Below are 59,958 nucleotides of genomic sequence, written 5' to 3' on the forward strand. Positions count from 1 at the left end.
AAAACAACAGGAATATTTAGAAAATTAAATTACAGATTATGTTTTAAAATTAATTTTCATCAAAATAATGTATGTCAAAATATTACACGCACACGCACACGCACACGCACAAACAAACAAACAAACACACACACACACACACACACACAATTAATTAAACTACAACAGGCTTCAGAACACCTCAGATATTTGTTGTATATTTTTTTGATGCTGCTGTTTTCCTGGGCACTTAATGTTGAATGATGGTCCTTGTGGAGCCGCAATTTGGCATAGTGTGCTGGTTGCCCCATATAATCTATAGTATTAGGAACTACCTCCTTCTTGGGTTGGCATTCCACCTCTGATGCAAGTTCCCACCCAGGTTTCCTGTGCTTCCATCAGAAATCCAGTTTATCTCCCTTAATAGCTAGCGGTTTGTTTTCACCATTCATCAGAAATGCTCTCCCCAAGTCCTCTCTCAGAATTTGGTAAGGAAGTATGCTCCTCTCCTTGTTTTATATTGTCACACACATTCGGAATTGCAGGAGTGAATGACATAAATGACCATAACGTGGATTTGGAATCAGAAAGAGTCCAAATATCACTGTAAATTCAGGCATACCAATGATTCAATGCCACTAATTATTTCTGGCTGCAGTTTTAATCACTGACTGGCTCAACCCTTGGGAACACCTCTCTCAGGAACTAAGCTATCTGGCAACACACAGTAGCATCTCTTGGGAGACACAATGCCACCCCATTTCTCCTCTCCTTACTATGTTGCATAGATTCTACTCTGTGTTCTTTCTTTGTCCTATATTAAGCTGTGCTGCTAATTCAAGTTGTGGTGTGGTCTCTCTTTCCATAAGCAAATGTTCATTCCATGACAGTTTTGTTTGCAAGTAATGATATCAGACATCAGATATGTTGTTGTTTTTACTTGTTTTATTTCCATATATAGAAGTGGAGAATAAGTCGAGGCAAGCAGGACACTCATTTCTACCAAGCCACAAATTCACTACACACCCTTCCCTATCTTCCATCCAGGAAACATAGACAGATGATAAGAGTTCAAGGGGACAGCCAAGCCAGGCAGGGAGGGTATGAAGAAGGCCTGGTGAAGGGCATGCCCTTTGGAGAAGTGGTGTGACCTATAACAGAGTAGGGCGCATGGCATTCATAGAGTACCAAGAATCAGATAGAACGACCCAGAGGACCACATTTTGCCCATGGGCTTCAGATTCCTCCCTCTTGTTTTAGTCAGCACTGTCTGCCCTTCCTTATGGTTATAATGGAGTGTGATCTTTACAACCAGCAAATTATGTATTGACATAATACAATGAACATGGTTCCACCAAGAGCAGAAAACAAAACAAATACAAAGCATGGCCAGAGTACATTCCCCTGGTGTCCTGCTTACCACAAGAATGGGTTTAAAGCACCCCCCCTCCCTTGAAGAAAATGTTGTGGCTCTGAAAGATCCAGACTTTGGGCTGACTAGTTGTCTTTCCCTTCTGCTACCTCACCTTGGGTTCTCAAATTTCAGTAGTGCCCTGTGCAACCCCAAAATTCAGCACCCCTACCTCTCATCCTCCCTCCCAGTGGGATAAACAGTCTTTTTGCAAGATCTGAGACCTATTGAGTATGCATCAACTTGGCCCTCCTATATCAGTTACCAAGCAATCTGCCTGACAAAAGACTGGCTAGACAGATTCTTTAGCAATACTGCATGATGTGTTTAGTTTTTCCACCAGTCCAGAGATTCTTGATCTATCTACCCCTGCAACTGTAGCTGACAGTTTGCAAACAACCACAGGGTTACTGTTGTATAAACGTTCCCTACACCAAGACAAATTAGGGAACAGTCTTTGCTTCAGAGAGCCAGTGTGGTGTAGTGGTTAAGAGCGGTAGATTTGTAATCTGGTGAACCGGGTTCGCATCTCCGCTCCTCCACATGCAGCTGCTGGGTGACCTTGGGCTAGTCACACTTCTCTGAAGTCTCTCAGCCCCACTCACCTCACAGAGTGTTTGTTGTGGGGGAGGAAGGGAAAGGAGAATGTTAGCCGCTTTGAGACTCCTTTGGGTAGTGATGAAGCCGGATATCAAATCCAAACTCTTCTTCTTCCTCCTCCTCCTCCTCTTCTTCTTCATCTTCTACAGCCCTTTTCCCTGACGTGCTGCTGTCTAAAAGATTGACATTAGGAATTATCCTACCCTTCGGAATTGAATTTGAAGCAAATAGAGGCTTTGTTCACATTCCCATTTACTGTCCACTCACCACCTTTCCACCGCTTGGTTTTTTTACATGTTCACACAACAAAATAGTATTCTGTAAAAAAGGTAAAGGGACCCCTGACCATTAGGTCCAGTCGGGGCCGACTCTGGGGTTGTGGCGCTCATCTTGCTTTATTGGCCGAGGGAGCCAGCGTACAGGTTCCAGGTCATGTGACCACCATGACTTCTGTACTTAGTTATAAAATACTGCAGATGGATGCATTGTTTCTCAAACCAGCTTCAAACCCTTAAGCTGTTCCCAATTCATCTTAACCAAGATTTAAACTCCTTTGTGTAGGATAAAGACATCCCCACCCTATCAATGCCCCCTAGTGCATACACAAACAGAAACAAATGTGACACTAATGAAGCCATGCTGATGTGAATATTTAAGGGAGAAAGCGTTGTGCACAAACAGCCCAAGAAACTCAGTGCTGAACTATAATTTGGTAATGAATGCACTCATAGACCTTGGGTTTTGTTTTCCTCTCTTACTGCAGTGATGATACTGAATAATGGCTAGCTGTTGGAAAATCCTTCTCCTTTCAGTGGACCGAACTTGCTGCCTTTTGCTACTTTGGTGCTACCTTGAAAAATGTGTGTGATGGCAAGCACAATGTTACAGCCAGTCTCCATAGCCATGCAGTGAAAGGAAAGTTTACATCTTTAGAAACAAGCAAGGAACAAACAAAAATCCACAGTCAAGAGGCCCAAACCTTCCAAAGGAATAAAAAGATAATTAAGATAACGTTCTTGAAATTGCAGAATAGTAGAATATTGCAACAAAGGAAGGTGAAAGTTTGCACTAAGCAATTAAGAATTTTAATTCATCGTCAAATACACAGACATATAAACATATTCGACATGTACACACGTAAGTTGAATATCATTGGAAATGTAAAAACAAATGGTATTTAAGGTTCAAATCTAATTATTTTTAGTGTGTATATATTTCATTTGATGGAGCACACAAAAACCTTTAGGAAATAATTTTAACTCTGATGGTTACTTCAAGTGTTTTAGGCCTAGCATTCCGGTTCCTAAATGGGAAATGGAGTTTCTTATGGTCTTGTTGACAAGACTATATAAATTAAAAATTAATTTTGATTTCTAGTCTCAGATAGATTGATTGAAGGCAACCCTGAGGTGTTTCCTGGATTGAATCTTGACTGGACAGTATAAAATATGAGGGAGGAGATGTGTCTGTCTTACTTAACTCGAAATATTTAAGTTTGGAGAGAGTTCTGAAAGGCTTGTTTTGTCCTATTTTATCTCAACACATATTATTACCTTTCTTTCGTGCAACCTGCCCATAGCCTCTTTCACATGATTGTTCCTCAGACAGTAGATTGGAGAGTTAAGGAAGGGTGTAATAGCTGTGTAGAAGACAGTCACTGCCTTCACAACCTCTGACTGACTTCCTCCACCCGGAATACAATAAATCTACAATTGTGGTGTGGTCCCCCTTTCCATAAGCAATTATTCATTCCAGAAACACCTTAACCAGAATCAGTTTTGTATGGAGGAGAGCAAATCAGACATTTGTGCTATTTTGGGAATATTTGTTTTATTTCCATATATGCAAGTGAAGAATAAGTTGAGGCAAGCAGGGCACACATTCCTCCCACGCAGCAGAAACCCTGAGAGAGACACCCTCCAACCCCAAGGCCCATTCAGCCTACACTTTCCTTCATGATGGACCTTTCTGCATCTCTCTCTGCCACTGCTATTTCTTCACACACTCCTACACACCTACACTTCATCCTTTCAGAGTAGGAACATTAACAGAGGGACTTCCTGTAACACCATCAAAACCCTTAAAGGGCTTAAGCGATTTGAGAAGAGATGTTCTACTTACCCTACTATGTTGATTGATTTAACTTAAAAGAGGGATGTGTACCCCGCTTGTATGTCTTCGGATAAATTAACTTGATCTGAGGTTGGTCAAAATGGCTCTCAGGGTCCCTTCCAACTTCATGATTCTATGATTTCTTCAAATGGGCATGTTGCTTTGTTTTAACTTTATTTCCCCCTCCTACCAGCAATTTTTATGCCATGCCCTTTGTCATCAGCAGTCGTGACATTCTCCTTAGCAACTTGCCCAGAGCCTCCCTCACCTGATCATTCCTCAGACAGTAAATCAGCGGGTTCAGAAAAGGTGAAATAGCAGTGTAGAAGAGCGTGGCTGCCTTTGTGGCCCCTGCTTGGCTTTCTCCATGTGGAATTAAATACATAGCTCCCACTGTGCCATAAAAGAGGGTCACCACTAAGAGGTGCATAGATACGGTGGAGAAGGACTTCTGACGGCTACCTTTGTCAGAGGACTTTATCAGGGTAAAAATGACTATGCCATATGATAAGACAACAAACAATACATTGACTGAAAACAAAACATGTATGATGACCTGGCATATAAAGGGAACACTTCCAAGAGGAGGACAGGCCAAGGACAGAATTGGCACAGGGTCACACACAAAATGGTCAATGATGTTAGGTCCGCAGAAGGTTAGCTTGGAGATCAAAGTAGCTGGGACAATATAGGCCAGAAAGCCAAGGACCCAACAAGAGGCCACCAGGGAATAGCAGGAATTTGGGGACATAATTTGTGGGTAGCGTAGTGGATGGCAGATGGCCAAGTATCGGTCCAAAGCCATGGCTGAGAGGAAGAAGAATTCAGTGCTGCCAAGTGAGAATAAGAAGTAGAACTGGAGGATGCAGGCATGGAAGGAGATGAGCCCAGGAGGAGACACCAGGTCAAAGAGCATATGGGGAACAGTGGTGGTCACGTAGCATATCTCCAGCCAGGAGAAGTTGCTCAGCAAGATGTACATGGGAAGCTGGGCTAAGTGAGCATCGAAGAAAACCACTGTGATAATGGTGATGTTCTCAACTAAAGTGACGATATAGAGGATGGTAAAAACAATGAGGAGCACTAATCGTTTCTCCTTCTCAACTCCAAATCCCAGCAAGATGAATTCCTGTACTGTGGTACCATTGACTATCTCCATCTGGAATCACATAACAGAAGCAGTATCACACACCTTCAGAGAGGTATCGGTTTCTTCACATAACATGAGCCTGTCTGCCTGTTTCCACCAACATACAAAGGGTAAAAAGCTATGAAATTTAGGGAGTGCAGTATGGCTTTTCCTTCCTTGCACCCTGTGTATCAGATCACAACTGAACAGTGTTCAGAAGCCATTATTTTTTCTGATTAGCTATAAATTTTAAATGGAATAGGAGCAAATGGACTTAAAGCAGAATTGCATAGGGAAATATAATTCAGAAAAGTTCTAGCAACTTTGCCATGAACAGCTTGTCCCCACATGCTCTCCATTCTTTCAACTGCCCTGCCACAAACACACACTGAGAGAGACAGAGAAAAAGAAAGAAAGAAAGAAAGAGAGAGAGAGAGAGAGAGAGAGAGAGAGAGAGAGAGAGAGAGGCAGGCTACTAAGCCCAGAAATGGCATTGAGCCAAATCACAAAATTCAATACAGTGGTACCTTGGGTTAGGAACTTAATTCGTTCTGGAGGTCCGTTCTTAACCTGAAACTGTCCTTAACCTGAGGTACCACTTTAGCTAATGGGGCCTCCCATTGCCACTGCCACCATGCAATTTCTGTTCTCATCCTGAAGCAAAGTTCTTAACCCGAGGTACTATTTCTCGGTTAATGGAGTCCGTAACCTGCAGCGTCTGTAACCTGAGGTACCACTGTATATAGTATTTTTTTAATGTGGGTGTGGTGGGGTTTGTGTGGGTGGGTGTGAGAGGAACGAGACTGATAAATACTTTATCTAAATCTGGTTATGAGTGAAATATGTTAAGGGATGGGACATTGATGCTCTGAGACATTTTACTGTTTGAAGAACATCAAATCCCCCTCCCCACTATGCTAGGATCAACACTTTGATTTTGTATATAATTTTTTATTAAGTTTTCTCTTCTACAATTTAAAGTACTCATTTTTACATCCTTAAGATATCAATGACTTCCCTTCTTCTTTTTCCATGGCTCATTTTACATATCACATATCCCTGCATATTTTACAGAAACTATACCATTCAGTATTCCATTATTACATGCATCATAACTTATTTACACTTTTGAATTTATCTTAATGCTGCCAGCATTTTCAGCTGTACACAGTTATTTCCATATCTTCAATAAATGTTTTCCAGTCTTCTCTAAACATATATTCTTCTTGTTCTCTTATTCTATATCTGCAAGCTGCGCATATTCTGTCAACTTAAGTTGCCACTCTTCTTTGGTCGGGACCTCGCTAGTTTTCCATTTTGGGGCTAGCAAAACACAATTGGGCTAACAAAAAAATATTCTGCCACCTGAAATAGCCTTTGTCACTTTGCTGAATTGTAAGGCCAGCCCTATGATAACAAAATAGCTCCTAAAATATACATTAATTTTAATTCATCAAATTTGATTAGATGTAAATGCATTTAATCTCCAATTCCTTTCCCTTATAATTATCTTAGGGTTTCAGCATCTAACTTTTTACTTGTGCTGGGTTAACTGAAAACAACAGGAATATTTAGAAAATTAAATTTCAGATTATGTTTTTAAATTGATTTTGATCAAAATAATGTGTGTCAAAATATTATACACACCCACACATACCATTAATTAAACTACAACAGGCTTCAGAACATCTCATATATTTGTTGTATATTTGTTTGACCCTGCTGTTGTCCTGGGCACGTAATGTTGAATGATGGTCCTTGAGGAGCCGAAATGTGGCATAGAGTGTTGGTTGCCCCATGTAATTCTACAGGATTAGGAACTACAGTGGTACCTCGGGTTACATATGCTTCAGGTTACAGACGCTTCAGGTTACAGACTCCGCTAACCCAGAAATAGTACCTCAGGTTAAGAACTTTGCTTCAGGAACAGAACAGAAATCGTGCTCCAGCGGCGCAGCAGCAGCGGAAGGCCCCATTAGCTAAAGTGGTGCTTCAGGTTAAGTACAGTTTCAGGTTAAGAACAGACCTCCAGAACAAATTAAGTACTTAACCTGAGATACCACTGTACCTCCTTCTTGGGTTGGCATTCCACCTCTGATGCAAGTTCCCTCCCAGGTATCTTGTGCTTCCATCAGAAATCCAGTTTATCTTCATTTATAGCTAGCAGTTTGTTTTCACCATTTGTCAGAAATGCACTCCCCAAGTCCTCTCTCAGAATTTGGTAAGGAAGTATGCTCCTCTCCTTGTTTTATATTGTCACACACATTCGGAATTGCAGGAGTGAATGACATAAATGACCATAACGTGGGTTTGGAATCAGAAAGAGTCCAAATATCTCTGTGTGAATTCAGGCACACCAATGCTTCAAGCCACTCATTATTTCTGGCTGCAGCTTTAATCACTGACTGGCTCAACCCTTGGGAGCACCTCTCTCAGGAACTAAGCTATCTGGCAACACACAGTAGCATCTCTTGGGAGACACAATGCCACCCCATTTCTCCTCTCCTTACTATGTTGCATAGATTCTACTCTGTGTTCTTTCTTTGTTCTATATTAAGCTGTGCTGCTAATTCAAGTTGTGGTGTGTTCTCTCTTTCCATAAGCAATGCTTCATTCTGGAACAGTTTTGTTTGCAAGTAAGGATATCAGACGATTCCCTTGGGAATTGAATTTGAAGCAAATAAAGGCTTTGTTCACACTGTGCACTCACCACCTTTCCACTGCTTGGTTTTTTTTACATGTTCACACAACATTACATTGGTAATGCACTGAATTCTTTCAAGTGCCCTGCCACAAACACACACTGAGAGAGACAGAGAGATAGAAAGAGAAAGGCATGCTATTAAACCCAGGAATGGCATTGAGCCAAATCACAAAATTCAATACATTGGTACCTCGGGTTAAGAACTTAATTCGTTCTGGAGGTCCGTTCTTAACCTGAAACTGTTCTTAACCTGAAGCACCGCTTTAGCTAATGGGGCCTCCTGCTGCTGCGCCGCCGCCGGAGCACGTTTCCTGTTCTGATCATGAAGCAAAGTTCTTAACCCAAGGTACTATTTCTGGGTTAGCGGAGTCTGTAACCTGAAGCGTCTTTAACCTGAAGCTTATGTAACCCTAGGTACCACTGTATACAAAATAGTATTCTGTATTTCGTTATAAAATACTGCAGTTTGATGCATTGTTTCTCAAACCAGCTTCAAACTTTAAGCTGTTCCCAATTCATATTTCCCAAGGTTTGAACTCCTTTGCATAGGATAAAGATATCCTCACCCTATCACAAACAGCCCAGGAAACTCAATGCTGAACTATAATGTAGTAATGAATGCACTCATAGACCTTGGGCTTTGTTTTCCTCTCTTACTGTAGTGATGATACTGAATAATGGCTAGCTGTTGGAAAATCCTTCTTTCAGTGGACCGAACTTGCTGCCTTTTGCTACTTTGGTGCTACCTTGAAAAATGTGTGTGATGGCAAGCACAATGTTACAGCCAGTCTCCATAGCCATGCAGTGAAAGGAAAGTTTACATCTTTAGAAACAAGCAAGGAACAAACAAAAATCAACAGTCAAGAGGCCCAAACCTTCCAAAGAAATAAAAAGATAATTAAGATAATGTTCTTGAAATTGCAGAATAGTAGAATATTGCTAAGCTAAGACTCTCATATTTAATGATATTAGAACATCCATTTTTATTACACGTAGAAAATTATTTTAGCTTGAGTGTTAGGCCTTGTATTTTAGTCCTCAAAGAGAGGTCAAGTGAACTTCTTTGTCATGCAGGGACAGACTTTGGAATTTTTTTTGTAATATAGTGCCCCATCCAAGGCCAAAACTTGGAGCTCCCAAATGGATCTTCTCAATTTTGTGCCCCCTCAGCTCCGTGCCCTTTTGGGGGGAGACTGCTCATACCTTCCTAAATCTTGCACTGTATTGTGCCATGTGGTTGCCAAGCTGCCAGAGACCAGAAGTGAGATTCCTATTCACCTGGGAATGGAGGAAAGAAGCAGAGCAACTGCAGAAGCACTGCTATCAGAGGAACCTTGTGGACAGGAAGGATTTAGCACTGCATTCCTCTGACTCAAATATCTCTTTTGCAGAGAAACCAAAAAGTGATGTTACAGTAGGAGATTACTGAAGGAGATTGAGCACCTTTAAGTGAACCAGCAACTTGCAGCACAGCTAGAGTCAACGGTCAGGCTGTACCTGCTACTGCTGCTACATAGCAGATCATTTTAAGCTTAATTGTGATCTTTCTCCTCAGAAGTCTTGCCTCAACAACCTTACCAGTGCCTATTTCACCTCAGAAAGGAAGATCAGTGGGTTGAGAAGAGGTGTGCTGACAGCATGGATAAATGTTGCTGCTTTGCTGATATTTGCCAAGGACAGAATTGGCTCACAACCATACCATAAATTGTCATTTATGTCAGGTATATAAAAAGATAATTTGGAGATCAGTTCATACTGGCATCAATCTTAGATCTATTTTAGCTTTAGGGAAAAAAATTAACTCTGATAGTTACCTCAAGTGTTTTAGGCCTAGCACTCTGGTTCCTAAAGGGGAAATGGAGTTTCTTGTGGCCTTGTTGACAAGTCTTTGTAAAATAAAAATTAATTTTGATTTCTAGTCTCAGATGAATTTATTCTAGGCAACCCTGGGGTGTTTCCTGGCTTGAATCTTGACTGGAAAATATAAAATATGGGGGAGAAGATGTGTCTGTCTTACTCAACTCTAAATACTTAAGTTTGGAGAGACAGTTCTGAAAGACTTGTTTTGTCCTACTTTTGTCTCAACACGTCACCTTATTACCTTTCTCCTCCACAACCTGCCCATAGCCTCTTTCACCTGATTGTTCCTCAGACAGTAGATTAGAGGGTTAAGGAAGGGTGTAATAGCTGTGTAGAAGACAGTCACTGCCTTCACAACCTCTGACTGACTTTCTCCACCTGGAATACAATACATCGCTCCTACAGTGCCATAGAAAAGTGTTGCCACCATTATATGAAAAGATATGGTGGAGAAGGCCTTCCTTCGACTGCCTTCGCTAGATGTGTTTATCAGATTAAGAATCACAAAGGCATAGGATAGCACAACAAAGAAGATGTTGCTTAAAAACAGAGTATTGATGAAAATTTTGCAGACAATAGAAATGTTCCCAAGAGGAGGGCAGGCCAAGGATAGAATTGGACCAAGATCACACATAAAATGGTCAATAACATTAGGACCACAGAAGGACAACTTTGAGATTAAAATAACTGGAATGATGTAGCCCAGGAAGCCTCCAGTCCAACATGAACCCACCAGGGCATAACACGAATTCCGGGACATAAGTTGTGGGTAGCGCAAAGGATGGCAGATGGCCAAATACCGATCCAAAGCCATGGCTGAGAGGAAGAAAGTTTCTGTGCAGCCAAATGAGAAGAAGAAGTAGAACTGAAGGAAGCACTCATGGAAAGAAATTACCCCATGATGGGATGCCAGGTCAAAGAGCATACGGGGCACAGTGGTAGATACATAGCACATCTCCATCCAGGAAAAGTTGCTGAGCAGGATGTACATGGGAAGCTGGGCCAAGTGGTTATCTAGGAAGACCACTGTGATAATGGTGATATTCTCAGCCAAAGTGAGCATGTAGAGAACGGTGAAAAACACAAAGAGCAAAAATTGTTTCTGCGACTCAACTCTAAATCCCAGCAAAATGAATTCTTGGACTGTGGTTCCATTGGCTATCTCCATCTGGAAACACACAACAGAAGAATTGTCACATACTGTATGGAGGTGTTAAAAGTTTGTGTACCCTTTTGGTTTCCCCTGAAAGACAAAGGCTTAAGCAGGCATGTCACCAGGTAGCACAGTGTGGTGTTCCTTCTCCACCTACTTGTGGTACAGATCTTATGTGATTACTCCTCAGAAGCAACTATTTTTCAGATTGACTCTAAATTATATCAAAAGTCTAACTCCCAAGAATGAATTTACAAAATACTCATCTATTTCTTATCAGATTTCTGAGAGAGATTCTCCTTTGATGTGGGATGTGTTTCAATGGGAACTAGATATTAACTGTATTTCTTAAAATATAGATGGGATAAACTGTCAATTTTGGTTTCTCTCTGTTTCTTTTTTTTTCAAACTTACATTCAGTTTTCCACATTTTCCACATCAGTTTGTGATTATTATTTCTAAGTCTTTGTGAAAATTCACTGGCATTTTAGTGCTAATATTTCCTAATATATACTTTCTATCAATTGTTTCTTAGCATGCACATTTTGGCAAAGCAATTTCCCCCAATATAATACATGTTTGCATCTTATTTCCACTAATATATGCATTTTATATGCACTTTACCCTGGTATATGTATTTTTCTACACATTACTTGTCCAGATTGAACTGCAAAATTTGGTTCATTAAAAGTTCTCCTTTTAATGTACATTGAATTGAATTTTTCACCCATTCCTATCTGCTGCCCTTAAATCCTTAGGGATATCTAAAAGGGGGCATAAGGCAGAGCTTTCCCTGCCAACTAAGAATGGGGTAATCCTGGTGCCTTTGAAGGAAACAAAGGGATCAGCTTTCTTCCCACCCAGCTTTCCATTATCTTGGTAATAGGCCCCATATCTGAACTTCCGTAGGTCGCAGTATGTTTCCTCCATCCAGCAAAAGGCTTACCCTAAGTCTGGTGTCGGAGCCTTGTGGGAGGAATGCTGCTCTCTGAACACTATTGACACTCATCTACAGCATTGATGGAGCAAAGGATGTAAAGACATAATGCTTTGGTGAAAGAAAGCTTCAAGATACATGTCCTTGGGCATGCAGGCAGACCAAAGCTTCAATGCCACTGAATAGTTCTGGCTCTATTTTTAATCACTGACTGACACAACCCTTGGGAAGATCTCTCTAAGGAACTAAGCTATTTCTCAATAAAGCATCTCTGGGAGATGCAATTCCACCTTATTCCCCCCTCTCCTAACTATGTTGCATGGATTCTTCTCTCTGTTTCTTCTTTGTTCTATATTGTTGTTGTTGTTGTTTAGTCGTTTAGTCGTGTCCGACTCTTCGTGACCCCATGGACCAGAGCACGCCAGGCACCTCTGTCCTCCACTACCTCCCACAGTTTGGTCAAACTCATGCTGGCAACCTCGAAAACACTATCCAACCATCTCATCCTCTGTCACCCCCTTCTCCTTGTGCCCTCCATCTTTCCCAGCATCAGTGTCTTCTCCAGGGAGTCTTCTCTTCTCATGAGGTGGCCAAAGTACTGGAGCCTCAGCTTCACGATCTGTCCTTCCAGTGAGCACTCAGGGCTGATTTCCTTAAGAATGGATGCGTTTGATCTTCTTGCAGTCCATGGGACTCTCAAGAGTCTTCTCCAGCACCATAATTCAAAAGCATCAATTCTTCGGCGATCAGCCTTCTTTATGGTCCAGCTCTCACTTCCATACATCACTACTGGGAAAACCATGGCTTTAACTATACGGACCTTTGTTGGCAAGGTGACGTCTCTACTTCTCAAGATGCTGTCTAGGCCTGTCATTGCCCTTCTCCCAAGAAGCAGGCATCTTTTAATTTCGTGGCTGCTGTCACCATCTGCAGTGATCATGGAGCCCAAGAAAGTAAAATCTCTCACTGCCTCCATTTCTTCCCCTTCTATTTGCCAGGAGGTGATGGGACCAGTGGCCATGATCTTCGTTTTTTTGATGTTGAGCTTCAGACCATATTTTGCGCTCTCCTTTTTCACCCTCATTAAAAGGTTCTTTAATTCCTCCTCACTTTCTGCCATCAAGGTTGTGTCATCTGCATATCTGAGGTTGTTGATATTTCTTCCGGCAATCTTAATTCCAGCTTGGGATTCATCCAGCCCAGCCTTTCGCATGATGTATTCTGCATATAAATTAAATAAGCAGTTAGACAAAATACAGCCTTGTCGTACTCCTTTCCCAATTTTGAACCAATCAGTTGTTCCATATCCAGTTCTAACTGTAGCTTCTTGTCCCACATAGAGATTTCTCAGGAGACAGATGAGGTGATCAGGCACTCCCATTTCTTTAAGAACTTGCCATAGTTTGCTGTGGTCGACACAGTCAAAGGCTTTTGCATAGTCAATGAAGCAGAAGTAGATGTCTTTCTGGAACTCTCTAGCTTTCTCCATAATCCAGCGCATGTTTGCAATTTGGTCTCTGGTTCCTCTGCCTCTTCTAAATCCAGCTTGCACTTCTGGGAGTTCTCGATCCACATACTGCTTGAGCCTTCCTTGTAGAATTTTAAGCATAACCTTGCTAGCGTGTGAAATGAGTGCAATTGTGCGGTAGTTGGAGCATTCTTTGGCACTGCCCTTCTTTGGGATTGGGATGTAGACTGATCTTCTCCAATCTTCTGGCCACTGCTGAGTTTTCCAAATTTGCTGGCATATTGAGTGTAGCACCTTAACAGCATCATCTTTTAAAATTTTAAATAGTTCAGCTGGAATACTATCACTTCCACTGGCCTTGTTATTTGCAGTGCTTTCTAAGGCCCATTTGACTTCACTTTCCAGGATGTCTGGCTCAAGGTCAGCAACCACACTACCTGGGGTGTACGAGACATCCATATCTTTCTGGTATGTGGGACGCAGGTGGCGCTGTGGGTAAAAGCCTCAGCGCCTAGGGCTTGCCGATCGAAAGGTTGGCGGTTCGAATCCCCGTGGCGGGGTGCGCTCCCGTTGCTTGGTCCCAGCGCCTGCCAACCTAGCAGTTTGAAAGCACCCTCGGGTGCAAGTAGATAAATAGGGACCGCTTGCTGGCGGGAAGGTAAACGGCGTTTCCGTGTGCTGCGCTGGCTCGCCAGATGCAGCTTTGTCACGCTGGCCACGTGACCCGGAAGTGTCTCCGGGCAGCGCTGGCCCTCGGCCTCTTAAGTGAGATGGGCGCACAACCCTAGAGTCTGTCAAGACTGGCCCGTACGGACAGGGGTACCTTTACCTTTTACTTTACAAATGAAGGCAGGCAGGCATGTCGCCTACAGCCCTTGTTTACTTGGTTGCCGTATTCAGGGCCAGGGAAGAATTTTCTCCTGCAAGTAAATTGGCTGGCTTGTACACTTTTGCGTATCTCAGCAACCTCCACAACTTTGTTGGATAAGGCATTGGGCTGGATCCTTAGTCACATGGGTATCCCATTAGAAAGGGATGCGGGTGGCACCGTAGTCTAAACCACTGATCCTCTTGGGCTTGCCAATCAGAAGGTCAGCAGTTCGAATCCCTGTGACGGGGTAAGCTCCCGTTGCTCTGTCCCAGCTCCTGCCAACCTAGCAGTTCAAAAGCACGCCAGTGCAAGTAGACAAATAGGTACCACTGCGGTGGGAAAGTTAATGGCGTTTCCATGTGCTCTGGTTTCCATCACGGTATTCTGTTGTGCCAGAAGTGGTTTAGTCATGCTGGCTACATGAGCCAGAAAGCTGTCTGGTGGACAAACACGAGCTCCCTTAGTCTGAAAGCGAGATGAATGCTGCAACCCCATAGTCGCCTTTGACTGCACTTAACTGTCTAGGGGGTCCTTTGCTCTTACCTTTTTATCCAGGAGGGTTGTTTCTGTCTGGGGGTCCACTGGGGGACCGATGGGCCAATACAACTTTCCCAATGGCAGCCTGTGCAAGGTTGTGACATCTAGTCCAGTGTTTCCCAACCTTGTGCCTCCAGCTGTTTTTGAACTACAACTCCCATCATCCCTGACTAGCAAGACCAGTGGCAAGGGATGATGGGGATTGTAGTCCAAAAACAGCTGGAGGCACAAGGTTGGGAAACACTGATCTAGTCTATATTGGGGGTGACGTCCCAGTGCAAGGTTGACTCCACCAGGTTCCTATCAGGTGGGCTCCTTGATGCTGGATACATGCCCAATGCCTTTACCAAACCTATTATTTCCCATAACCAATAAAGTTCTGACCCAGTTCAACCAAATAGCAGTCTCCTGTGTTCATTCTTTTGGCCCTCCCTTCCCCTATTACGGCTGTTATGCCCTTGTGCTGGCAATCCAAGGATACATTCTAACCAGACAAAAATATTCAAGAAGGGTATGAGACCATATAACACAGGTGCTGAAAGACCTACATTGGCTCCCAGTTTGTTTCCGGGCACAATTCAAAGTCCTAAACGGCCTCAGCCCAGTATCCCTGAAGGAGCGTCTTCACCCCCATCATTCAGCTTGGACACTGAAGTCCATCTCCAAGGGCCTTCTGGCAGTTCCCTTCCAGTTAGAAGTGAGGTTACAGGGAACCAGGCAGAGGGCCTTCTTAGTCACGGCGTCTACCCTGTGGAACTCCCTTCCATCAGATGTCAAGGAAATAAACAACTATCTGACTTTCAGAAGACATCTGAAGGCAGCCCTGTTTAGGGAAGTTTTTAATGTTTGATATTTTATTGTGTTTTTAATATTCTTTTGGAAGCTGCCGTGTTGTGGTTGTTGTTGAGCAGGGGTAAGGTAAGGGTTGTGGCTAAAGATGAGTGTGGCCTACAGAGAGTACCAGGGACCATATAGCAAGTGTTTCCAAACTGTGGTCTGCAGACTGTTGCAAACACTTCCCTCACTCTTTCACCCAGGGAGATTCACACTGATTCCCAGAGAATTGCTAATGAAGGACTTGGGGAAAAAGCAGTCAACAAAATAAAAAGTGGCATAAACACCACTGAAAAGCATTCTATTTATTCTAATTTTCATTGTTTTATTTTTTTCCCTGCCCCACTTTGATATTAAATATCAAACTTTATTACAAAAGTAAATATATATTACCCCCATGAATAGTATTCCAGGATTCAGATTACATTTATTTAAAATACAATGTAACATACACATAGAACTAAGAGTACCTTATTTAACATAATATTCAATCTACTATAATATATAAAATTAGTCTTTCATTTACAACATTCATTACTTTCTATAACCTATCATCAAAACAAACAACCCCATCCATTTGATCCACATTTCATTTTTCTCAATTCATGCATCCCTTTTTCAATCAATTCTGTTTGCCCTTTAAAAAGACCAATAACTGAATGTTGGCCTACCCAAAACTTGTCCAGTTTTCTTTGACCTTTTATTACTTGAAGTCTGTGACAGTCTTTCCAATACAGGCATTAGCCAAACTTTACATTAGCAATGTTGAAGATTTATGTACTTATTTTTTTCTAATGTTGAGCTTTTCCTTCCCCTTCAGTTCTTTATTACTATATTCAAATAAGTTCAGCAAGACCAGGGTAGGAGCAATTTATAATTCTTGTTTTACTGTTTTTGAGATTTCTGCAAAATCTTTCTTCCATTTTTTAAACTTCTGGGCATTGCCATCACATGTTTAGGTAGTTGCCTATCATTTGTCACTCTCCAGCATATTGGAGAGGAGTTGGGTTGAGGAAAGCCAATTGCCTACATGTCAAATACCAAAAATGTGTTAATTTTAAGGATAACAGCCTTGCAAACGCTGATATTGATATGTAAGGTGTGGTCCATCACCTAGCCCTCTAAAACTTCTACCTCATACCCTCTTGGTTTGGGAATGACCCAATATTTCTGTATCTCAAGGGCTCACAGAAAGCTGTTCCAGCCAACCAATGACCTGATGCAGAGTCATTGGTGCCAGGAGGTTTCATTATATTTTAAAGGTTTGCTAAAGTTTTAATTCAAAAAAGGAGGACTCATGGGATTTTTCCCCCCAAATGAGGGCCCCATCTACTGATATTAACATCCAAGAATGTTTTAGAGTCATATGAGTTCTAAAGGCAACTGGATTTTGAACCAGCTGAAGTTGCAAAGTCTTCAAAGGCAGCCCTACTTTAGTGCTTTGTTGCTGTAATCCAGTTTAGAAATTACCAGAGCACGGAGTATCATGACCAAGTCATTTCTGTCCCAAAGGGCCCCATACCTGGTTAACTAGATGGAGCGGTAGATAGGCACTTCTAGCTGCTGGTGGTACCTGGGACTCAAGTGATAATGGTGGATCCAGGATTTGCTTAAGAAAGAGATGCATTGCCATTTCCTTCAAGGGAGATGGCACTCTGCCCTCCACCAGCATAGCAGTGATTAGTCCTTCTACCCACCCCAGCATAAATCAATAATAAATTTACCCAACTCCCACCTCAATTACACAGTAGCAGCAATAGGAACATTTAAAGCTGCCTTAGACTAAGTCAGATCATTGGTCCATGTAATACATTGACTGGCAGCAGCTCTCCAGGATTTCAGGCAAGCGTCTCTCCCAGCTACATAGAGATGCCAGGGACTAAGGCATAATCCATTTGCATGCAAAAGCTAGAACCCTTCCCCCAAACAAAGTAGTAGTAATAAAATAACATGGATCACAAAATGATTGCTCTTCGTCTTGTTACAGTTAATTTATATATTGAATTCTATACTCAGTCTCAAAACATTGTAAGCATGAGATAATTAAAAGAAGTTAAAAACACAAAACAACAAATAAGCCCACCCTCCTACCTTTGGCTTTTATTCCAGCTAAAATACCTCCCTTCCCCCTCCACTTTCCTACATCACCCTCTTTGTTCTCAACAACCGGAACAATGCTTCCTTCACCTGATCATTCCTGAGACAGTAGATGAGGGGGTTGAGCATAGGAGCAAAAGTAGTATAGAAGAGAGCCATCACTTTAGCGTTGTCACTGTGACTCTCTCCACTGTGCCCTATATACATAGCTGCCACAGATCCATAAAAGAGTGTCACCACTGCTAGGTGGGAAGACACTGTAGAAAAACCCTTGATACCAGTGCTCTCATTAGATGTTTTCAGCAGGGTGAATACTACACATACATAGGAGACCACAATGAACAGGAAAGTAACCAGAATCACAGAAGAGCTGACAAGGAAGCAGAAGAGGGGGAGGTGCCCAAGTGGAGGACAGGCCACAGAAAGGAGTTGACCAGAGTCACACACAAAGTGATCAAGTATATTGGAGCCACAGAAGGACAACCTGGAGATCAAAAACACTGGTGCAATGTAGCACAGGAAACCGAAAATCCAACATGCAGCCACCAGGACATAGCAGAAATCTGGGGTCATAATTTGTGGGTAGCGCAGTGGGTGGCAGATGGCCAAAAAACGGTCCAAGGCCATGGCTGAAAGGAACAGGCATTCAGAAGTACCAAGGGAGAAATAGATGTAGAACTGGAGGAAGCAAGCATGGAAGGAGATGACCCCACCTGGGAAGGACAAGTCAAAGAGCATCCGTGGTGCCGTGGAAGTGACATAACACATCTCCAGCCAGGAGAAGTTGCTCAGCAAGATGTACATGGGCAGGTGAGCCAGGCGAGCATCATGAACCACTATCATGATGATGATGAAGTTCTCAGCCAACGTGAGGGTGTAGACTGCTGATAAGAAGATAAGAAGGAGCAGGCGTCCCTGTGGTCCAACTTGGAAGCCCACCAGAATGAATTCCTGCACCGTGGTCCCATTGACCAGCTCCATCTGGATTACACAGAAAACCTCCTGGAGGCTAGTCTTGCATTTTCAGTGGTAAACTAAGGTTATCTAATGTTTGGAATGGAGAAAGCCTTTGTGCTGGGTGGAGGAAGGGAAAGTTAACCAATTTTGTTTACCAATAATTGAGGTGGCAGCGGTGGGCTGACTTCAGTTCTGAGTGATGTATTCATTTAAAATCCTTTTTTAATCTACTAATATGCTTTAAACATTGAGGTGGCGGGGTGGGCTGACTTTAGAATCCTTTTTTCCTTTAGATTCCTTTTTAATCTACTAATATGCTTTAAATATAGCAGGCAAAGTTCACATTGAGGATTTCTGGACAATTATACAGTGGCTTTCAGGCACTCCTGAGAATGCAGTTTTGCTTGAGAATATAAATAACTTTCTGAATCAGTAGTCAGGTCCAGTATTCATTACAAACCTCCTAGTAATCAACACTCACTGATGGTCAACGTGAAACTGACCAAAAATCTCCAAGCCTTCCTTCTGCCCAAACATTGTTTATGGTATGTTAAGCAAGTAGAATATAACAATATGAATTTGTTTCAGCTGTCTTTGTCCTCTGAAGCATCAAAAGTACTGGAATTGTCACAGGTTGCATCTTAAAAAACCTAGCCTTCTAAAATTCCCACCACACCCCTTCTTGGTTTGGGAATAACCCAATGTTTCTGTACCTTAATAGCACACAGAAACCTCCTCCAACAAACCAAAGACCTGGTGCAGATAAAGTCCCAGTATTCATGGTGCTCAGATACTTCATCCTTTAGCTCAGGGCTGGCTTTGGTAGTTGAGAAAGAAAAGACTGCATTTATTTTAAAGGTTTGCTGAAGTTTTCATTCAAGAAAGGAAGGACTCTTGGGAACTTGCCTATCAAGGCTAATTCTGTTTCCCTTCAAAACAAGGTCTCCTTGGGGATTTCTGAAGAATTTGTAATGTATAGTAGCTTTGTTTACTTACGTGCTGAATCCTCCACATTGGATGAATTGGGAACTACTGGTATTTGCTCTCTTTTTCTTTTTTTTCTGAAGTAAAAATGGATTTCTATTTTTAAATAAAGCTTAAAATACAGACAGCAAAAAGGTTGAACACAAAAACAAATAAAACAAAACCACTGGTTAAGGGAAATAGAAAAGTCACCGATTAGACTCCTTAGAGAATTGTGTGGAAACCTGAGGGACACTTAGAGTAAAACAGTCTAAGGAGGAATTTGCAAACTATTGAGGATGCTTGGTTGTGTAAGTTATGTAGCCAGATCATAGTATGAAAACAACTGTTTTGGAGGTTTTTTAGGTGAAGGGGCAAGGCTCAGAGGTAGAGTACATGCCTGAATGCAAAGGGTCCCAGGTTCAGTCCCTGGCATCTTCAGACAGGGCTGAAGACCCTTGGCAGAAGCTCTGAAGAGCCCCTGTTAAGTACTTTTGAGAATACCGAGCTAGGTGAACCAAAGGTCTGGTTCAGTATATCATCATCATCATCATCATCATCATCATCATCAAATTTATTATCCTGCATTCACCAGCCAATCCCAGGGTGGCTTACAACCATTTAACATTGTATACACAGTTAAACCAAATTGGAATCAAAGCAAAAGGGAGAGTCTAGTGAAACCAGGTTAAGTAGGTGTCTCTTCAGCATTCACCAAATGCTGTATAGTGATGCAGCTCTGTGGGGAGGGAATTCTACAAGACAGGGGCTGCCGGAAAGAATGATCTCTCCCTGGGAACTCTGAGTTCCACCCTACCATACATTTAAAGAGCTTCTGTGGAAATTTAATAATCATGGGTTCCTCCACAGAATCTGGGAACTATAATTAACACTTCCCAGAGCTATAATTCCTAGCACCCTTAACAAACAACAAGACTTGTGGAAACAAGTAGTGGTGGACAAATACTTTCTTTGCCAATGTCACTTCCATGTGAAAGGCACAGTAATGCGACTTCATACATGTTCGGTCAGATATAGGCTGAGATGTATGCTACCTGCACTGTGGCTGTCAATCCTCCTGTTTCATCTCATGTGTAATCAGCTCACTAGAGTACCAAAGAGATCAACTTGCTCCACTCCATAGCAATGATGAGGGCACTCAGGAGCTATAGGGTCCATGGTTTGATCCATGTCACCAAGCTACAGTGTGAAAGGAGCCCCAATAGGAGCACCAGCCATGTCATATGAAAAGTCCTTCAAAGAATTCAGGAATCGATCCACTCCTACAGCACAAAGTAGACATTTTCAGCCCAAAGCTCAGCAGGGAATATGTCCCCCAACCCCACTTTGTGGCAAATACAATATCAAGGATTTGTGCAGCAGCATGTGTTGGACCAGAGAAGTTCTGAAACAGCCATGAAGTCATGAGACTGCACATTTGAGGCAGCCTCAGAAGGATATTGAAGTCCCTCAACAATACTGTGATTGGGTTATCCAACACGGCATCTAAGACCACCCTGCCAGCACAGTTAGGAAGGTTATAGTACTGTGGAGTGAATGGAAGACAAATAACACTCTCATTCTGCCTCTCTGGCCCAACACAAATGCAAACAATCCCTCAAACCCAGACACTGTGTAAATTACTCTCATAGTGAGGGAGATGGAATTGCTATGTATGATATCAGGTGGTTGGTGCTGCATTGAGTACAAGAGTGGACACTGCTGGAGTAGCAGAGGGCCACCAGGTCTCAGTTGTAGAGGCCAAGTTACCTCCCTCATCCATGATCAAATTTTGGATAGATATTTCCTTCTGGGCAGACTTGGTATTAAGCAACAATACTTCACTAGGGGGTCAGCTGACCAGCATCCCCACATTCTGAGATATAGTGGTAAAGAAGAAGGGACTAGGTTTTTGATATAACTAGTCCCCTCTTGCCCCAGCCCCCATATACCTTCAATCACCGGCACCATCACAAGGGTGGCAACCCTTGTCCCCTCTTCCGCCTATCCTTGGCCTAGGCACGTGATTCCTTTAACTCACCTCTAAGCATAGTGATAGAATGCAGACTAAATAGACAGATCCAAAAATCCCAGGAGCAAACCACCCCACCCTGAGAGATGCCCAGGGACTCAATAGTGAAGGGCTTGGGAAATTAACAACTCACAAAAAGAAAAGTGGAATAAACAAACTCTGGGAATTACTCTTAATTTCATTGTTTTATTTATATGGCCCTTCGGCCAAAGTTCTCAGGACAGGATACAACAAATGAAGTAAAATGCAGCATAAATCAACAGACAAATTATCCAACTCCCACCTCATTTACACAACAGCAGCAATAGAAACATAGGCAGCTGCCTTATACTGAGTCAGGTCATTCTTCTACCTAACAAAGTTCTGTTTACATTGTTTGGCAGTAGCTCTCCTGGATTTCAGGCAAGTGTCTGTCTCAATTGCCTGGAGATGCCTTTGATTGGACCCGGAACCTTCTGTACACAGTCAATACTCTTCCACTGAGCCACAACACTTCAACAAATCCATAATGTAGATTTCCTATAGGCAAGACCATAAAATTGTTGTTGCTATTCGTATAAATACAATTAATATGTTACTTGTCTTTCAAACCACCATCTCAATGTGATTTAAAGAGAGTTAAAAGACATTAAAAACAGAAGTACAACAAATACATTTAAAACAGGATGAGGAGCCTAACTAATGGTAAAGACTCATTTATTCATCTACGAAAGTCTGCTGGAACAAAAATGTATTCAGCAGTGATGGAAGCTAAATGAATAATCAAAGCGAAAGAAAACAGAGCTGGCTCCACCGTACTGGAAACTCAAAGAAGGACAGTGATATCATGAGGAGGTGGATTGCTTCCAACAAGTTATTTCTTTGATGCCTTATGTAGAACCAATATAGGGGCATGAAGCTGCTTAGTGACTAATATTAAAATCCTTCTAGGCTGTATCCTTTAAGGAGTTAATAGGGTATAGAAATGTATTAGCTCATGATTAAGGGCTGCTGGGTTTCTGGTTAAGACCAGGAAGAGCAGTGGTGAGTTTTCCTTCCTGGCCACTGAATTATAGCACTGAACAGCTGCCAGTTACCTTAAGTGTATAGGGTTAGCACAGGAAATTGAGCTTTCTCCTTGGCTATGAGCCAGTCCTTTAAAGTCACACATTGGCTCTGCACTTAGCAGCCATTAAGGTAGAAGATTAGGTAGCTTCATCTTAAGACATGAAAACTGTATATAAAGCTGAGTGAAGTTGTCAGACAGACCTTGAGAATAGGAAGGACTTGAGAGGATGTAACTTCACTCTCAGGAGTTTTGTACTTCACTGCACAGGAGATGATCTCCCAGCATCTGAAAGGGTGATATGTTATATCTGCTTTTCTGTGCTTTCTGCTTCATATTCTCACCTACCAATAAAACATGTTGAAGTACACACTTGGTATATCCTTTATTGCCTATCTGATCCCAAAACAATTCCTTGCTCCTTGGCAAGTCACCCTCCCTCCCACTTTTATTCCAGATAAAATACGGTACATCCCTTTCCCCTCCACTTTCCTACATCACCCTCTTTGTTCTCAACAACTGGAACAATGCTTCTTTCACCTGATTATTCCTGAGACAATAGATGAGGGGGTTGAGCATAGGAACCAGAGAAGCATAAAACAGAGTCATCACTTTCGTGTTGTCACTGTGACTCTCTCCACTGTGCCCTATATACAGAGCCGCCACAGATCCATAAAAGAATGCCACCACTGCTAGGTGGGAAGACACTGTAGAAAAACCCTTGATGCCAGTGCTCTCCTTGGATCTTTTTGCCAGGGTGAATACTACACATGCATAGGAGACCACAATGAAAAGGAAGGTGACCATAATCACACAAGAGGTGACAATGAAGCAGAAGAGAGGGAGGTACCCCAGGGGTGGACAGGCCACTGCTAAGAGTTGGTCAGAGTCGCACACAAAGTGATCAAGTATATTGGAGCCACAGAAGGACAACCTGGAGATCAAAAACACTGGTACAATGTAGCACAGGAAGCCCAAAATCCAACATGCAGCCACCAGGACATAGCAGAAATCTGGAGACATAATTTGTGGGTAGCGCAGTGGGTGGCAGATGGCCAAAAACCGGTCCAAGGCCATGGCTGACAGGAACAGGCATTCAGAAGTACCAAGAGAGAAATAGATGTAAAATTGGAGGAAGCAAGCATGGAAGGAGATGACCCCACCTGGGAAGGACAAGTCAAAGAGCATCCGTGGTGCAGTGGACGTCACATAACACATCTCCAGCCAGGAGAAGTTGCTCAGCAAGATGTACATGGGCAGGCGAGCCAGGCGAGCATCATGAACCACTATCATGATGATGATGAAGTTCTCAGCCAATGTGAGGGTGTAGACTGCTGTGAAGAAGATGAGAAGGAGCAGGCGCCCCTGTGGTCCAACTTGGAAGCCCAGCAGAATGAATTCCTGCACCGTGGTCCCATTGGCCAGCTCCATCTGGATCACATAGAAAACTGCCTGGAAGCTAGCCTCGAATTATCAAGTGTTAAAATGTTGATCTAATGTTTGGAATGGATGAAGTCTCTGTTGATGTGGCATGAGTTGTCCTCAGCATTAAGCTTTTTCTGAGATAAGGACTGGTATCTGTTAATTTGCAGAAGAAGAATACCAGTAAGGTAGAACTACTGTGCTGGGTGGAGAAAGGGAGGGTTAAAGAAGTTTCTATGCCAATAGGTGAGGTGGCAGGGTGGGTTGACATCAGTCCTTAGAAATCTATTCCTTTGGAACCCTTTTTCATCTACTGCTGTGTTTGAAATGTCTCAGTACCTCTTCACATCGAGGATCTCTGAAGAATGTATAGCAACTTTCAGGCAAGTAGATGACAGCAACTTGAATCTGGGTCAAGAAAAAAATTGTCCTCCAAGACAACAAAGCGTTCAACTCAACAGCACACAGAAAGCTGATCCTACCATCCAAAGACCTGATGCAGATAAAGTCTCAGTATTTAGAGTCCATGGATATTTAATTTTGTCATTGCACCTGCTCAGAACTGGCTTTGGTAACTGAGAAATAAAGGACTGCACTGCAGGGTGTGTCTGAAAATCTTAGTTGTGGGTACCATGCTAAGCTCAGAGCATTATTTGAAAAGATTTGCATAGGTTTTAATTGAAGAAAGGAAGCACTCTTGGGAATTGCCCTATCGAGGGTAATTCTGTTTTTCTTCAAAGCAAGAGCTCCTCAGAGATTGCTGAAGGCCTTATAATTTATAATATCTTAGTTTGATAACATCCCAAACCCTCCAAATTGGGTTATTGGAAGGTGCTTCTCATTCTTTTTATTTTTTTTTATTAAAAATGGATTTCTATATTGAGATAAATTTTAAAATACAAGCAGCAAAACATGCACCACAAATAAAACAAGATCACTAACTAAAGGAAATAGAAAAGTCACTGATTACAATCCTTTGTGTATTACTATGGTTAAGGTTGTGGAACACTTAGAGAATAGGTAGGCAAACTAAGGCCCGGGGGCCGGATCCAGCCCAATTGCCTTCTAAATCCAGCCCGCAGATGGTCCAGGAATCAGCGTGGTTTTTTTTAATGAATATTTATTAGCATTTTCTATAATGAAACAAAAACAAAAGTAAACAAAAAAAATAACAAACATACAAAAATACAAAACTTAAAAACAATTAAAAACACATAGAATTTCAATTGCTTATTTCTTTTAACTTATTTCTCAGACCTCCTCACACTTTCCCTTCCTGTATTCCAATTCAAATTATTAGTTCAGCAAATCCTTATTACTTATTTCTCAACTTTAACTTAATAATTTAATTTAACATATTATTATTTTGCTTTTTCTCTTTCATCCATTTCCTCAATTTATTTTTGCTAACCTTATTTTCATTTAATTTAGTTCATTTTAAAAAACCAATTTTGCCTTATCCAAACTTAAACATCAATACTTATACATCAATACTCATTCTTAAAACATTTTTTCTAAAGTCGACCCAAATTCCCTTCCACGAATTTCCCAATTTTCATACAAATAACAAAACACAATAAAAACAGAACAAATTATAGTTATGTACCCTTTGGATTCCCAAACTCCACCTCCCTTTCCCGGTTTCAGTCCCCAACAAATGTCCATCAGTCTTCATCTACTATGTGTTTTTACATGAGTAGAATGTGTCCTTTTATTTAAAATGCATCTCTGGGTTATTTGTGGGGCATAGGAATTCGTTCATTATTTTTTTAAAAAAATATAGTCTGGCCCCCCACAAGGTCTGAGGGACAGTGGACCGGCCCCCTGCTGAAAAAGTTTGCTGACCCCTGACTTAGAGTAAAAGAACCTAAGGAGGAACTCACAAACTATTAAGAAAGTTTGGTGGTGTGCCATGTGGCCAAATCATTTGTTGTTGTTTAGTCGTGTCCGACTCTTCGTGACCCCATGGACCAGAGCACGCCAGGCACCTCTGTCCTCCACTACCTCCCGCAGTTTGGTCAAACTCATGCTGGTAACCTCGAAAACACTATCCAACCATCTCATCCTCTGTCGCCCCCTTCTCCTTGTGCCCTCCATCTTTCCCAGCATCAGTGTCTTCTCCAGGGAGTCTTCTCTTCTCATGAGGTGGCCAAAGTACTGGAGCCTCAGCTTCACGATCTGTCCTTCCAGTGAGCACTCAGGGCTGATTTCCTTAAGAATGGATGCGTTTGATCCATTCTTGGCCAAATCATATTCAGAAATAAACCCATGGGAAGGGTCATAGGTTAGTGGTAGGGCATCTCTGGAAAGGGCTGAACACCCCGGCTGAAGCCCTGGAGCATAGGAGTCAACTCCTAAGGGCTGAGGGGTCTTCGGCTCCCACAACAAAATATTTGATGGGCAAATGTGCCCCCCAAAGTTTATGGGCATTGCCATTCAGATGCTGTGCGTGCACCGTGCCATGTGATTATGTCGGGCGGGCCTTACCTACCCCCCCCCCATATCTTATTCAATTTGGGACTCCTGCCCTGGGGAGCCACTATTAAGTGAGTATAAAAAATACTGAGCTAGGTCTGACTCATTGCAGCTTGCTAGCTTGTTTACTGATAAGATTGCCAACATATAGAATCTGAGCAAAGCCTGTGCCCAAACTCTGCTCCTGTTTTTCAACTTGGGTTCTCTGTGTGTAAAGCTTTGGTTCATTGATGAAGCTTAGGTTCAGGGAAGGGAAGGGAAGTCTTCACGTGCCGCCTTCATGTGAGGTCCACCACAGGGTGGCAACACAAGGATGGGCCTTTTCTGTAGTGGCTCCCTGTTTGTGGAATTGGCTCTCCAGGAATGTACACCTGGCTCCTCATTGTTAAAACCGTGTTTATGGAAGACAATCTTACTCGGCTACGAGTGATCGCCGAAGAAGATTGTTTCGGTTTAATTATCTAATTGTGTTTTATCTTTTATTTTATTCTGTGAACTGTCCTGGGATTGCTTGATGAAGGGAGGTATATAAACTTACCGGTAATAGATAAAATAAATAAATAATCTAGTCCAACCGCCCGCAGTGCAAGAAATTTCAGCTAAAAAGTCAATTAAAGCATCTTAAATATTTTATTCCTATCTGGTAACAGGGTTCATACTGTGCTACTATTTTAATATTGTGAATGAAACATATTCTTTATTTTTGTGGGATTATTTGGGCAAAGGCTTGGTCTAAATCAGTGCTTCAGATCACTTTGGTCACAATTGATTACTGCACATTTAGCTCATTTTGCTTCAGGCTCCAGGAAGCAGAGAGTGGGGGCTTTAGAACTTGCTCCAAATTCCAAATTCCACCATAGAACCTGTTCCACGACACAATGCACCCATCTGATTACTTTTCTTCTTTTTATTTATTTGCAGTAAAGACACCATTATAACATTTTAAAACAATAATAAATAGCATAAATAAAAATGCACATTAATACAACTGAAAGCACACAATGACAATAATAGCTAGAGGAATCATAAGTGGTCTGATAACAATGGTCTTATTCAATAACATTGCCACTTGCCTTGTGAGTGACTTCTTGGAGTCCTGAAGCAAAGAGATTCATAAGAGTGGCCAGGGAGGGGTTGTGTAGTGGGGCATTTTGGATGATAGAATCCACCTTTGTGTTGCTAGAAGGGAAGTATCCATTGTTCATTGGTGTTTTATTGTATCTGCCATCTAATAAATTGGAAGGGAGAACATTAAACCTTCCCAGAGAGAAAACCCTGCTATATTTAGGGATTGTTAAGTATCCCAAGTATGGTATTGCATCTTTACAGGGGAGGCATGGTAACCCCAGTGACTGAGGGGAACAGGGTCCCCATGAAGGTCATTGAAGCTATGTCCAAAAAGCTCTGTTTAACCATTGATTTGGTGCCCTTTAGACATAGTAAGAGAATGATATACCTGTTGAGGTAACTTTTTTCACTACAATCTTCAACCAAGGTGATTAAAAATAACCAAACATTGCCTCAGAGTCCAATGAATTGGGGGTAAATACAAGTCAGCAGCGGAGCCAAAAATGGGTAGAATGAATTCACACAAAGCACAATCATTATATTCAGTCCCTGTCTAGCCAGAAAGAAAACAAAGGTTTTTAACAATGGAAATTATCTGTGTTTTCACCGTGGTAGAAGGAAGTAACCTGTCTCTTCGCTTTTAATAGCTAATGGCATTGGTTCTTAAGGGACACATTCCCAAGGGACACCTAAGATTTAACAGGAGCATTCAAGGTTTCTGTAGTAGATACAAAGACTCATATAGCCCATGACTATGACAACTGAACACCCATGTTAGGCAGAGGGAACAGCAACATGTTCCCACCTACAAATCCTGACACAACATTTGTGATGAGCCTTCAGCTGGATGGAGGAATGTATCAAAAATTACTGAGGTAAAGAAATGGAGACTGGAGTGGAACTGGGGAGGATCTGATCTGAACGAGTACCACCTTCTAGAAAGAGTTGAAGACTGCTTCAAGGAAATGTGATAGATCATTATAGAAGTGTGTCGTCAGAGAGACATAGATGAGTACTTGGAAAAGGCTGTGAGATGTCTCTGGGATTCCTAGCTGCATCCCTGATTTTTATTTAACAATCAAAATAAATCATTTGGTTCTCTGCCTTCATTTGGAGCCTACAAACCCTCTTATCTTGCAAATTCACACCACCTTAACTAACTAACTAACTAACTAACTAACCTCACTGGACCTTTTTAAAAAAATCTCTAAATCACATGGGCAATAGTTTTATTAGGTCAACTGAAATGTCACTAAATAGAGTGGAAGCTTCATTGGGCTTGATAGTACACAATGAAAGGGTTGTAGGGGGGAGTTGACTGTTCCACTAATCTGTATCTCAAAAGTGTTAAGACGGAACATGGGAGAAGAGTGTTAGTCACATCTCTCCTCCTTCTTCCTATGCTCCATCTTAAGGCCCTTATACAAGGTGTAGGCTCATGGCTTTGCCACCACCCAAAGTTTCTTCTCTCCCCAGCACCCTACCCCACAACTTTGCTTGACATCTAGTCCGATGAAGAATTCTGGGGAACATGAAGGCCTGCATGCTATTTTGTGATATTTTGGTTGGTCTAATAAAGGTATTGCACTAATATAGAATTTTGGAATAGATCTCACCCCAAAGTATCAATTAAATTGTTTAGTAACGTAAGATGGGATGACTTTCATTCAAGGTGCTTCACAGGTCTATGTTTGCTCCTTGTCTCAGGAAAGAGCGGAGAAGCTTTTGGGAGGGGGTCACCCATCTGCAAAAGAACAAAAGGTGGTGGTGCAGGGGGGGTAGACTAGGAATAAAATTGTAGGTAGATGAGTGTATTTCTAGTTAATGTCACTTTTGCAGGTGTTCATTCATAAGTCTGTTCAGTCTTGATTCTGCATTAAACTGTACTTTAATAGCTACAAGAAAATTCCCATTTAAAATAGTATTTTTGAATGGATTTTCTTGAAAAATACACATTTCTAAAATATATCCTTTATGAAAGGATGCCTTTCCAAATTTACTTTATCGCAAGATTCACATTTTGTAGATATTGTGCATGTGTGTGTGTGTACACACACAAGCATCATTGCAAAATTAGGAGAAAGGCTGATGGACAGCTATTTAATTTCAATGAATTAAATGCCTCATTTCAGGTTCCAGCAGCCAAGTGACGATACTTCTATAAGACTGTGAACAATATTCACAATAAGGGTCAAGGGGTCAAGCTTAGATATGTTCAAGATTACACTAACCCAAGCCAAACTATTCTGAATACATTTACCATGTTTACTTTTTATAATCAACTGTGATCTGAAAGAGAAGTTGGAGGCATCACTTTTCCTCTGTCTTTCAGTGGTAACAGAGAGACAAGAAGGCAGACATAACCTCTATGCGGTTTAGAGTGATCATTCATCCATCTGATTCCAAATGGAGATGGACAATACGACTTCTGTCCAGGAATTCATTTTGCTGGGATTTGGAATTGGACAGCACAAACGGTTCCTGCTCCTCATTTTTTTCACCATTCTCTACATGCTCACTTTGGCAGAGAACATCACCATTATCACACTGGTGTTTCTAGACAACCACTTGGCTCAACTTCCCATGTATATTCTACTGAGCAACTTCTCCTGGCTAGAGATGTGCTACGTATCCACCACTGTGCCTCGCATGCTTTTTGACCTAGCTTCCCCTCATGGGGTCATTTCTTTCCATGAGTGCTTCCTCCAGTTCTACATTTTCTTTTCACTTGGTTGTACTGAATGCTTCTTTCTCTCAACCATGGCCTTGGACCGGTACTTGGCTATCTGCTGCCCACTACGCTACCCACACATAATGTCCCCACACTTCTGCTACACTCTGGTAGCTCTATGTTGGGTTGTTGGTTTCCTGTGGTACCTTGTCCCAGCAGTTTTGATCTCCCTGTTGTCCTTCTGTGGATCTAATACCATTGACCACTTCTTGTGTGATCCTGGACCAATTCTGGCCCTGGCATGCCCGCTACTCGGAAATGCTCCCCTCTTCAGCCAGATTTGCCTCAATGGTCTGATTATAGGCAATGTCTCCTTTGTTGTGCTGTCCTACAGCACTGTAATTCTCACCCTGATGAAAGCCTCTAGCCAAGGTAATCGTAGGAAGGCCTTCTCCACCATATCATTCCACATTGTGGTGGTCACACTTTTCTACGGCTCAGTTGCAGGGATGTACTTGATTCCAGGTGGAGAAAGCCAATCAGAGGTCACCAAGGCAGTGACCCTCTTCTACACAGCCATCACACCCTTTCTCAATCCTTTGATCTACTGCTTGAGGAATGATCAGGTGAAAGAGGCAGTGGGCAGGTTGCTGAGGAGAAAGGTGAGGTCACTAGAGAGAAAGCAAAGAACTTAAAAAGTGGGGAGAGGAGGCAACAACAACAAAGCAAAGCACCCAAGTATGTACAGCTGATATGTACAGAGCTGGATAGAGAGAAGCAACTTTCTCTGCTGATGTGTTTTGCACAGCACATCAAGAAAGGTATGATAAGAAATCAGGAACGAGTTCATAGTTACCTGATGACCACATTCCCCGACAAGGCAGTTCAGTTCTTAGCTTTAAGAAGAAACCCAAAACCATTTGTTGGGATTTTTCACAATTTGTCTGATGGCCAGTTGCTAAATTATAATGAAATGAATCTCACCACCCTTGATAACATCAGAGTTGTGGAAGCCTATTCAGACCAAAGGCTGTATTGCCTTCTTGTCAAGCTTCCAGAGGAGCACATGGGAGTGGGCAGGGCCAGAGGTGAAAGCAGGCAGAGCACTGAATGCGAATTCTAGCTTTGTATTGTGGGTTAGTTTCCATACACATTCACACAACCTTCTCTGTTCTCCAGCTAAACAAGCAGGAGGCATCAGCTAAGTTCAAGGAAATATTCCATCAAGGGAAAAACACTTGGGGTGTGAAGCAGGGTTAGTGAGAGTGTGACTTGGGAAGAGGAGTGTGACTGAGGACCCCCACCCTGCATTTGGAGTAAATTCTAATTATTTTCACTTTAATAACAAAAAAATATGTCATTGTAAAATGATGATTTTTTGGTACATATCTCCCAGGGGGGCTTATGGAAACAGTGAGGATATTGGCATAAAGCAGACAGGGTCACTGATTTTCTTAACAGGTGCAACAGGAAGCACAGATAGACGCTTTGCATCATCCTAGTGAGCTGTTATTGGATGAGAAAACCTCTGTCAATTTTTAGTTCTTATCACTTATGTTTACTCATTATTAGTCTTTGTTCCAAATCTGTGTATACTGTAATTTGTGGTGGGTGGGTGTTTTGCAGAGTCTCTTTTATTTGTATAAAGGGTAAAGTGATGCCACACTAAGAATAGGCCTGGTATTGATTGTCCCTTGAATAAATCTTTTTGGTGGGTTAACTGTTCTGGAATGGCTATAAGCCTATATAGATACAGTGGTACCTTGGGTTACAGACACTTCAGGTTACAGATGCTTCAGGTTACAAACTCCGCTAACCCAGAAATAGTACCTCGAGTTAAGAACTTTGCTTCAGGATGAGAACAGAAATTGTGCGGCGGTGGCACGGCGGCAGCAGGAGGCCCCATTAGCTAAAGTGGTACCGCAGGTTAAGAACAGTTTCAGGTTAAGAACGGACCTCCAGAATGAATTAAGTTCTTAACCCGAGGTACCACTCTATAGACATACACACAAACATACACATATCCAAACTTAGGCCTTTCATTGTTGTGAAGTGATCCATCTGGCTGCAATATAAGCATGAACAGTTTAAAATTGTATATATTGTGTAATATTTTGCAATTTTTCTTAATAAAAAAATCATTTGAAACTGTGCTCATTGTATATTTATAGATTTGGATTACATTTTAAAATGTTTCTTTATTGTAAACAGCTTCAAGATCTGCAGACATTAAGTGATCATGAGGTGGACTGGACTAAATAAATAAATAAATAAATAAATAAATAAATAAATAAATGTTACTAATTCGTTAGATTTAATATCCATGTTAATGTAGCCAAATACTCTTTTCTATTTGCTCTATATCTTTAGATGACCTCAATAAGTGGTTTCATACACTGTAGATGTTAAATAGCACAGAACATAAGAACTTAACTGGATCAGTCCATGGGCCCATGTAGACTAGCATCCTCTTCTCATGGACCAAGCAGATGCCTATGTGTAAACACATAAGCATAACAACAACTCTCCCCATTTGTGTCTTCCAGCAACACAACAGTGTTGGGAGACTGCAGCCATAGTGTCTAGTAGCCATTAATAACATTAGTAAGTAGTAGTATTAGTAGTAGTATTTAAAATTTGTATACTGCCCTTCAATCTTAGGCGCGTCAAGTTGGGCACAACATGGGGGGGGACAGGCATCCCACATACATGATGTCACATGTGTGATGTATCCTCCTGGTGTCTTTTTGAAGATCAACAGATTGCAAAACTCTACATAAATTTTAACTTCAGTGCATGCATACAAATGTTACATGTTATGCATATTAAACTTTAACCTTCCCCCCCCCCGCCCCTGCCCCACCTCTTGTTTTGGAGGGAGTTTTTATCCTCCCCCCACCTTCTAAGTTTTCCATACTTTGCCAATTATCCAGATACCTCCCTTTTGTTCATTGTGGTGGGTGTGATTTGGTTACAAAACACAGCCCATCCCAAGTTCAGCACTTGAAGGAAACATATTCAAAGCAAGACTGAAAGTAGAGAATGTTTCGAGTTGTGCTAATTATCATTATATGCACTTTTTTATAATAATCAGGCAGGAGTAACAGAAAATGATGGGCTTTATTTAAACTAGCTGGCATTCTCTTTCTCTCCCTCCTGCTTGGTCTCTGTACTGTTTGTGCTGAGCCACTTGCTGGTAGCTGCTTCCTTAATCTGTGCTTTCCCTCTGGGGCACTAAGTTTCTGTTTTAACCCTCTTGCTTTGTGACACATTCAGGAAATACCATTTTTGAATATTCCCTTAAGTAAAACAAAGACAAAAACAAAACCATGCTAGTATAAACTGGCCAATGCATCATACTTCTAGCAGCAAGAATTCCATGTAAAAAATTATATATTTCAGAAATGTGATACACCCATCTGCTATAATAAGTGCAACAGCCCAGCCTACCACAATTTTGCTTGTGGAAGGCTGGTGTTCTGCTTATCCTTCTTTTTTTCTTCCAAAATTTTTACACTATCGATATTCTCCAGGGCACCAACATTTCTCCATTCTCTTCAACAACCTCCCTGCTGCCTCTTTGATCTTATCATTCCTCAGACAGTAGATCAGTGGGTTGAGGACAGGTGTGACGGCAGCATAAAAGACTGTTGCTGCCTTTGTGACCTCTGAGTTGCTTTCTCCACCTGGAGCAGCTAAGTATACCCCTGCCACAGAACCATAAAAAATCGTCACCACCATTAGGTGGAAGAATATGGTGGAGAAAGCCTTCTTACGACTTCCTTGGCTAGAGGTTTTCATCAGAGAGAGAATCACTGCACCATAGGACAGGATGACACACAATAAGTTACCCAAAATCACAGCATTTACGAATATCTGATAGATGAAAGGAGCATTTCCTAGTGGAGGGCAGGCCAGAGACAGAAGTGGCCCAGGATCACACAACAAATGGTCAATGACGTTTGGTCCACAGAAGGACATCTTGGAGATCAAAGTCACTGGGACAATGTTCCACAGGAAGCCAAGGATCCAACAGGTAGCCATCAGGGCATAGCAGGCATTCTGGGACATAATTTGTGGGTAACGCAGTGGGTGGCATATGGCTAAATACCGATCCAAAGCCATGGCAGAGAGGAAGAAGTCCTCAGTGCAACCAAGAGAAAAAAAGATGTAGAACTGGAGGAAGCAAGCCTGGAAAGAGATCTTCCCATGAAGGGTTATTAGATCAAAGAGCATGCGAGGTATAGTGGTGCTCACATAGCATATCTCCAGCCAGGAGAAGCTGCCCAGAAGGAGATACATGGGAAGTCGTGACAAGTGGGAGTCTAGAACGACCAAGGTGATAATGGTCATGTTCTCAGCCAAAGTCAGCACATAAAAAGCAGTCAAAAAAATGAGGAGCAGCAAATGCTTCTTTGGCCCACCTCCAAATCCTAGCAAAATGAATTCTGTGACATCAGTCCCATTGGCCATCTCCATCTGCAATCACAAAAGAGAAACACAGTCACATACCAAGAGCGAGTATCATCTCCCTGTCTGCCTGTAGACTCAGCAAGCTTATCATTTGTGGATGGTGTGTGCTAAGGGAATAAATCCTTAGGCTGAGAGGAAAACACTACTACAAATCATTGTCTCCCTCTCTGCTTTCATTGAAAAGCAAAGACTAACCAGGCATGCTGCTTTTAAGGAGGGCAGCAGAATATTCTGCCTCCTTCATTTTAGATTACATATACTTATTCTTGAGATTGCATATCAGTTATGAGGCATAACAAGTAATGGTGTTGCATCCATTTAATTTATATTTATTTATTGAGGGGAAAATCATAGGCCACTTAATCAGAAGATTCTCTAAATTATGAAGATAATAAAGCAGTCAATAGCACATAGATAAAGACTTAAAGACAAATACCGTATACAGGTAGGTAGCTAAGTTATAGCTGAATTATACCTCTTAGGACCAAAATAAGTAAAGTTTCAGAAGAATATAGGAAGCTGCCTTATACCAAGTTGGGCTATTGCTCCTTTTTCCTCAGTATGGTCCACATTGATGGGCAGCAGCTTCTGAGGTTTCCAGTGAGGTGCCCCAGAGATACTCTGTATGCAAAGCAGTTAGTCTACCATTGAACTATGGCCCTTCCCAAGTATTCTAAACTTACCGTACCTATGACCGCTAAAATGTGCATCATCATATCATTATCAGAATGGTATGTGAGAACATGGAATATCTAAATGGCACTTCCCAGATTATGTTGGACTCCCCACTCCCATCAGCTCCAGCCAAGATAACCAATGGTCCAGGATCATGAGAGTTGTAGTCCATCATCATCTAAAGTGCATCCTGTTGACTACCTATGTTCTTATTTCTTTGAAACACCCTTTTAGTCCATAGGAGTGGACTTCCTTAAGCATCTGTTGTCATCAACATAGCCATTTCTTTTTAAGTGTGTAGGAATCTAGTGCTAGTGTAGTGTAGTGTTTGTTTGTTTGTTTGTTTGTTTGTTTGTTTGTTTATGTATTATGTAATTTGTGTTCTTATTTTGTATTTTTTGTTGTTGTGAACCATCCCGATTTAGTAAGAAATCAGGGGTGGACAAGTTTTAGCACTCTGTATGCTGTTGGATAACAACTCTGAGGATTTCATCTGAGAGCCCTGTACTTGTTTCTCTCTCTCTCTCTCTCTCTCTCTCTCTCTCTCTCTCTCTCTCCCTCCCTCCCTCCCTCCCTCCCTCCCTCCCTCTGAGACCCTCTTGCATTATGATGATGTTGTCGATGTTGTCGATGTTGTTGTTGTTGTTGCTGCTGCTGCTGTCATTGTTCTGTAAGCTTCTCTGGGATCTTTTTTAGATTATGAGTGTGGTAGAAATGTTATTAATAGATAAGGAAGTAAGTAAAGATCTTTCTCTCCTACTTTCCTCTTTGTCTCAGATGATGCTCCATATTGATGTGTCAACATTTCCTTGCCCATAATCTTTCTGAATAGGGCTACCCATTGAAATACATCCCCTCTGGTCTCTTACCACAGTCTCCTTTGCCTTGTTAAAGGTATCAATTTATATACCTCAGTAGCATGTAAGGAGTCAATCCCTCCAGCAGAAGGCTCATCACCTTGGCTGTGTCGGAGTTCACAGATTGTGAAAAGAAATATATAGTTGTTTCCTGTGTCTTTTAGAAAGAGATGGTAGACTTGTCTGTGGACTAACGCTTGAATGCTGGTGTTAAATATTCAGCAGCCCTTGGAGATGTGTCTCTAAGGAATGTTCTCATTATCCATTAAAACAAACTCTCTTTTGGGACGGAACATCTTCATTTGCTATAGTGAAACATGGGTAATTCCACAGGCAATTGTCTGTTATTTTGAGTTGAAGACACCCAACTGTTCAGGGTGGTAAAAACAAAAGGGGATTATGAGGAGCTCCAAAAGAGTCTTTCCCCACTGCATAAATGTGCATTAAATTGAGGAAGGGCAGAAATGTAACTCAGTGTAAATAAGAGTAAATTGATTCACATTGGGACCAAAAATCCTAACTTCACATACACACTAATTAGGTGTGAACTGGCATGGAAAGAGATGTTGGCTTAATAGTAGACAGCTTGGTGAAATTGTGGAGCCATGTGTGGCAGCTGTGAATTAATTTCATGTTAGGGATCTTCAGGAAAGGGGTTGAAAATAAAACTGTAAATTTCTTGAAGATTCGCAGTACCTAATCTTAAGTGGCGTAGAGAGTCTGCTCATTTACGTAATATTCTTTTGACCCTTCGGGTTCCATAGTTTAAAATGGAAGATGGTAGCGTTTGAGATTTTCTACAATCACTCCCTTAACAAACAACAACAACAGCCATGTACTAGAAGGCATAATCAACCTTTTTGAAGTCAGATTGGATGGTATAGAAAGAATGGAAGGCAAAACTGCTACCTCTTGATGCACCCCTACTCCCAATAACTAAACATTTCTCATTCTGCAGAGCAAGTAGATCATGCTCATTCACCAGATTGGAATCAATAGGGTTTACAAATTAAATGATTTTTAAAAACAAAACAAAAAAACCCTTACAGCTCCAGAAGTTAACTTTCTATTGGGTGACATATCCTGCAGCTGGCTATAGATTTACCAGGTTATACACTTTCTAAAATAATCAAGTATATCAGCTCAGGCACCATGCAACCGAAATAGTTTTGAATAACTTGAAAGATCCAAGCCTCTAGGGAAGGACATTGTTTTTCAAATATTCAAAATTGGCAGAAAAATCCAAACAGAGATTTAGACCTCCATTCCAATTAAAATATAACATGATGGTGGCAACGGAATATGATAATGAACAAGACAGTTGCGTCAATTCTTTATTTTTCTAAGCTGCTGCCTTTTGTTCAGTTCAGCCCTCGACACAATAAAAAGACATTTTGGGGAACATATGAAGTCCAGTAACCCAGCACTGGAGGCCAAGATCTCCACAGCAGCCATTCTGTATATTATCCTTATATACTCAGATATGTTAGAACAGAGGAATTTAACAAAAATATATCACAGATTTATAAAGAATTATTCCTCAAGTAAGCATACAGATTGCATTCCATTTACATTTTATTGAGGGAATAAAAATAGTTGCAAATATCCCATTGAGAGCCAGTGTGGTGTAGTGGTTAAGAGCGGTAGTCTCGTAATCTGGGGAACCGGGTTCGCGTCTCCGCTCCTCCACATGCAGCTGCTGGGTGACCTTGGGCCAGTCACACTTCTTTGAAGTCTCTCAGCCCCACTCACCTCACAGAGTGTTTGTTGTGGGGGAGGAAGGGAAAGGAGAATGTTAGCCGCTTTGAGACTCCTTAAGGGGAGTGAAAGGCGGGATATCAAATCCAAACTCCTCCTCCTCCTCCTCCTCCTCCTCCTCCTCCTCCTCCTCCTCCTCCTCCTCTTCTTCTTCTTCTTCTTCTTCTTCTTCTTCTTCTTCTTCTTCTTCTGCTTTATCACAGCTGATTTAAGATGTATAAGGGTTACAGAATGTTAGATATGTCAATCCTTTCTTCTACTTAGCTGCTCCCTGCTGTTCAGCTGAGGCGTCACCAGAATTATATAACACTTTGGGGAAAATATACAGCTTAGTAAACCAGCACTGGAGGCTAAGATAGAGAAGATCTCCACAGCCACCATATATTTTCCTCTTGTGCTCAGATAGGTGGGAACAAAGGACAGCCACACACTGCAAAATACCAGCATGCTGAAGGTGATGAACTTGGCTTCATTAAAACTGTCTGGTAACTTCCTAGCTAGGAAGGCTACAGTGAAGCTGACAATGGCTAGCAAGCCCATAAAGCCCAAGACACAGTAGAACATGGTGACTGAGCCTTCATTACATTGCAGAACAATTTTTTTAGTCACAGAGTGCATATCAAAATCTGGGAATGGGGAAGACGTTGCCAGCCATACACAACAAAGGGCGGCCTGAGTCAGGGAGCAGGAAAGAACAATGGAGGTGGCCTGTTGTTTCCCCACCCATTTCCTCATCCTGGAACCTGGTTTGGTGACCCTGAAAGCAAGGACCACAATGATTGTCTTGGCCAACACACAAGAAACTGCCACTGAAAAGATGATGCCAAATGCTGTTTGTCGAAGGAGACATGTCACTTTCTCAGGTCGACCGATGAATAGCAAAGCACAAAGGAAGGCGAGAAAGAGGGAGGTGAGGAGAGTATAGGTGAGGTTCTGGTTGTTGGCTCTAACTATGGGAGTGTCTCTGTGTTTAATAAAGACCCAAAGCACCAAAGCTGTGGTGAAAGAAAGGGAAAGAGCAAGAACTGCCAAAGAGATCCCCAAAGGTTCTCCGTAAGACAAGAAAATTATGTCCTTCGGCATGCATGAATCCCGTTCCATGTTTGGGTAATGATCTTGTGGGCACTGAAGGCATTCATCCATGTCTGAAAACAAACAACAAACAACATGATCAGGTTTCTATATGTTGCAGCAGAATTTGTGTTGTTGTGATGTAGTAATATGAAATATCAGACTTACAAATGTCAAACTTTCATTGGCTAGAAATAGATTGATCCCTAAGTAGATTAAATAATGTTTAAATAGATCCCTAAAAAGATTGTGTTGCACATTTATAGATGTGCAAAATTCAATATATAGTTATACTCCCATCCACATATGGGTCCAATCACTTTTTTTAAATATACAGCAGAGTTTTCCAAACTGTGTGTTGTGACACTTTAGTGTGTCAGCTGCAGTGTGTAGGTGTGTCAAGTGAATGCTCCACACACTCCTCCTGGGGTTGGAAATGAAGCAGGCAGTTGTGTCCCCATACATTTCATTATTAGAATTTATGTATGTGTCTCTATATCTTATAAGGGGTTAGTTTAATCTCCAGTTTGCTAGTAAAACTGAATTCCTGTGTCACGAAATGATGATGCATGTCTAAAGTGTGCCAACAATATGAAAAGCTTGAAAAGCTCTGATATAACAATATAAATTTATAATTCTTTCTTTTTTCTATTTTCCATGACTTCTCACCAGATCATTCTTTGGACATTGAACATGCTCAGTCCCTTTGTGTTTTTTCTTTAAAAGAAAAGGGTTTGTCAAAAAGAATTGTGTTCCAATTCTGCAATCATGCTTTTTTCCAAAATAAACATTATACCTCCTTCTTCTAAATGAGTGGTGGTTTGTTTTTCTCTCCTCCCTGTTTGGTGTACATAATGACCAGCTCTGAATGACTTGGGACTGCTATTGCTAAGTTTATCAGGCTGTATCCTCATATGAGGAACCATAAACTTTACTGAATTTTGAGGAATGTTCTCAATTTAAGGGAAATGAATGTCTGAATACCTGAATGACAGTACATTTGATAGGCTGTGTACATGATGTCTCTTACCCATCTGGTTGGAAAACTTCCCTTGTGGACACAGAATGCAATCATAGCAGCAAAATGGTTCCCCTTCCTTCTTTGCTTTATGGTAACCCAAAGGGCATTTATCATTACAAACAGAAAGGGGCTGCACCTGTCCATAAATGAAAGAAGAGAAGGTTTTCTCTTTTGCAAGCTTGTATATCAACATTGGGAACTGTGAATAACTCTGGAAGTAATAGATATGGTACAAAATATGAATGGACCTCACCTGGTTAAAACTGCTGGGCCACACAAAGTCTTCTTCCCAAATCCTCAACACTTCTCCTTGGGGAGCCATGGAGTCTATCTTTCCAACTTTGATTCTCTGAAAGGACTGATTTGGAAATGTGATCCAGTTTATAATATCAAATCCAGCCTCTATCTCTCCATTTTCATTGAAGGAAACCTTTTCCCCAACAGTGTTATTAAATACTATTCTCTTAACAAAGTGGTTAAGCTAAAGAAAGAGGGGATAAAGAAAAAACAACCAATGGATATGTCAAAGGCTGTGGATCATTCCCACTTTATTCCAAACTCTTGAAAAACTTTATGCCTGATAATCGTAAATATAGAGAGAAGATGTGCACATACCACCTTGAGGTAGTAATTAGTAAAGCAATCTTAACCTTGCAGGGCAGCAGCAGGATATGACAGGGAGGAATAGCCACCATTGCATCCACAGCCATATCACTCACACCTGCTGTGGCGGAAGGCAGGGACAACAATACTCTACACCAGTGTTTCCCAACCTTGGGCCTCCAGCTGTTTTTGAACTACAATTCCCATCATCCCTGACCACTGGTCTTGCTAGCTAGGGATGATGGGAGTTGTAGTCCCAAAACAGCTGGAGGCCCAAGGTTGGGAAACACTGCTCTACACCATGCTCGTCATCATGTCTTTTTGGAATTTAAACAGATTTTCAATTATTTTTATAATCATTTGAATCTGGTGAGACCTTGGGCTTCAGCAAATTCATGAAGGAAGCAGGAAATCTATTCCTAGTATTCAATGCTGCTTTATACATTCTCAGGAAACAGAGACATCATGCATCTGAAAACCAGGCACTAGGGAAAAACAGTGGGAGAAAACTATTGCTATCTGGTTGGCTGGTAAAGGAAGGCTCTGTACTGATCGATCCTTCCTTTGTTCTTGGTGTATTCGGGACATTACCTTCCATAATTCTTGATCCTGAAGCTTTACTCCTCCATCTACTTTCATTCTGTCTTTGTATCTAGATGAATGCATGGCCTGCAATGCATGTGCTATTGCAAAGGCAGCTGTGTAGACACTGTAGCTGTGGCCAGTCATGCTCATTTCAAAAACAGATGCAGGAAGAGTCTCCAACTTCTCCTCTCCACTGCAGATTTCTTCATTCTGTAGGTCTACCATAGCTATGGGGAACAGACACCCAAATGTCTGCTCCCAGAAAACCCTAACGAAGCCATCTTCCTTCTCTGAAGTGGGGTTTCTCATCAGAAGAAATTTCTGGAATCCTAAAACTTCACTGGAGTGAACAGCAAAGGATATAGCACCATGTAGGAAGTCTATGTCCCAATCTCTTTGAAGAGGAATGGAAGTGAACTCCATCTCAGCTGTCATTATCCAGACTTTACCATTTCTCTTTGTTGATATATGCTCATATGCTGAAGCCTTAGAAAATATCCTCAGGATGAGCATGGTCTCTATTTCACCATGAATGACCAATGCAATGACAGTGCTCTTCATAATGATTTCAGTCTTCTCAATTACATCTCCCACCATATCATTAATAGTACTGGAAAAAGACACTTTGAGAAGTCTTACTATGAAATCAAAGCAGATACCTTTCTGGGCAAACATGGGGATAATATTCTGTTCAAACCTCTCTCCATTGTCATCGTGCCGAGAAATTACTCCAATCCATGTCCACTTGAAATATAGCAGTATGTGGAGAATTGTCTCATACTGAAGCTTCAAATTTGGGAACATTTGGAGATAGAAAGCAGCTTGGGTTTTCTTATCTATCACCACAGGAGAGCCATATATGATCTAATGGAAATTAAAAAAGTTAAGAAGTGAGGAGACCTGTAGTGGCCAGCAGGGTAGGACAAGTGTGCTCAGAGATTCCGTGATGTTCTGGAAAGGTGAGTAGCGGGGTAAAGCAGCAGTAAGATTTGTGCAGTGCAGATACACTGATGAAGTCAATATGTACAGGTGGTACATGACTCCAGTCAAGCTTGCAAAAATTTACCACTTGCCTGATAATAAATGCTGGAAATGTAAAGAGATTGAAGGTACATTCTTTCACCTTTGGTGGACATGCCCAAGGATTAAGGCTTTCTGGGAAATGATATATAATGAAATGAAAAAGGTATTTAAATATACCTTTCTGAAGAAACCAGAGGCCTTTCTCCTGGGTATGGTCGGTCAATTGGTGTCAAAGAAGGATAGAACATTCTTTATGTATGCTACAACAGCAGCAAGAATACTCATCGCAAAGTATTGGAAGACAGAAGAGCTACCCACCGTGGAAGAATGGCAGATGAAGGTTATAGACTATATGGGACTCGCAGAAATGACCGGCAGAATCTGAGACCAGGGAAGAGAGACGGCGGAAGAAGATTGGATGAAGTTTAAGGACTATCTTAAGAAACATTGCAAAATTATTGAATGTTAGAACGATGTTGATTTAGAAATTAAGTGGTTTCTAGCTGTAATGATTATGTAATTAAGAAAAGAAAGGTTAAAAATTAAATAGAAATTAGGGGAGGGATTTGCTGAATTAAAAAATTAGAGATTGGAATACAGAAAGGGGAGGTATGAGGAGGTCGGGAAAGTAAGTTATAAGAAAATAAGGGAATGAAATTATACTTGTTTTGTTTGTGTTTTTGTTCGTAATACTGTTTTTCTTTTTGTATAATTTTTGAAAATTTAATAAATATCTTTTTTTAAAAAAAAGATGAAGTCAATATGACACTCCCACCTGCCTCCCCACCTGAAACATTGCAATGACTCAAGCTCAGGGAGGTTAGGTGAGCACTCTGCTGATTGTTACTGGTTGTTACTTCAGCAGCCCACGGAGTGTGGACCTAGAGTTTAGCAAATACTTTAATATTTTCATTTTTTTATATTATCACGTACCATCCAGCTATTTAATATTTATTTTAATATATGCATGGCGGGTGAGTTCAGGTGGGAAGTGGTGCTAGGTCCCAATGAAAATTGAGAGCATCTTTGAATTGGAGTCTATGTCAGATGTCAAAACAGAAGTTGCAAATTTAAGCAGTGCCTTTTGCAAATGAGGGAAGAGTTTGCCCTGTGCTTTGTCCCTATCAGATGACAAAATTTCCCCCTATGCTCTCTTTGGGACATGGGTGGCACTGTGGTCTAAAGCACTGAGCCTAGGGCTGGCCGATCGGAAGGTCAGAGATTCGAATCTCCGCGACTGAGTGAGCTCCTGTTGCTCAGTCCCAGCGCCTGCCAACTTAGCAGTTCGAAAGTATGTCAAAGCAGCTTAGTCATGCTGGCCACATGACCCGGAAGAACTGTTTGTGCACAAATGTCGGCTCCCTCGGCCAGTAAAGCGAGATTAGCACCGCAACCCCAGAGTCGTTTGTGACTGGACTTAACTGTCAGGGGTCTTTTACCTTTTTTTTTTTTTTAATGCTTTCTTTATGGAATTAGTTTTGCCATGATTTAAATCCTCTTCTATATTCTGAGCTCTTGAATGGTGCATATTAATGTACAACAAACTGTCTGAGGGGGAAAGAGTTTATTCTCCTTTTCTCTCCTCCTTAATTTAAATCCAGTGCATCTAGCCTTTGGCTAAGAGGCTCTGACCCCTATTTTTATAACTGATTTCATCAATTTAAATGGAATTGTTCGTCTTCTTAAGGATTTATTTGTTCTTGCATACAAATGCATCAAACGTCATAACTATGAGTCTCCTATTCCTATAATCTTCCTATAATCTTATATGGAGAAATGGGGTAGGAACAATGTACACAAACTGGCCAAGAAGGGGGAGAAACCTGAACACAGAGAGATCACTTCTGCAACAGTGATGCTGGAAGCAGTTAATGACAAAGAACAAAGTCCCCACGCCTCTTTATTTACAGAGTGGGGGGAAGCCTTTAATGCTGTTAAAAATCATCTACAAAAATAAGTCAGAAAACACACACACAAAAATAGAAATAACTCCAAATGAAGCTACAGAACTGAGTGTGGGGGGAAATCTAATCTTTCTAAAATGTAAGAGGAGAATTTAAATTTAATATTCTGGGACACTACAGAAGATACAGCAGGAATTATTATTTTTTTAAAAAATAAATCTTACTAACATGATGGGCAAAAAAAATATGCTAGAAGTCCTCATAACAGTCAGACATAGAGATTGTTCGTTGCAAGCAAAAAATGCAGTATTTTCCCATCATATTATTATTATTTGCTTTGAGAAATTTCTCATTAAGGACAAATTCATGAAAACAGTGGCCAATAGGTAATCAAACAAGAATGCTGCTGCTGCAAGAGAGAGAAAGGCAGGCCCTGAACTTTGCTACAGAGAAATTACAGACACCTCAAATACATTATTATTGGGGCAAATATTATTGGGGCAAATATTATTGGGGCTTTGGAAGAAGAAGAAGAAGAAGAAGAAGAAGAAGAAGAAGAAGAAGAAGAAGAAGAAGAAGAAGAAGAAGAAGAAGAAGAAGAAGAAGAAGAAGAAGAACAACAACAACAACAACAACAACAACAACCAACAAAAACTTGTGAAGTCACTCAGTGTTGTATGTTGGAAGTCACCCTCTTCTAAGAAATGTAAACCTCACATCTGGCAAATGAGAGAAGAGCCCAGAAACATCGATCCATTGCATTAAAATTCTTTCTCCTTATCTCTCATCAATTTAAATATTAGCTTTCTTAAATTCAAAAACCTAAAAAGTAAGTGTTCTTCCTCATTGCTCTTATTCAATTAGCAACTTTTGGTTGATAGGTTAGTTATAATAAAAAGTTATTTATATTGGAGTTAATTCCTCATGCAATCCATAGAAATAATATGATTTACTTCCAATATGCCGAGGAAGTGTAGTTCATAATTTTTCATATATTATTCACTTTCTCCTCTTCAAGTTAGTGTTGTACCTTTGCAGGCTAAAACACAATTCAATTGTCGTGTTACAGGATTCCAGGACTCTGCTTAAGGTCCTTTGCACATTGTTCATTGTTAATGTTCTCTTTTATTTTTTGCATGCTTGGAACCCTGACTGGGCACAACTTTACTGAAAGCAATATATTTGCTGATCATCTGGATAATCCTTTTTTACTATATGTTGGGATTTGCTATTAATTTGATAGTGTTGCATGAAAGATCTCATTTTCAGTTATATATTTTATATGTCTGAGTTTTTCCATGGCAATACCTTAAAATGTTAAAGGTTTTGGCAATCAAATTGAATACATCTTAACTGTGGGATCTTATGTACACTGGTACCTTGGGTTACAGACGCTTCAGGTTACAGACTCCGTTAACCCAGAAATAGTACCTCGGGTTAAGAACTTTGCTTCAGGATGAGAACAGAAATTGTGCTCCGGCGGCCCGGCAGCAGCAGGAGGCCCCATTAGCCAAGGTGGTGCTTCAGGTTAAGAATAGTTTCAGGTTAAGAATGAACCTCCAGAATGAATTAAGTACTTAACCCAAGGTACCACTGTACAAGCATACAGCATCTTGAATTAGATAAAGGTAAAGGTACCCCTGCCTGTACGGGCCAATCGTGTCCGACTCTAGGGTTGTGCACCCATCTCACTTAAGAGGCCAGGGGCCAGCGCTGTCCGTAGACACTTCCGGGTCACGTGGCCAGCGTGATGAAGCTGCTCTGGCGAGCCAGCACCAGCACAGCACACGGAAACGCCGTTTACCTTCCCGCTATAAAGTGGTACCTATTTATCTACCTGCACTTAAGAGTGCTTTCGAACTACTAGGTGGACAGGAGCTGGGACCGAAAGACGGGAGCTCACCCCACCGCGAGGATTCGAACCGCCGAATGTGGACAGTGATGTTGCACTCATGTCCTGCTTGTGGACTTCCTCAAGATATTTTGTTGGCCTCTTTGAAAAAAGAATTCAGGGCTAGGTAGGTTCCTGGCCTGATTCAGTAGGACTTTTCATATAGTCTTACTTCTGGAAGCCTCACTTGCAAATACAACTGTTAAAAGGAAAGCCTTTACAAGTAAGCAGATGAGCAAATGGTTTGTTTATCTTTCCTACTGTCTGCATACCTGAGGGATTTTATAGATGCACAGGGTATCTGCCATGTAGAGACAGACTTCAGAGATAGGTCCCCCAATGACTGCTCCTAGATTGTTCTGACTATCACATTTGTAGTTGGGGGTGAATCTGTCCAGTGTAGAGAAAAGTTCCAAAGATGCTTGATAGGTCCATCTTGTGTCAAAGTAGCTATTATAGATATGAAAGCCCAAGGTGACGTTAGGTAAAATCTGGGGATTTTCATTGATCTCTTTTAAAGCAAATATCAAGGCCAGGCTATGCTGATAGATCTGGGTCATCATCCTGTAATTAGAGTTACTTGCACTGTGAGAGTGGATTTTTTTCAGAATGTGACATATGCTTCTCTTCAGTTAAATGCATTATTACTGAATACATTATAGTATAATGGTTCTGATCTAGATAAGCATTATGAAATATTGTCACATGCATCTGTACTTTTATATTTTGTTTTCACCTGCACAATGCTGATACAGTATTCTGGGTCTGGATCTTTGAAATTTCCAGGTGTTGGAGGACTTTAATTACATACACTGAAAAAAGTAACACAATTTTCTTGATTTCAATTGCTTTAGTTGACTATGACCTGTAGAGATGCTGTTCAAAATGGGATCAGATAGAAATTAAATGAAATGAAATACAACTTAGGAAACCAAGAAGCTGACATAATGTCTACATTGGCTGTCTGTGAATATCTGACGTTTCTATTAAAGAAACTTTCCCTGCCCTATCTCAAGATGCCAGGCATTGAAAAAGTGACCTCCTGTGTACCATGATGCTCTACCTTTGAATGAAAGCAATTTCCACTTATCAATACTTTCACAGAAAATATGACCATATTAAAGTAACAATCCAGAGAAAGCAGTAAACATAGTTGCTCAAAAATAAAAAGGACCAAAATTTAAAAATTAATCCTCAACCCCAGTCACAGCTCTCTCACAGTTCCTTCACTACAACCTGGAAATTCTTAAATACTTAACGCTCCTAAGCAGAAAACAGAAGGGTCACCAAAATGCTGAAGGGTAATGTGGCATAGCTAGGACAGATATATGACATTATAAAGGAACTTTTTTAAAAAGAAAAACAGCAAAGCCTTACACAGTGCCTTCAAAGATGTCGTTAGAAGGCAGTTTTCTGAAATTGATTGGAATCGAAAATCTATATATCTGAGCTATAATGCTGGCAATGATGAAGTCTCCTGGTTGATAAAACTTGTGAAGAATAGGAAGAGAGTTGCTGACACTGCATTTGATGTCAGGTGTCTTGTATGCCACCAGAGGCAAAAAGAACAGGACTGCCAGTGTTAGTAGCTTCTGTGAAAGAATTCCTTCTCTACACCCATTCTGTTGCCTCCACATTATACCTAACTGGGTTCTGTGCTGAGTCCCACAGCCTGATTTGAATGGCCCCACACAGGATGGTGTGTGGCTCAGACTATGCCTTCTAAAATGTCCATGATCTGATTTACAAAGCCCTCAGACCAAATTGGATGGAGGATAGTTATTGAATCCTTGTATCTTGTAGTTTTCGTCTTGGTTACTACAGCTGCCTTGAGACCGGAAGAAGTAGTAGCATGTAATCACAATTAATTAGATAATTATAAGTGAGATAATCACCTATTCAGAATTACAATTTCTGTGAGACATTGCAGACATTTTGTCTCCCCGGATAGCAAGAGATATTGAGGCATCCACTGATTCACATAAAAAAGGCCTTCTGTATAATGAGATATTCATAAGAAAAGAGTACCACAGAAAAAGTTAGCATTTGTCTTAAAAGTGGACATGTTATTCATTCATATATATGTGTGTGTGTGTGTGTGTGTGTGTATGTATATATATATATATATATTGCATGGTTAAGTTCTCTTGGGTGGCAAGAGATACCAAGGTTCCTGCTGACTAACATCAAGAATGAAGGGTTGCGTGGCAAGTCCCCTCCCCCATGTGAAATAAAGACACGGGACACATTATATAAGTTTAATGGGCATAAAAAGGCCAAGGTGATGGCGCTTCCTTCCCCCCTCATTTGCATAACAATTACCCCTGCCAATGCCTAACCGCCAATACCGAGGAAGTTGTGACGTTTGCTACGAGGTAAGTGAAAAAACCAAAAGGCTGGAAGTGCGCCAAGTTAGAAAAATTCCTACCAGGCCCCTTGCGGCGACCAACCGGAGTCCATAGCAAGGTCATACCTGGCTAAGCCTAAAGGGTGGGTGGGATGGGAAAACCGGTCAGCTGGGACGGGGCAAAGAGGGCGGTCCCCGGTCGTGCCTGGCCTTAAATGGACTAGGCCACGCCTCCCCGGCCCCGCCGATTGGCGGGCAGGGTTGCAGGCACGCCCGGGGATTCCCCTGTTCTCACGGGGGCAAAAGGTCAGCCCCTGCGAGTGGAGTGTGGGAGGGGTTAGCCCGCAACCCACTCTCCTTGTTTTAGGAGAGTTTTAGGGCAGCAGCTGAAGAAGGAACAAAAAGGGTTTTCTTGTGTGAGTTTCTTGTGGCTGATTAGCTGCTCTCTCTGGGCAAAGGTCAGAGGGGGCAGGGCTTCTGTTGAGGTAGGTGATTAGCTGTGGGAGGAGCTTATTAGAGTTTTAGGGCAGCGGCGCGCGCCTAGCGGCGTGCGCAGTTTGATCCATATTTGACATTTAGGGGAGCTAGTCTCAAACATTTGTTGGGGGAGACCTAGGTTTTTTGGGGGGGATTTATTTGTCCTGTCTCCACACTTTTTATGATAGAGGACCACTGTAGTCACCCCCAACGACACGTTCTCAAGATGGAGGGTGAGGGAACAGCTGCAGTCGCCTGTGGTTCCTGCGCAATGTTTGCCATCTTGCCAAAGGTTGCAGGCAGCTTTACCTGCAGCAATTGCATGTTGATTGCCCTCTTAAAAGACAAAGTCCAGCAACTGGAGGAACGTGTAGCTACGCTCCAAAGAATTAGAGACCTGGAACTCTTCTTGGAAGCAACAGAGCACACCGTCTCCACCAAGGAAGAGACAGGGGACTCCCCTGAGAAGGTGGCTAGTTCACCAACACAGGAGCCAGATATATGGAGAAACGTGACTCAAAGAAGTAGGAGGCCCAGGGTTCGCTCTGATTGTTTAGAAATACGCAATCGCTTTGAGGTCCTTTCCCCTACCATGGAAGACGAAGAGCAGACTCCATTTGAGGATCTCTCCCTCATTACAGTCGATCAGGTATATGAAGATGAGCAGCAAAGGCAGTCCTCAGGGAATGTCCAGGCGACCTTGGAACGGACAGCTCACAGAAGAACCCCGACCAGACCTAAGAGGAGGCGTGTGGTGGTGATAGGGGATTCCCTACTGAGGGGAACAGAAGCAGTGATCTGTGGGCCTGACAAGATGTCTCGGGAAGTGTGCTGTCTCCCCGGGGCTAAGATCCAAGATGTAACTGAACGACTGCAAAGAATCATAAAACCCACTGACAAATACCCCTTCCTCTTGGTTCATGTGGGAACCAATGACACTGCAAGCAATAGCCTCCAGAAGATCAAAAGAGATTACGAGGCTCTGGGCAGGAAATTGAAGCAATTAAATGCACAAATTGTCATCTCATCTGTCCTCCCAGTTGAACGACGTGGCCCAGGGAGAGAGGGAAAAATAGTGGAAGTGAACAACTGGCTTCGCAAATGGTGTAAACAGGAACGGTTTGGATTCTTAGATCACGGACTGCAGTTTCTTGAAGATGGACTTCTGGCAAACGATGGGCTGCACCTCACAACGGTTGGGAGGAATGTTTTTGCAAAAAATCTCAGAAACCTCATCAGGAGGGCTTTAAACTGACTAATGTGGGGGAGGGAGACAGTGCTCCTGAAGGTAGGAGTCTATCAATTGATGAAGATGATCATCCAAATGTCATAGACCGAATGGAGCAAAGAGCATGCAGACCTAGTGGTGGGAGGAAAAAATCCTTAAATAAGAGACACGGGGGAATGATTAATGGACTTCAATGTCTGTACACTAATGCGCAAAGCATGGGGAAATAAACAAGATGAGCTTGAGCTCCTGGTACAGCAAACTAAATATGACATAATAGGAATCACTGAAACCTGGTGGGATAAATCCCACGATTGGAATGTAATAATGGAGGGATACAATCTATTTCAAAGAAACAGACCAGACAAGAAAGGAGGAGGAGTGGCGTTATATGTCAGGGATGTGTATACCTGTGAAGAGATCCAAGATTTAGAACCTCAAAGCCAAAGTGAGAGCATTTGGGTGAAAATTAAGGGAGAGAAGAATAACAGTGACCTCATTGTGGGAGTTTACTATAGATCCCCAAGCCAAACGGAGGACATAGATGATGCCTTCCTGGAACAGATGGCCAAGCATGCAAAAGGAAGGGAGATAGTAGTAATGGGGGACTTCAATTACCCGGATATTTGTTGGATGTCAAACTCAGCCAAGAGCATAAGGTCAAACAGATTCCTCACTGCCCTTGCAGACAACTTCATTGTCCAGAAAGTGGGAGAAGCAACAAGAGGAACAGCCATTTTAGATCTGGTCCTAACCAATGTTGATGACCTGGTTAGTGGGGTAGAAGTGGAAGGATCATTAGGCGCGAGTGATCATGCTCTTCTGAAGTTTACTATACAGCGGAAAGGAGCAGCCAAGCATACTAGGACTCAATTTCTCGACTTTAAGAAAGCCGACTTCATAAAGCTTAGGGAAGTGCTGGGTGAGATCCCATGGACAGTAATACTAAAAGGAAAGGGAGTTCAAGATGGCTGGGAGTTTGTTAAGAGGGAGATAGTAAAAGCACAACTTCAGGCAATACCAATGAGACGGAAACATGGAAGGTGCCTAAAGAAGCCAGGGTGGCTATCTAAAGAACTTTTAACTGAGTTAAGATTAAAAAAGGATGTGTACAAAAAATGGAAAAGGGGGGAAACCACCAAAGAGGAATTCAAACAAATAGCCAGCACGTGTAGACACAAAGTCAGAAAAGCTAAAGCACAAAATGAACTCAGGCTTGCTAGAGAGGTTAAAAGCAACAAAAAAGGCTTTTATGGGTATGTTCGTAGCAAAAGGAAGAACAAAGAAACCGTGGGGTCACTCAGAGGAGAAGATGGTGAAATGCAAACAGGGGACACAGAAAGGGCTGAACTCCTCAATGCTTTCTTTGCCTCAGTCTTCTCCGATAAAGAAAACAATGCCCGACCTGAAGAATTTGGAGCAAATGATTCAGCAGAGGAAACACAACCCAGAATAACTAAGGAGATAGTACAAGAATACTTGGCTAGTCTAGATGTATTCAAGTCTCCAGGGCCAGATGAACTGCATCCAAGAGTATTAAAAGAACTGGCAGATGTGATTTCAGAACCACTGGCAGTCATCTTTGAGAATTCCTGGAGAACAGGCGAAGTCCCCGCAGACTGGAGGAGGGCAAATGTTGTCCCTATTTTCAAAAAGGGGAAAAGAGAGGACCCAAATAATTACCGCCCAGTCAGTCTGACATCAATACCAGGGAAGATTCTGGAGCAGATCATTAAGCAAACAGTCTGTGAGCACCTAGAAAGGAATGCTGTGATCACCAATAGTCAGCATGGATTTCTGAAAAATAAGTCATGTCAGACTAACCTGATCTCGTTTTTTGACAGAATTACAAGCCTGGTAGATGAAGGGAACACAGTGGATGTAGTCTACCTTGATTTCAGCAAGGCATTTGACAAGGTGCCCCATGATATTCTTGTAAAGAAGCTGGTAAAATGCGGTCTTGACTATGCTACCACTCAGTGGATTTGTAACTGGCTGACTGACCGAACCCAAAAGGGTGCTCATCAATGGTTCCTCTTCATCCTGGAGAAGAGTGACTAGTGGGGTGCCACAGGGTTCTGTCTTGGGCCCGGTCTTATTCAACATCTTTATCAACGACTTGGATGATGGACTCAAGGGCATCCTGATCAAATTTGCAGATGACACCAAACTGGGAGGGGTGACTAACACCCCAGAGGACAGGATCACACTTCAAAACGACCTTGACAGATTAGAGAACTGGGCCAAAACAAACAAGATGAATTTTAACAGGGAGAAATGTAAAGTATTGCACTTGGGCAAAAAAAATGAGAGGCACAAATACAAGATGGGGGACACCTGGCTTGAGAGCAGTACATGTGAAAAGGATCTAGGAGTCTTGGTTGACCACAAACTTGACATGAGCCAACAATGTGACGCGGCAGCTAAAAAAGCCAATGCAATTCTGGGCCTCATCAATAGGAGTATAGCATCTAGATCAAGGGAAGTAATAGTGCCACTGTATTCTGCTCTGGTCAGACCTCACCTGGAGTACTGTGTCCAGTTCTGGGCACCACAGTTCAAGAAGGACACTGACAAACTCGAACGTGTCCAGAGGAGGGCAACCAAAATGGTCAAAGGCCTGGAAACGATGCCTTATGAGGAACGGCTAAGGGAGCTGGGCATGTTTAGCCTGGAGAAGAGGAGGTTACGGGGTGATATGATAGCCATGTACAAATATATAAAAGGATGTCACATAGAGGAGGGAGAAAGGCTGTTTTCTGCTGCTCCAGAGAAGCGGACACGGAGCAATGGATCCAAACTACAAGAAAGAAGATTCCACCTAAACATTAGGAAGAACTTCCTGACAGTAAGAGCTGTTCGACAGTGGAATTTGCTGCCAAGGAGTGTGGTGGAGTCTCCTTCTTTGGAGGTCTTTAAGCAGAGGCTTGACAACCATATGTCAGGAGTGCTCTGATGGTGTTTTCCTGCTTGGCAGGGGGTTGGACTCGATGGCCCCTGTGGTCTCTTCCAACTCTATGATTCTATGATTCTATGATTCTATGATTCTATGATTCCTCTCTAGCTCGGAAATGGCTTTGCGTGGCAAGTCCCCTCCCCCATGTGAAATAAAGACACGGGATACATTATATAAGGTTAATGGGCATAAAAAGGCCACAACTTTATTGATTACAGAATTGAAAGGTATTGGCCTTAGGCATTGGCTCCTACCGACTACCCGGCATGGAGACCGGGAAGGGGTTATCCACAAGCCGTGGGGGTCCTGTTGAAGTACGCCAACTAGGATCCCACGGGTGTCACTGCTCGGGAGGGTGCCGGAGGCCCTTACCTCCCTAGGTTTCAGACAAGGCAACGCCCCCCGGAGTCCTCTACCGGACTACCCCTTTTCATTGGGGGAAGGTGATGGCGCTTCCTTCCCTCCCTCATTTGCATAACAATTACCCCTGCCAATGCCTAACCGCCAATACTGAGGAAGTTGTGACGTTTGCTACGAGGTAAGTGAAAAAACCAAAAGGCTGGAAGTGCGCCAAGTTAGAAAAATTCCTACCAGGCCCCTTGCGGCGACCAACCGGAGTCCATAGCAAGGTCATACCTGGCTAAGCCTAAAGGGTGGGTGGGATGGGAAAACCGGTCAGCTGGGACGGGGCAAAGAGGGCGGTCCCCGGTCGTGCCTGGCCTTAAATGGACTAGGCCACGCCTCCCCGGCCCCGCCGATTGGCGGGCAGGGTTGCAGGCACGCCCGGGGATTCCCCTGTTCTCACGGGGCAAAAGGTCAGCCCCTGCGAGTGGAGTGTGGGAGGGGTTAGCCCGCAACCCACTCTCCTCTCTAGCTCGGAAATGGCTTTGCGTACCCCTGCCAATGCCTAACCGCCAATCGAGCAAAGCTCGCCGCCAATACCTTCAAGCCTGTAACCAATTCCTAATCCCTGCAATAATGTCCCCCTATGGCAGACCAACACGGCTCCCTATCTGTAACCCCAACCAAATATCATTTCCAGCATCTGACAGATGCACGCCATCACATCTGTAGAGGGCCTCGTTGCTGTACTGGATGCCTGGGTGCCCTATGACGCACCCGCCCAGAGCCGCCACTCTACGTTCCACAGCCCGTTCCAAGACCTTTCTTGCCTTATTGATTCCAACCGGGCTCACACAATCCCTCCATGTCCTCCTCTCAAGCAACGAGGACCACAAGATAGTAATGTTTGGGTAAATCGCCATCAGATCAGCAAAATCGTCAAAAATGTTCCATCTCAAGTTAATAGCTTTGTGATACGCTAAGTCGTTTTCCCCCAACTGGACTACCAGGGCATCAGGTGGGCCCTCCAAGGCAGCTCTCGCCATCACGGCTGGCTTGAATTCGCTCCAGCGCATCCCTCTACGCGCTATCCACGCCAGCTCCACATTTGCAGGCAAGCTCAAATTTATACCCAAGCCGGTACTCATGGCATGATTCTTGGCCCAATGCACAATGCTGTGGCCCACCAGCCAAATGCGCACCCTCTTGTGTTCTGAAAAGCAAATAGGCAGAAAACAACGGTCAGGAGACCCAGCAGCTAGTCATAAATTCTTTCTCACATAAGCTTTGTATGCATTAGATTTCCACCGCCCTAAGTCCTTTATCCTGTCTGCTGAGAGCCCAGGATGCACTGCCGTGGTTGCTGCCCCTATCCAAAAGGAGTGAGCCGCAAATTCCGCCGTGGGCAGTCCGCATGCTGTCAACGCCATGCGCATCACCCACGTAAACTGATGCCTGGCCAAGAGCGATCCATCCGCATGAATAAATAGTGGGCCGGGGCTACTGGGTCTTAAGTAGAGGAAACGCCTCGTATCCCTAACCGGACAGGGACCACTAGCCTGTGCAGCTGGTAACCGAAGGAGGGCCCCTCTACCCTGTTGGTCCTTCAAAGGGAGGTTCGGTGAAGGGGCTTGCCACCCTGCCTGCCCTGATTTCTTTCTCTATCTTTTTTCTGACTATCTCAGGCCTTTCCTTAACTGACTTTTGATTTTGTGGGTCCCCGGTGTTAGGGGGGAAAGCCACGGGGATTCTGAACCCCTTGGAGAACCCCTCCCAAAGGTATTGTGCAGCTTTTCGATCAGTATACTGGTCCAGCAAGGTTTTGAGGGGCTGAAGTTTGATGGGAGAGGAGGCTAAACCCAGGTGCAGATTACTGGCGGTTACCAGGTCCCTGGTGGGTGGATCCGGGGGCACCCCTGTTATTGTTGTGGAAGAACCCCCGGCCCCCCCAAAAGGGCTGCTGTTTGTTCTTGAAGCAGGCAGAGGCGGGGTGGTTACCCCAGCACCACTCACATTCATGCAGATACTTACAGGAGGGTCGCGAGCATACACCCCTGTTGTACTCCCAGCACTGGCGGCGCCGCTTCGCCTCTGTCTTACCCGCCTTGAAGGGTTCCTGATTTTTCTTTTCAATGTAGGGATTGACATCCTCGCCCCAGTAATTAGGATCTGTTAGATCCCAGCGGGTGGAAGGCAGGAGAGAAGCGTTTCTACGGAAATTCTCGTCGTACGTTAAAGCGGCATTTTCTCCCGCAAGAGCATGTGCCCTCCTCACGTGCGCCAAATAAGCAACCAAATCCATGGAGCGCTGAGGATAAGCAGCGCAAACGACTTCCATGAAAACCTGGTACCCATCCAACCAGTTCTCAAAGGTGCGCTCTGCCCTAGGCGTCCTATACCTCCGCTTACCAAAGGAGCGCCTCTTCTCACCTTTTCCTGTTAGCTTAGTCGGAGGGAGAAGGGTGAACATGTCTACATAGTCCCCATTGAGGATCTTATTCCTCTTCTTCTGGGACAAATGGTTCCCCAATATAAAATCAGTGGACTGATTGGTGGCAACTTTTACATCCTCCACTAGTGCCCCATCCTTCCAGTCCAGCACACCATTAAAGGTCTTACGATGGGAATTGGCCCTCCTTTCATGCGCCCAAAGTGGGATACCGTGATTCCCTTCCCCCAGACCCCAGTAGCTATCCATGGGGCCCTCGCTATCCGAATCCGAGGATGACGTACCTGAGTCGTTCTCAGTCTCAAACTGCTTACTTCTCTTCTTCTTCGAAGAAGTGTGTTTCTTCTTGGACTTTCTTTTTCCTCCTTGCGCCTCGACGTTGGCTGGGTTCACACTGGCGGCTGGCTGCGCACCTTGGGGTTCCACGTGCTCCTCCTCCAAGGTGGAACCTGCGCTGTCGTCGGTAGAGCTGTGCTGGGGCTGCTGCTCCTGAAACACACTTGGAATATCTACAATCTGTGAAAGAGCATTGCCACTGGCACCTTCCCCTTGCCGGGACCTTTTGCAGGTGCCTTTCCTTTGCCATTGTTTTGGTTGGTTTTCCTAGCAATGGCCGCCTGGGCACGGGTATTAGGGCGCCCTACACTCGCCGTGCCCGACTGGTTGCTGGTCCCTGCAACGACCGGGATGTCCTGCTGAACCTGACAGCTGGGAGGAGTATCGGGTATGACCTCCTGTGATGGTTCCGGGGCTGGAAGGGCCAAAGCCCCCCTAGGCCTACACTGTCTTTTTACAAACGCCATAAAAAATTGGGCAAAGGCTTGAGGGTCGCATGACATGGCTGGCATTTGAGCGCCCCCATTGCCTGTGGGAGGTGTCATTTGATTACCAGAGGTGGATGGTTGCTGGTCCCCACCAGAGGCCATTTCTCCCACAGAAGAATCAACAGTGTCCACTAAGAGTATTCGTTTAATAATCTGGCACTGCCCCCCTAAGTGGACAGTGTACTCCCCCCTAAAACAGTATTCCCTAAGCTGACTTAAGAGCCCCCCAAGCCACTACCAGCAATCAGCAACACCTAACGCTGTGCCCAGCTCAGAATTGTCGACGCGGACTTGACCCACCATTGAATCTGGAAAGGGCTGGTTGCACCTAGCTCAGTATTATCAACCCAGACTTAGCTGTTCATCAATCTGTAAGAGCTGGCTTAGCTGTTCATCAATCTGTAAGAGCTGCCTGCCGAGTTCAGTATTATCTGCACTGGCTTAGCTTTAACTTAAATAGCAGCACCAATTCAATAACACCCTCACCGGTACAGCTGTAACTTAAATCAAAAGCTAGTTCAGTACCACTAGCCCTGTTAGGTAAAATAATTAGATTTTTATTTATTTATTTATTTATTTTTATTTATTTATTTATTTTGTGTGTGTGTGTGTGTGTATTACTATTGCTATTAATAGATTTTATAAATATATTGAATTTTATTTTATCTCCAGTAAGTCCACGTTAACTTCCATACAATCAATTAGCTATGGCGAAACCCGAGTCCCAGCAAAGAAGACGTTTGTATTTGCAGAAGGCTATTGGCTCAATTACTTGAGTGAAGGAGAAGACTCAATTCACCACTGCCAAATAACCCCCTCTGTACCAGGCACTGGGCCCCAGCAGCAGAAAAGCAACTTGCAACAACCTCCCGCGCTCAGCACTTTTGCCCCCACCAGCCTAATAAAACCAAGAAATAAGGACAAAATCCAACCGCCTTCTGACTTGCTGCCAAAATCAATGCGCAACAGACCTGCTAAACTAAACCACGAAAAGAATATTCCTAAATACACCGTGACGCTATAATACACCTAGCTTGCCCAATCACCACTTGCTTCCGCTGCTATCGCCGTTCAAAATTATGAGGCTTGTGTTTAAATATACTCCTGCTGGCGCGCGCCACACTCAAGATGGCCGCCTGGGCCTCTACACGTGGCCCTTCCCAAGATGGCGACCGTCAACAGCCTCTCTACTTCGTTTCAACAAAGATGGCCGCTTGCGCTGCAACCACGTGTGCCCACAAAGATGGTGCCGGTTCTCCGCCCTTAACAAAGCCCTTAATCAAAATGGTAGCCGCAGCTTCAGACCCGTGTTTTTAAAGGGCAGTTAAATCTCCTCCCACTAGCTGCTGCCTCTCCCAAAATGGCCACCGGTGCAAGCCACGTGGTGCACTGACAAGATGGCGGGGCCACGTGACCCGGTAACCGTGGAAACAACCGACCGCGGCTTATCCACAAGCAAGGGTAATTAAGCTCAGAATAACCGCGCCGCCCCGAAAATGCACGCTCCCCCGAGCTGCAGCCACACACAGAGCAAATGGGGGGGTTAGCCGACTAGCAACCCGACGGGAAGGAAGCGAGGGCTCAGCGCGGAGCCCGGCAGCGCGGAGGTGTAACTGAAGGTAAGACGGACAGCTGGCGGAGTAACAAGGTATAACTGCTAAAATAGGAGAGGCCCGGAGGAATCGCGTCTCGCCTGGAATACGTTACCAGCGTAAGGTTACCCTGCGCTGCGGAGCTCTAAGGACCGATCCCGCTGTGGTGCAGCAGCCCTTCGGCGCGTCCGATGTTGCTGCTTCCCTAGGTCCACTCTCGTTACTGTGCACTCATCCCGCAGCGATCAGACGAATTTCCGATCGCAACCCCCAGTTGCTTAGTGCCCACGCTGCTCGGGAGACCTCTCGATTTTCATCGCGCCAAAGGTCTCCCAGGTGATATCGGCTCCTTTCACTCCAACAAGGGTAACACGACGAATGAAAACGAAAGAAAAAACAGGCTCAAACGGTAGCCGTGCACCAAAGCAACAAAACAGCAAAGGAATTCCCGCACGGCAGAAGCTCGACGATCCGACGCTTAGAGAAAACCGGTCAGCTGGGACGGGGCAAAGAGGGCGGTCCCCGATCGTGCGTGGCCTTAAATGGGCTAGGCCACGCCTCCCCGGCCACGCCGATTGGTGGGCAGGGTTGCAGGCACGCCCGGGGATTCCCCTGTTCTCGCGGGGGCAAAAGGTCAGCCCCCGCGAGGGGAGTGTGGGAGGGGTTAGCCCGCAACCCCCTCTCCTCTCTAGCTCGGAAATGGCTTTTCTGTATAATAAGATATTCAGAAAAGAGCATCACAAGAGAAGTCTGCATTTGACAGACATTTTATGCATTAATGTCTGTTCATTCATTTATATTATTTTCTTTTTAGCTGTTTTCAGAAAGAACAGGCAACAGGTGTGCATCATAGTTCAGAACAGAGGAAGAAAATCTGAAAGCCCTGCTTTGACTTGCTATGGAACAGGCACCTAATATTTTACATGTTGTTGTTATTGTTAACGTTAAGTTACTGATTCTCATGGCTTAACTAGGGACATTTTTGGGGTGGGGGCCCTTCCACATAGTTGGTACATATAAGTACATGTGGTGGGACTGCTCAAAGGAGGCTGAATTTTGGAATAAGATATTCACTGAGAGCTCTTTGATGACCAAACAGTTACTCAATAATTTCACCTGGCACTTTTGTATCTGTATGTGGTAACAGAATGAGATGTCAAAAATAAAGAACACACTTATTATCCCTTAACAGCAGTCCGGGGCTCTATTGTCAAATCCTGGAAGACCTTTAATCTTAATCATTTGGATTGTTGATATTCAAGGGTTTGTCAAATTGCCTTTCTTGAACTAAAAGTATCTAAAAGGCAGAGTTTGACTTAGTGGGGGGCATGATTATATTTTTATACAAATACTGAAGCACATGGTCACTCAGTGCCATTAGTATATGCAAATGGCTGGTTCATTTAAGGCTATATAGAACATTTAGTCTTAAAAATAATAGAATTCACAGTTGGAGAAAACTTTTATTTTTCTAAATCTTTATTATTTAGGAAATCTTTGTATGAATTAATTCTTTATCATCCCCTTGAAGCAATGTTGTATCTTTGTACTTTTTGT

General features: G+C 42.8%; 6 protein-coding genes and 1 pseudogene across 6 annotated transcripts; 1 reads left to right on the forward strand and 6 right to left on the reverse strand.

Moving 5' to 3' along the window:
- Nucleotides 1-4,301: 4,301 nt before the first annotated feature.
- LOC114581539 (olfactory receptor 11G2-like) lies at nt 4,302-5,273 on the reverse strand. Its single transcript, XM_028701762.2, has one exon. The coding sequence runs from the start codon at nt 5,259-5,261 to the stop codon at nt 4,302-4,304; it is 960 nt and encodes a 319-aa protein (XP_028557595.2). The 5' UTR covers nt 5,262-5,273.
- A 4,685-nt stretch (nt 5,274-9,958) lies between these two features.
- On the reverse strand, nt 9,959-10,975 carry LOC114583314 (olfactory receptor 11G2-like; annotated as a pseudogene).
- Nucleotides 10,976-17,734: 6,759 nt separating this feature from the next.
- On the reverse strand, nt 17,735-18,673 carry LOC114581590 (olfactory receptor 11G2-like). The gene has a single exon (XM_028701905.2). It carries the CDS (start codon nt 18,671-18,673, stop codon nt 17,735-17,737), a length of 939 nt encoding a protein of 312 aa, XP_028557738.2.
- Nucleotides 18,674-23,181: 4,508 nt separating this feature from the next.
- LOC114581634 (olfactory receptor 11G2-like) lies at nt 23,182-24,120 on the reverse strand. Its single transcript, XM_028702008.2, has one exon. It carries the CDS (start codon nt 24,118-24,120, stop codon nt 23,182-23,184), a length of 939 nt encoding a protein of 312 aa, XP_028557841.2.
- Nucleotides 24,121-30,060: 5,940 nt separating this feature from the next.
- On the forward strand, nt 30,061-31,020 carry LOC114583312 (olfactory receptor 11G2-like). The gene has a single exon (XM_028704641.2). The coding sequence runs from the start codon at nt 30,061-30,063 to the stop codon at nt 31,018-31,020; it is 960 nt and encodes a 319-aa protein (XP_028560474.2).
- A 2,821-nt stretch (nt 31,021-33,841) lies between these two features.
- Nucleotides 33,842-34,816, reverse strand: LOC114583311 (olfactory receptor 11H6-like). Its single transcript, XM_028704640.2, has one exon. It carries the CDS (start codon nt 34,802-34,804, stop codon nt 33,842-33,844), a length of 963 nt encoding a protein of 320 aa, XP_028560473.1. The 5' UTR covers nt 34,805-34,816.
- A 3,515-nt stretch (nt 34,817-38,331) lies between these two features.
- LOC114583310 (vomeronasal type-2 receptor 26-like) lies at nt 38,332-40,298 on the reverse strand. Its single transcript, XM_077917784.1, has 2 exons — nt 40,190-40,298; nt 38,332-39,233 (listed from the first exon to the last, which is right to left on the reverse strand). The coding sequence occupies exons 1-2, from the start codon at nt 40,191-40,193 to the stop codon at nt 38,332-38,334; spliced, it is 906 nt and encodes a 301-aa protein (XP_077773910.1). The 5' UTR covers nt 40,194-40,298.
- Between the last annotated feature and the right edge of the window lie 19,660 nt (nt 40,299-59,958).

The sequence above is a fragment of the Podarcis muralis genome, chromosome 13, assembly GCF_964188315.1.
Source record: "Podarcis muralis chromosome 13, rPodMur119.hap1.1, whole genome shotgun sequence".
Lineage (NCBI taxonomy): Eukaryota > Metazoa > Chordata > Lepidosauria > Squamata > Lacertidae > Podarcis > Podarcis muralis.

Coding starts and splice junctions, on each gene's coding strand:
- LOC114581634 (XM_028702008.2), bottom strand. CDS start 24,120: ATGGAGCTGGCCAATGGGACCACGGTGCAGGAATTCATTCTGCTGGGC.
- LOC114583312 (XM_028704641.2), top strand. CDS start 30,061: ATGGAGATGGACAATACGACTTCTGTCCAGGAATTCATTTTGCTGGGA.
- LOC114581539 (XM_028701762.2), bottom strand. CDS start 5,261: ATGGAGATAGTCAATGGTACCACAGTACAGGAATTCATCTTGCTGGGA.
- LOC114583311 (XM_028704640.2), bottom strand. CDS start 34,804: ATGGAGATGGCCAATGGGACTGATGTCACAGAATTCATTTTGCTAGGA.
- LOC114581590 (XM_028701905.2), bottom strand. CDS start 18,673: ATGGAGCTGGTCAATGGGACCACGGTGCAGGAATTCATTCTGGTGGGC.